This window comes from Schistocerca americana, unplaced genomic scaffold, assembly GCF_021461395.2.
Source record: "Schistocerca americana isolate TAMUIC-IGC-003095 unplaced genomic scaffold, iqSchAmer2.1 HiC_scaffold_62, whole genome shotgun sequence".
In the NCBI taxonomy this organism is placed as follows: domain Eukaryota; kingdom Metazoa; phylum Arthropoda; class Insecta; order Orthoptera; family Acrididae; genus Schistocerca; species Schistocerca americana.
The window spans coordinates 1,678,983-1,751,071 of NW_025726368.1; the positions used below are offsets into that span (position 1 = coordinate 1,678,983).

Below are 72,089 nucleotides of genomic sequence, written 5' to 3' on the forward strand. Positions count from 1 at the left end.
GGAGGGGAGGGGGAGCCGAGAATGACACTAAAGCCCGGTCCACACGCAACGATCTGTCTGCGCAGACATCGGCGCAGATGTCAGTACATGCAAATGATCGCTGCAAATGTAGTGTGTTCACACGACACAAACCCCAATCTACTACTCGCCCGCCATCTATCGGTGTAGAAAAGAACTATCAGTGGCTAGCGACTACGCTCCCCGTAAACGTCAAAAATTTAATTCAGTTATTTTGAAATATAGAAATGGAGGAAGTTCTGTTGTGGTCTGTGTTGGCAACTTGTGTTGCAAAAAACATTCAGACCAACCGCAGGAAACAGAGAAAGCGGTCAAAATGGTGTAGATAGTGGCTGCTAAAGCGAAAGCAGTTTTCTCACGTAAATTACTTCGAGAGTTGCAGGGCGAACCTGTTGTGTTTTACATTACCTCGTGTTCCATTTCCTCGCACATTGACACTCCAATTTCATCTTTAATTGTGCTCCTGCTTGGTCTTGGTGTTTCTTGATCCCTAAGAAAGCCAATCAGATCAAAATACCATAACATTGGCTGGTATACTTGATCTACTCCTATACCAGATCTTCTAGATTTCTGAACTTTGGATAACTCTTTTCAGTAAACAGTTCGCTGACAGACTTAATTTACTTGACTTGCCTTCATGAACTCATCCTTCAGGACAGCGTAAATAGCTTCACATGTGTTGGGTATTATTTCACTCAACGCTTGTTTCGATATTGCAGTTGAAAATTCCAAATCCTTGTAGATCCTTCCTGTTGCTAGGAATCTTAATGTTACCGCCAGCCGTTCAAGAGGAGAAATTGCCCTTCTCAGACAAGTATTTTTTCTCATAATATTAGGGGTTTCAAGCTTTAAGAGATAATTATAAGTTTCGACATCCATCCGCAAACAATTTCGCCAGTTCGCAACGAATTTATATTTTTTATTATTGTTTCTCTGTTTGACGAGGTGTCAACTGCCCACAATTTTTCAATTAGAGCATTGTATGCTGGTGTCTTTTTGTCTCGGTCACTATATTCTTTACTTTTAATCTTTCACAAACATGGGTGGTTTCTACATATTTCAATGAATTCACTTACAAACTCTCGAGAACACTGACGAGTATCAGCCATTTTAAGGCCCTGTGCGCACAAATACAAACACTAGACTGAGCAAACAGCTGTTTCGCGCCAGATTTGCGGCGATCTCCTGTCCACACGCTCCAACTTGTCTGCGCAGATGTGCTTTGAACCCACAGATTTGAGAGGTTTCGCTCAAACCTCCAACTCCAACTTGCAGGTTTGCACACACCTCAGGTTGGTGCAAATCTTCTGTCCACACGCAACGATCTGTCTGCGCAGATGTGATGTGCGCAAACATTTGCGCAGACAGATCGTTGCAGGGACTGAGAGCATTCGAGTAGAGATGGGCAAACTGAAACACGTAATTGTTTCGAAACAAATGAAACACTACAATGTAATGTTCCGATACGTTGTTTCGAAACAGTGAAACAGTTTGTGTTTTGTATTCTAATAAACCTACACATTTTATCACCTTGAATGTCTACTGTATAAGTATGTCCATATAAACACAAATGAGGTGCGAGAGCGCTAATCATGCCGCAGAAAGTATGAAACTATCACTTAGGCGTCTTGGCAGTTTCGTGCTTCCTGCAGCAAATGCGCTGCTTTCGTGTCGCGTGACTTTCATACTTTTCGATTGGCTGAGGACAGCCATAGCTGAAGACAGAAGAACCACCATGAACGGAACTGCAGGTGGGAGCAAACTGCAGAAACACACATTCCGTTAGTATGGGTAATATACCCATCCTGCTAATTTCCATCTACACAAAGGGAATCATTGTGGATAATAGGCACAGTGACTATAGACTCACAAATAACGCCAAATAATTCGAATAAATAACAAAATATAACAGAAATTTTTTTGTCTTTCAAGGTGTTTCGAACCATTACTATAAATTCACCATGCTTCCCAGCCCTTCCCGTACACCATTACACTATCAGTGATATGTCAAACAGATTGCTTGCAGTTATACCTACATCAAATTTATGTATATGTCTAATAACTGTCTCTCTACGCCTTTTTTATTCAAAATGTTGTAGGCTTACTTGCGTTTCTTAATATGATTACTGTACATGAACAGAGAAGCGTATGTTATAAAAAAAGTGTAATTTAACTGAATGATTTTCACATATTTATTATTTAGAATGTGAATAGTATGCGTTGTTTTATTGTTTGTTTAGTGTTTATAAAGCAGATGTTACGCCATTTCGAAACAGGACAGTCAGCTAGAAACGAAGCTTTATTTTCGGATATCTTAAGCTTCATGCTATTGCTTGTCAAAAAGATTTCGACACTCTTGAAAGAGTTTCATGAAGTAGTATGTTGTGTTTCAGTACCTGTGCCGAGTCCGAATCTCGTCCGACACAGAGTGGAATGAAACATCACTGTTTCGATACAATTAGTCCGTTCCAGGCACAGGTGGACTGAAACAGCCTTATTTTGAAACAACGATACAGTTTCTGTGTCTGGCTCGAGATCGAATCTGGTCCGAGACAGGGGCAGAATGAAACACCACTGTTTCGAAACAGTGAACCACAACCATTCCGAAACACTGAAACAGTTCCACGTACCGATACACTGTATAGAAACAGTGGCCAAGTCTACATTCGAGTCTCAAGCAGGCAGATACACCAATACTCAGGGTGCGGCGGCGCGGGCTACAAAACATGTCTTCGCACATTTAGTGCTCTTAGTAGAAAGTTGTTTATATTTTTGTTATGAATTACTGTTGCATCTTTTTTAAGCACTAAGTCTCAAGCCGGCCGTGGTGTTGTAGCGGTTCTGGCGCTGCAGTCCGGAACCGCGGGACTGCTGCGGTCGCAGGTTCGAATCCTGCCTCGGGCATGGGTGTGTGTGTGATGTCCTTAGGTTAGTTACGTTTAAGTAGTTCTAAGTTCTAGGGGACTTATGACCTAAGATGTTGAGTCCCATAGTGCTCAGAGCCATTTGAACCATATGAACTAAGTCTCAAAGTCCCCCCTCATGCTACGCCACTGCATCTAACATACCTTTAACTGGCTCTGTGATTCAGTCAAAAGCAAATGATATTGCTAAAGATATGGGCACCGAAGACTTTCGTTGTTCTGCTGGTTGGTTGTATCGATTCCAAAAAAGACATTCAATTTCATCTGTACACATTTGTGGTGAAGCAGATAAATTTGATGAAGAAAGTGCGAACAGCTGGTTGCATTAACTCAACCGATTGAGGGAAAAGTATGCCTCGTGTGATTTGTTTAACATGGATGAAACTGGATTTTTCTACAATCTTTTTCCAAATTACAGCCTGGGGATAAAATGTGATAAGTGTGACAGTGGAGTACGAAGCAAACAGCGTGTGGCTGTGGCACTTTGCTGTAATGCTGACGGCAGGGAGAAGTTTCGTCCTTCGATTATCGGTAAATCCGAGAAACCACGTTTTTTTAAAAAACATAAATATGGACACTTTACCTTGCATCCACTCTCACCACAAGATAGCTTGGATCGATGGCACATCATTTCGCAAGTGGCTTCTTCGTTTCAAAAGTCGAATGGTTGCTCAAAATAGACATGTTCTTCGTACATTGGACAGATGTACTGCCCACAACGTTCATGATCTCAACCTATTCAACATAAAGTTTCAGTCTTTCCCACCCAACGCCACAAGCCGCCTTCAGCCTTTGGACCAAGGCATACTCTCTTTATGAGAGAGAGCTTATCGCAAGCGACTTGTAAGAGCTGCAATTCGTGCTGCTGAAAACAATAGTGCAACCCCAAATTGGAATCTGCTTGACGCAATAAAATCCCATCGCAGCAGCCTGGAACTCAGTATCGCCACATCATACAGGGAAATGCTTTAACAGAGCTCGGAGACGTAGTAACTCTGAAGATGTCCACGAGTTAGAAGATGCCACTTCACCTGATGAACGGACAGTTCTGCAGGACGTTGCGAACCCTGGGATTAGTTTCGAAGAATTCATTAGTGTAGACGGCGATGTTGCCGTATGTGCTTCTGTGGAATCGGATGTGCCAAAAGCTGTGAACGAGGTGCAAGAAGGGCCATCAGAAGAAAGTGAAGAGGAAGAGAATACAGATACCATTCCACCTACCCGTCAGGAGACGTTTACAGCCTTGGACTGTTTATAACGGTTCGCTTTAACATCCGACGTCACTTCTGGGTTTGCGGACGCTATCGTTACAATTGGTTGTGAAATTACAAAATATTATCGTTCCCATGAACGTCAGCGAACCATGACCGAATTTTTTCCAAGAAAGTAATGTACATAATTTGTGAGTACTTGTAATTTTACAATCACTTTATAGTGTTATAAGTCTACAATAAAGTGATTCATAGAGTAGTGTATTACACATTAGTGTACTGCTGTACATGTATACGTATTAAAATCTGTGTTTTTCACTTAACACGATTTTTCTAACACGAACTCCTGATTTTTCGGTCCCTTCGGATTCGTGTTAACTAAGTTTTACTGTAAATTACTTTTTTGCTGAAGCAGGTAAACTTTACCTGTCCGGCGGAACTGTGATGCAATAATTCTTTTGAAGAATGTTGCAAGCATGACTGGCAACAAAAACTCCGTGCCTTTCGGCGAAACGTATATATCCAATTTCCTCAAAACTAAATTTGTTACAGCATCACTTGGTTTGCTACTGCGTACATTCTACATTACTTTCCAATGTCTGTTCAAGCTTCATGCTTAAAATTTGGTCTCGTGTGGGTGTTCGCAGCTTGAATATGTGATTGGCTGATTACACACCGTGTAATGTAGTCTGTTCTGTGTTCTGATTGGCTAAGGACATCACGTGCCCTGCACTTAGGCTGTGTAACAAAAGCGCACCCATCGCATTCTCGATTTCACTGTTTTTGAAGCTTTCGTTCCATACATATTAATACATATGATGTTATAACTGATAGATCCACTGTTGACATCCCAGATGAGCTAGAAAATTTCAGAGTAAGCATTCGATGGGAATTAGTATTTTTTAAAAAAGATGTTGTTGTTGTTGTCGTGGTCTTCAGTCCTGAGACTGGTTTGATGCAGCTCTCCTTGCTAATCTATCCTGTGCAAGCTGCTTCATCTCCCAGTACCTACTGCAACCTACATCCTTCTGAATCTGCTTAGTGTATTCATCTCTTGGTCTCCCTCTACGATTTACCAACCGATCCCTTCTTCTAGTCAAGTTGTGCCACAAGCTCCTCTTCTCCCCAATTCTATTCAATACCTCCTCATTAGTTACGTGATCTACCCACTTAATCTTCAACATTCTTCTGTAGCACCACATTTCGAAAGCTTCTATTCTCTTCTTGTCCAAACTATTTATTGTCCGTGTTTCACTTCCATACATGGCTACACTCCATACAAATACTTTCAGAAACGACATCCTGACACTTAAATCTATACTCGATGTTAACAAATTTCTCTTCTTCAGAAACGCTTTCCTTGCCATTGCCAGTCTACATTTTATATCCTCTCTACTTCGACCATCATCAGTTATTTTTCTCACCAAATAGCAAAACTCTTTTACTAGTTTAAGTGTCTTATTTCCTAATCTAATTCCCTCAGCGTCACCCGATTTAATTCGACTACATTCCATTATCCTTGTTTTACTTTTGTTGATGTTCATCTTGTATCCCCCTTTCAAGACACTGTCCATTCCATTCAACTGCTCTTCTAAGTCCTTTGCTGTCTCTTACAGAATTACAATGTCATCGGCGAACATCAACGTTTTTATTTCTTCTCTGTGGATTTTTATACCTACTCCAAATTTTTCTTTTGTTTCCTTTACTGCTTGCTCAATATACAGATTGAATAACATCGGGGAGAGGCTTCAACCTTGTCTCACTCCCTTCCCAACCACTGCTTCCTTTTCATGCCCCTCGATTCTTATAACTGCCATCTGGTTTCTGTATAAATTGTAAATAACCTATCGCTCCCTGTATTTTACCCCTGCCATCTTTAGAATTTGAAAGAGAGTATTCCAGTCAACATTGTCAAAAGCTTTCTCTAAGTCTACAAATGCTAGAAACGTAGGTTTTGCCTTTCCTTAATCTTTCTTCTAAGATAAGTCGTAGGGTCGGTATTGCCTCACATGTTCCAACATTTCTACAGAATCCAAACTGATCTTGCCCTAGGTCGGCTTCTACCAGTTTTTCCATTCGTCTGTAAATAATTCGCGTTAGTATTTTGCAGCTGTGGCTTATTAAACTGATAGTTCGGTAATTTTCACATCTGTCAACACCTGCTTTCTTTGGGATTGGAATTATTATATTCCTCTTGAAGTCTGAGGGTATTTCGCCTGTCTTGTACATCTTGCTCACCAGATGGTAGAGTTTTGTCAGGACTGGCTCTTGTAGTGTTACCTTTTATTATCTTCTGCTCATTAGCTATTGAAACAACATCGCTTTGCTATGTAATTTTAATTTTCACCAAAAGCACATTCAACACATCACGGAAAAATACACGTCTTTCGTATCAAGACAAGAGAGAGAGACCTCCATTAGTTCTTAAAAACAAAAAAACTACGCAAAAGTAAAAAAAAAAGCGTGGCAGTATAGAAAATTTACATAGATACAGTATAGAAAATTTACATAGATACATACATATATGAGAAAATAAGAAATTTACATATTACAAAAAATATTTCTTAGCATAATGCACTTTGCATATCGGTCTTTGTATACCGTCTTTTTGGTGTGTATCTTCTTTAGGAGTCGTAACATGAATGTCTTTGAATTGCAGCGTATTAGCGTTGCTTAGCACAGCGTTTGAATTCAGTTCACAATTCACATGATTCGTGTTTACAATGGAATTAATTCGAACAGTAAATGCTTCTATTATATTGCTCCAATGTCTTTAAACGTAGTATCGGATTCTGAGTGTGTGTGTACTGCCTGGATCTCGTGCGTGTGACTTGAAGAAAATCCAAAGTTTGTTCAATGTGTCAACACGAAATTGTGATCTCCAGCAGTCAAATTTTGGTGGCGTTTACCGGGGTATAAATGGTCAATGAGGGCACAGGAAACACCATCTCCGGCGGTACACCGAAAGGTTACCGCCCTTCGATAGTGCAATTTTCGCGCTAATCGAAGTGTTAGGGGTTACAGGTGCCCGCCAGCCAGCCAGCCAGCCAGCCAGCCAGCCAGCCAGCCAGCCCAGCAGCAGCAGCAGCAATTTCCCGGTCCCGGCCTGCAACAGTGGTCCCGCCGCCAGCCAGCCAGCAGCCCTCCGGTGCCAGCAGCAGTCCAGGCAGCAGCAGCAGCAGCAGCAGCAGCCTAAGGCCGGTATTACACTATCAAATTTCTTTGTCCAATATCTTTGTCCAATATCTTTGTCAAAGATATTTGATAGTGTAATAGGGATCTTTGACAAATGTCGTCCAATATTTGATCAAATCTAGGCCGAGGCCGTATATTTGATCAAAGAAATCGCTTGTCTTCTGTTCACTGCAATGCGATATGTCACCACGCGGAGCGCTAGCATCGCTGCAGCGTTCTGTCGTCTGTAGTGTTTTTATAACCATTGGCGGTAAATACAATTGGTGTGTGCCGACAACTACAGAATTAATAGAGATGTCTGAAGCTGATGAGGCGCTTTACAACGTGAGGCACCCTGAATAAAAAGTAGATTAAGAAGATTGGAGACCTAACCTGACCTAACCTAACATAACATAACCCTCTCCTGTAGCAAGGAATCGGAGTGTTATAGTGAGCCTGTCTTCTGAAGATGTAGCAGTTCTTAAGTGAAAATTGTGCTTTGTGATATGAGGATACACTTCATTGAGCACATACAGAAATGTATGCTCATCCATTCTTAAGTAATTGATGTACGACTTGACGTCTTCCACTGTAAGCTCACGTAACAAGTTTTGTTGAATGCTTTTATCGTGTCGTCGTAAAACCCACGGCTTCACCCAGATTAGATTAGTTTTTCGTTCCATAGATCCGTGCTGAGGAGATCCTCGTGGATGTGGAACATGTCGATTTTTTTTAAGCTGAAATAAAAATACTAATAGTACGAATAAATACATCATTTGTTTCTATTAAAAATTTCGCCAATGGAGTAGAAGGAGTTGGCCAGTAGTAAGTCTTTCAGGCTCCTTTTAAACTGATCTTTATTTCTAACTAAATTTTTTATGTTTCCTGGCAAATTATTGAAGATGAGTGTTCCTGAGTAGTGGACCCCTTTTTTAACTAAAGTAAGGTTTTTTAAGTCCTTGTGCAGATCATTTTTGTTCCTGGTATTGTATGTATGAACTGAGTTGTTTGTTGGAAAAAGAGATATATTATTTACGACAAATTTTATTAAGAAGTAAATATACTGAGAGGCAGTAGGTAACCTGCGAGCCGGAAGTATAGTGAGACTCTGTCATTTGGGCCTACGAGAGTTATAGTTTTTTTTTGTTTGTTTCTCATGCCTAGATAACTGTACAAACATATCGTTGCATGTATTGTAATAATCATTACATATAATGATCCACATGCAACAATATCTCTACGGAAGTATCTAGGCATGAAATACAAAACAAAAAAAGCTAACCTGCAAATATCGTACGTCCAAACGACAGTCTCACTGTACTTCTGGCCCGCCAACAGTTTCATTTTCTTTCTTATTTTCCCCCAGTACCAATGCAAGAATCTGAAGTACCCAGTTCTTTGAAGAAGTTTCTGCAGGAGGTCCGTGAATTTACTCCACAAATAATACGTATTACACGCTTTTGGACCTTGAAAACTTTTGTTTGACTTCAAGATTTACCCCAAAATATTATCCCATATGACATTATGGAATGAAAGTATGCAAGCTTTTTCATTTTTATGTTGCCTATGTCTGCTAACACTCGAATTGCAAATACAGATTTGTTAAGGTGTTTCTGCAGTTCTGTGGTGTGCTCCTCCCAACTGAATTTATTATCAAGTTGTAATCCCAGGACTTTTAAGACTGTCAACCTCGTATGTATGGTTCCATTTTCTCCCCCCACTTCTTTTCCACATGTGCACACAATGCAATTGGAGTACGTAGAACTGCTGCGGTTAATAACAAGTTGTTGTCAGCCATCTTGAACTTTGACGAAAAATTTGATGACAGTGTAATACCCCTTGTAGCGCTACGTCAAAGATCTTTGTCAAATATATTGGACGGAATATTGGATCACATCTTTGATCAAATCTTTGACAAAGAAATTTGATAGTGTAATACCGGCCTTTTTTAGCACAGCGTTTGAATTCAGTTCACAATTCACATGATTCGTGTTTACAATGGAATTAATTCGAACGGTAAATGTTTCTATTATATTGCTCCAATGTCTTTAAACGTAGTATCGGATTCTGAGTGTGTGTGTACTGCCTGGATCTCGTGCGTGTGACTTGAAGAAAATCCAAAGTTTGTTCAATGTGTCAACACGAAATTGTGATCTCCAGCAGTCAAATTTTGGTGGCGTCTACCGGGGTATAAATGGTCAATGAGGGTACAGGAAACACCTCACTGCCTACGACAGGCGATGAGCTTGTCTTTTACACCAACCTGAAGACCTGCCGGCTTCCACAACACCATACACTTCAAAGCATATTGACACTACGTAAATATTGCTTGACCAGTGTTCCATCACGTTGGTTTCTTCTTTGCATTTTCAGTTCCATTTATATGAATCATGTGCTACATGCACAAGTCCTTTGCAGCTCGTTAACATCTCCTTAAAATACATTTCTTGATATAGTAAGTACATATACAAATATTTACAATTAATCATTACATGAGATAGTTACATTGTTGTCATATACTACATATACAGAATTAAATGAAAAATATAGTAAATTTTTTACGTTACATTCAATATCATTGTGCTGCCATGTGAATTACATTACATTCAGATTGAAATATACATTTTATTTGTTAGTTTTTTATTTCCCCGTTACACTTGCAACATTTGAAGATAATTGTGGCAACTCGCTAGAATATTCAACTTAAAATTCATCTCGCACCCTGGAATAAAATTTACACATATTTCAAGCTTCAAGACAGCCCTCTGTAGGAGGATAGGTTCATGGGATCGTTGCTAACTACTTTATAAATACTAGTAAAGTCATACCCTACAGTGGACTACACAAAATAAAATATGATAAATAAAATTCATGTTAACTTAATATAACGTAAAAGTTCCTATACCTAATACCGTTTCTAAGTGTGGTGTCCCCACTATTGCTGTTTCTAAGAGTGGTACCCCTCTATTACCGTTTCTAAGAGTGGTGCCCCTCTAAATATCTTAGGATCCTACAAGTATGTACATCAGTGTGGTAAGTGTGTGTGTGTGTGTGTGTGTGTGTGTGTGTGTGTGTGTGTGTGTGTGTGTGTATATATATATATATATATATATATATATATATATAGTTCAAGACAATCATGTTCCTATAAAGTTTGTATAGTTCATCTCCTTCCTTTCATGAGTATCAAGCAATATAAATAAATGTTTTACTTAATAAATAAATAAATCTTCTTAGATAATTGCTGCTGCGTTCCATGCTGTATATCCATTCTGTATTTACCTTGTGGTACCTGTAAAATTCTATTCATAAATAAATATGTGTGTATGTCTCTCCATACTGTCAGATAATCATGAATTATATAATGTCAAATATTTCATCAACATGTATAAATTTTTCTAAGGAAGGGATGAGAGTATGAACCGCAACAGAGGACTGACGTTTTGTTTTCTCCTTATTCTCCTTTCTATTTAATGGTGCATTAGTTCAGTACAGTAGATGAGCTTTAATTATGTCATTAGATGACTGCTAAATATGTTCTCTTAAATAATTCTTCCAATCTGAAGTGTCAAGCCTACATAACTCCAAAAATTTCATTACAAGTTCCCATTAGATTAGTGTTAAAGTGTTATAGATTTAAATCTTCTGGTATATTTCCAACAGTGGCTGCTGTAAATAATTCTTTCCACATAAATCTATACTTTCACCTTTAGTTATAAGAATATATAAGACACCACATAAGTTATTATCTCAGGCATACCAATCTTTCAATAAATAATATTCTTTCCACTACTTTCATTCTGTATTCCATGAGTACATGTGATATAGCATTCAAATCTAGTTTCTCTCCTCTCAACATATTCACAGTTACTCATAACATTTTCACCTATCCATTATTCATTCTTCACAAAATAACATATAGCCTACTTATTCCTCAGCATTATATATATATTTTCCTCTTATTCATCACCACTTACTTTTTACTTCAACAACAATAATAATAATAATACCATTTTCTCATCTTATATACCATTTACCTCTCTCCATATTACTATTTGTCCTCTTATTAAACTAAAATTACATTCACTCATCTCATTCAGTCACTCACATCACTCATATCAACATTACTATTATCACATGCCTCCTAAAGAAAATAATTCTGTTTAGTTCTCTGCCTCCTCTAATGTGTATATGCCTCCTCTAATGTGTATATGCCTCCTCTAATGTGTATATGCCTCAGTAGCAACTCCTCTTATAACCAAATATCTTATTAGCTATTGGATGGTTCACATTGCTTTCTAGACTTCCTGCATTCATTAGATTGTAAGTATCTGTATAACTTAAATGTAGGCTCATCATAACTGTGTATCATATTAGTTATCTTCTCCTCAGTAGCTAACATTTTACTGTATGTATTTTTTCAAATGTCTGTGTGGATGTAGACCTCTGGGTTTATGTGTTAATGGATATTCTAATGAATAACAGCCAGGGTGTGGAATATTTGCAATTCGGTATGGTCCAGAGTATAAGATCTGCCATTTCCTGTTTAAATGTTTCAGTTTTTTTGGGTTTAGGATGTGTTCTTAGTAAAACTAACTCATCAACTTGAAATGTTTGGGCTTTCCTGACACCTCTGTCATATTTCTGCTTTCTTTGTCACATAATGTTGTGTAAGCTTGTCTTACCTTTTCTTCTAAACTAACATGATTTGTTGTTGCTGTAAATTTAGGTAGAGGGTCTGTCCATTCATTTCTTTCTGTTTTATCCATAATTAATTCAGTTGGTGTGTATCCAGTAGAACTGTGAGTTAAATTGTTCACTATTTGTTCAAATGGTGCTAGGTATTCTACCCATTTTGTGTGCTTCACTGGTGTGTGTGTTCTCATAAACTGTCCAAATTCTCGAAATGTTCTTTCTACTGGGTTTCCTGCTGCGTGAAATCTTGAAATTAAAATATGTTTAACATTCTGTTCTTCAATAAATGTCTTCCATTTTAAACTGGTAAAATATGCTGCATTATCCGTGATCATAACTTCAGGTTTTCCTATTCTTACAAAATAATCTGTTAATAGACGTCTGGTAATAGCAGTGGTAGAAACTGAACGTAAAGCATATAATTTTAAATACTTTGTGAAAACATCTAACACAGCAAGGATGTATTTCATTCCTCCACGTGCTTGTGGATAGGGTCCTGCAATATCTAAAGAAATTAGCTGTAATGGCCTCTTAGGTGTGATTGGGTGCAATTCATTCATGCTTGTGCGATTAGAATATTTGGCTTTCTGACATATGATGTATTTCCTAATATTACTCAATACTCTTCGCCTTAAATTTGGAAAATAGCAATATTGTATAATCTTATCTGTACATTTGGTTACACCATAGTGTCCCCAAGTTCTGTGTGTAAATAAAATAAAATCATCAACATGAGCTTCAGGTAAGCAAACACACCAATGCTGTGATTCAGGGTTTCGTGGGTGGAATAATACTTCTTTGTGTAACGTGTAATATTTTTCAAGATGTGGGTCTGTTCCTGCACGTAATTTATTCTTTATCTGGATCCACCTGGGATCATTGTCCTGCAATATGGCTAACTTCCTGCACATGTTTTTGTAGTAAGGTGCAAATGTACCGTCATACATGAGTAAAATTTTGAAATCTGATGTTTGTTCTGTCACATCTGAAAATTCTTGTAGGCCTTGTGGCAAACGAGATAGAGCATCGGCTATAATGTTGGATTCTCCTTTTATGTATATAATATCAAAATCATATTCATGTAGTGATGCACACCAGCGTGCAAGACGTGAATGTAATAACTTGCATGATAGCAGGAAAGAAAGAGCTTGATGATCAGTATAAAGCTTAGTACGTTTTCCCCATAGAAAGTAGCGAAACTTGCGAAATGCTCATACTATGGCAAGTGTTTCGCGCTCGGTCACTGAATATGACTTTTCGCATTCAGTGAGCGTGCGGCTAGCAAAATTTATAGGTTTGATGACTATTTGTTCATTTTCTACATGAATTTGGAATAAAAATGCTCCGAGCCCATAGGAACTTGCATCTGTTACTAGGCAAAAGTCTGACGTCATGTCAGGATGACATAACAACGGTGCATTAACTAAAGCATTCTTAATCGCTTCAAAATCTGTCTGACAGAACTCTGTCCATTTCCAAATATTATTTCTTTTGAGTAAAGATAGAAGATGTGGACTGTTAAGAAGGTGGTAGGGTACAAATTTCCTGAAGAATGAAGATAGACCAAGAAAGGCTTTGAGTTGTTTACGATTCTGTGGGGATGGAAAATTCTTTATTGCATTAATTTTTCTTGAGTCTGGATAAATGCCTTCAGTTGATATGATGTGACCAAGGAATTTGATTTCTCTCCTCCCTAATTTCGTCTTTGATAAATTGATAGTGAGACCTGCGTCAGAAAATTTAGTCAGAAGTTGCTTCAAAAGATTTACATGTTCTTCCCAAGTAGTGGTTGCAATGACAATGTCGTCAACATAAACTGTGATTTGCGAGAACAATTGTGGTCCAAGAACAGCATCTAAGGCTTCAATAAATACTCCAGCACTCACTCGTAGACCAAAGGGTAGATCACAAAATTGATAACTATGTCCCTCACATAGAAATGCAGTGTATTTACGACTGTTTTTATGGAGGTTCACCTGGCAAAATGATGAGCGGAGGTCGATATTGGTTAAATACTGTACATTATGAAATTTTAGAAGTTGTTCTTCCAAATTAATAGGTCGTGTCTTGATTGGAATTATAACTTTGTTAATTTCTCGTGCGTCCAGCACTAACCTTACACTACCATCCTCTTTATTAACTGCTAGTATCAGACTGTGACCTTTCAATGATACACCAAGCTTGCATTTTTTCAATCTCTTTCAAAACTGCGGGTTTCTTTGACCAAGGAATATTATAATATGTTCTACAGTATGTTTTGTGTGGTTTAACATCCATCTCATAAGTATAGCCTCTAATAATTCCAGGTTTTTCCACAAATTCCTCAGCAAATTGCTGCAAAACTTCAAGTAATTCAAGTTGTTGTTCCTTCGTCAGATATTCAGATTCTGTGCATTTCTCATATAAATCATTAGGTTTAATTCCCTGAGATACAGCTTCATTAAAAGTTAAGTCACATATGTTTATTGCTGGTGGAGACACAAAATGTAACTGTTCAAATTTACCTTGTTTACTGTTTAAGTTTTTACCCTGTGTTAACTCTATTGTCAGTTGTTGTTGGTTTACGGTTAAATGACATTTCCCTTTTCCTAAATCTATGATTGCTTGATATTCATTCAAAAAGTCAATTCCTAATATGCAATGCATAACTAATTTGTCTACTACCAGAAAACTGTAATTGAGTGGTATATTTGAAAATGTGAAGTTAATTAGCACTTGAAATTTCACATTCTTTGATTTGTTACCGGTGGCACTTATAATGTGACAATTCTGGACTGGCAATGTTTGTATGTTCATTATTTGTTTGAGTTCATTATATAAGGACATTGAAATGACACTTGCTGCTGCTCCTGTATCTAACATTACTTCCACTTCATAACTACCAATGATAACTCGTGTTATAGCCTGAATAATCTTCTTTGTTTTACTGGTACTATTAAAATCTACATCCTGATATAATTCCTTTTCTATTTTCTTACTGTCATCATATCGGAGAAAACAAATCGTTGGTTCCGTTGCGCTCTGCTCCCTATTGACCGTAACTCGAGCGCTTAGCTCGGTCGTCGTTCGTTTTCTGGCAAATTCGGTTGTTGCTGTGGGTTGGGTTCATTGCCCAACTCAATAATATTTACATTTCTGTCGCGCGTCACCCAAGTATCAGCTGTTTGGTTGTTGACATTACTCCGCGTCGCATCGGGTGTTCCGTTAGGTACAAATTGAGGGTTGCTGTATTGCGTGTGTCGTGGCGGTTGTCCATTGTGATTTCCCCATACATTATTTCGCCCATGACTGTAACTGGTATTGTCATTACTGTTATTCCTGCAATACATGTTTGGATGTTGTTGGATGTTGTTTCTCTGAAAATATCCTGGATGGTACGTGTTATCCTCTCCTCTTTGATCTCTATAATTTCGGTTCCTTCTTCTGTTGTTGTTATTTTGAATATAACTGTTATTGTTCTGATTGTAATTACTGTTCGGATAACCATTATAGTAATAATTACTGTTTCCTTGCCAATGTTGCGAGTTGTTTCTCCTAATATTGAATGGATTTGTCCCACTGTAGTGTGAATTGTTTCTTTGAGTGTTTTGTTGTGGTGTCGGAGGCGGATTCCAATAGCCTCTGTCATTTCTGTTGTGCGTGTGCGAATTGCTTGGATGGATTGGATACAATTGATTGAAATTCCTGATCTCATCTCTGTAAACAACATCTATCTCATCAACATAACTGAAAAAATTCTTTATGTTGTCCTCGGACACTCCTATTAATTTATCATGGTAAGGAAATGGTAAGTGGCTTTTAAGTGTTCTAATTACATCTGGTAAATCTGCTGGTTTTGTCCAATATAATGTTTTGTCTAGGTAGCGTTCAAAGTATTGTCGTAAAGTCTCTTTCTTCGGGTTGTAAATTTCTGGATTGTATACTTCTCGTTTTAAACTTTGCTGTTCTGTGATCGACCAGAATTCCTCAAGAAATGCTTGTTCAAACTGTTCAAATGTTAAACATCGTCTTTTAATTGCTGCTCCCCACTTAGCTGCTCTTCCACGTAACAAATTTGTAACATATCGAATTTTATCGGCTCCTAACCAATGTCTCGGGAAAATACCATCAAAAGAGCGGATGAAAACAATCGGATGCACTTTGTCTTTCTCATCACATGAAAATGTCTGAAAGTATCCATGTCGTACTAATGTTTCATCAGCTACTCCCGATGGTATTATGGGTCCTGTATTTTGTGTCAAACTGTGCATAGTATGTGGTGATGTCTGATAGTAATTTTGATCTCGTGGTAGCATTGAAAATGGTTCATTGGGATTTGTGTCACTCATTGGTAATTCTATTTTCGACTGTGTACTGGGTCTAGCATTATTATGATTCTCATTTATGTTTTGGTTGTCTGTTATGGGTTTTGGTATCACTGACGAACTTGGTATTACATTCTCTTTAAGTTTACGTACCTCTTTCTGAATATTATCTGTTTCTCCCTTTACTTGTTCCTTTGTCTTATCAAAAATGATCTGTGTCATTGTCTCAAACTTCTCATCTAAATAATCATCACATAATTTGCATTCATGTACAAGTTTTTCTGCTAGAGTTGTGTCATTCTTTAAAGATGCTACATCTGCTCTGTCTTCAAGCTTTTCTAACTTTTCCTGTAAGGATTTCTGCTCCAATGTTACATCATTTAATCTGTCTGAAAGGTCTGTAATCGTCAGGTCTAAGCGTTCTTGGTTTGTTTTTACGGAATTGTGTGACTGTCGTAATTCGTTAACTTGGGTACTGGTTTTCTGTTGTTCAAAAACTACTGTTAACAATTTCTCATTACATTGTTGTAAGTCAGTTTTTGTCTCTTCACTGAATTCCACAAATACCTTTTCTTGTCTCGTAACCTTGTCTGATAAGTCAGTAAATTTCCTTCCAAGACTACTGGTGGTTTCTGTCAAGTCGGCAATTTGTCTTGATTGTTTTTCAAAATTTTGTTTTATGTCCCGTGTCAGTTCATCGAATTTAGTGTCAAATTTCCCAATGTCACGTTTTAAATTTTCATTTTTCTCGTCTAAAGCGTCAAATCTTTTGTCAAATTTTCTGTTTTGGTCACCAAGTAACTTCAGAATCTGGCTGAGCATGTCAGAGTCCTGTGTCTTAGTTTCGTCATTTTTTCGTGTCTGATTGATGTCTGGTTCTGAAGTTGACGTTGTCAGTGTCACGTTTTGTCGCGTAGTACTCACTCTCCATTCGCCTGTATATCTGTTTAAATATAGGGGTTGTTGTCTTAATCGATCCGGTAAAATTATGTCTGGAACATCCTCCCTATTAAGTTCAATATTCATTTGACTGTCGGACATGTTTTGCAATGTGTCACTTTCACTAAGCTCGTCCGCGGAAACAATTTCTACGCGTCTAGCGTCCATCTTGCGATTTTCATAATTAATTGCAAATAAAATTTTCCAATGGTAAAAAAAAAATAAAAATTTAAATATATGTTGAAATCTGAAATTTCTCTTATGGAAATGGATATTTCTATATGATTTCTAATTAGAAATTGAATTATTAAACTGGTACTGAAATTTCCCTCTCACAAATAAATGACTGTGAATATGCTCTACACTTACCATTTCCAATAATAGTAGTAAATCAATTTTAACTACAATTTGAAAAAATAATTTCGAAATAAATGGATCGGAATAAAGGAAGTACAGATGGCTGTTTGAAACTGGAAAAAAATGTAAATTTCTGTACTCACCAAGTTTTTTCAGTCTTATGTTGCAAATGTAGCGTCAACTATACAGTTTTCAATCCAAAATTTTTCTTTCGCGTCCGTGCAAATTATTTTATGGAACGTTATCCTTTCCCTTTTTTTTTTTTTTTTTTACCAAATTAATTTTCTCAGCATGAAAATGAAAATTAACACACATTAATAACAGGGAAAACAATATTGTTGTAAATTTCATGCACGTAACATTACAATTGAAATGAATGAGACTTAGTCCAAATTCATTTTCTGATGCTGTTAAGTGGTTAAAATTAGATAAAATGTCCAAAATTTATAATAACTGCACTTGTATCAATCCAAACTGCACTTGTATCAAATCCGAAGATTGCAAGTCCTGTCACCAGGACGCCAATTGTAGTGTTACCTTTTATTATCTTCTCCTCATTAGCTATTGAAACAACATCGCTTTGCTATGTAATTTTAATTTTCACCAAAAGCACATTCAACACATCACGGAAAAATACACGTCTTTCGTATCAAGACAAGAGAGAGAGACCTCCATTAGTTCTTAAAAACAAAAAAACTACGCAAAAGTAAAAAAAAAAAAAAATTATTTATAAAATTGGTCGCTGGCGCAGCGCTCTTCTGCGTGCGCGATCGTAAATTATAACTTTGCGGAAGTCAAAGTACCATTACACTCTCTCATGGCCGTCAGTAGTTCTAATGGAATGTTGTCTACTACCGGGGCCTTGTTTCGACTCAGGTCTTTCAGGGCTCTGTCAAACTCTTCACGCAGTATCGTATCTCTCATTTCATCTTCATCTACATCCTGTTCCATTTCCATAATATTGTCCTCAAGTACATCGTCCTTGTGTAGACCCTCTATATACTCCTTCCACCTTTCTGCTTTCCCCTCTTTGCTTAGAACTGGTATTCATACAAGTGGTTCTCTTTTCTCCAAAGGTCTCTCTAACTTTCCTGTAGGCAGTATCTATATTACCCCTAGTGAGGTAAGCCTCTACATCCTTACATTTGCTTAGCCATTTCGCACTTCCTGTCGATCTCATTATTGAGACGTTTGTATTCGTTTTTGCCTGCTTCATTTACTGCATTTTTATATTTTCTCCTTTCATCAATTAAATTCAATATTTCTTCTGTTACCCAAGGATTTCTACTAGCCGTCGTCTTTTTACGTACTTGATCCTCTGCTGCCTTCACTACTTCATCCCTCAGAGCTACCCATTCGTCTTCTACTGAATTTCTTTCCCCCATTCCTGTCAATTGTTCCCTTATGCTGTCCCTGAAACTCTGTACAACCTCTGGTTTAGTCAGTTTATCCAGGTCCCATCTCCTTAAATTCCCACCTTTTTGCAATTTCTTCAGTTTTAATCTACAGTTCATAACCAATAGATTGTGGTCAGAGTCCACATCTGCCCCTGGAAATGTCTTACAATTTAAAACCTGGTTCCTAAATCTCTGTCTTACCATTACATAATCTATATGATACCTTTTAGGATCTCCAGGATTCTTCCATGTATACAACCTTCTTTTATGATTCTTGAACCAAGTGTTAGCTATGATTAAGTTATGCTCTGTGCAAAATTCTACCAGACGGCTTCCTCTTTCATTTCTTTGCCCCAATCCATATTCACCTACTATGTTTCCTTCTCTCCCTTTTCCTACTGTCAAATTCCAGACACCCATGACTATTAAATTTTCGTCTTCCTTCACTACCTGAATAATTTCTTTTATCTCATCATATATTTCTTCAATTTCTTTGGCATCTGCAGAGCTAGTTGGCGTATAAACTTATACTACTGTAGTAGGCATGGGCTTTGTGTCTATCTTGGCCACTATAATACGTTCACTATGCTGTGTGTAGTAGCTTACCCGCACTCCTATTTTTTTATTCATTATTAAACCTACTCCTGCATTACCCCTATTTGATTTTATATTTACAACCCTGTATTCACCTGACCAGAAGTCTTGTTCCACCTGTCACCGAACTTCACTAATTCCCACTATATCTAAATTTAACCTATCCACTTCCCTTTTTAAATTTTCTAACCTACCTGCTCCATTAACGGATCTGACATTCCACGCTCCGATCCGTAGAACGCCAGTTTTCTTTCTCCTGATAACAACATCCTCCTGAGTAGTCTCTGCCGGAGATCCAAATGGGGGCTATTTTACCTCCGGAATATTTGACCCAAGAGGACGCCATCATCATTTAATCATACAGTAAAGCTGCATGCCCTCAGGAAAAATTACGGCTGTAGTTTTCCCTTGCTCTCAGCTGTTCGCAGTACCTGCACAGCACGGCATAGTGAACGCATTATTGTGGCTGAGATAGACACGAAGCCGACACCTACTACAGTAGTACAAGTTTATATGCCAACTAGCTCTGCAGATGATGAAGAAATTGATGAAATGTGTGATGAGATAAAAGAAATTATTCAGGTAGTGAAGGGAGACGAAAATTTAATAGTCATGGATGACTGGAATTCGAGTGTAGCAAAAGGGAGAGAAGGTAACATAGTAGGTGAATATGGACTGGAGGTTAGAAATGAAAGGAAGCTGGCCGGTAGAATTTTGCACAGAGTATAACTCAATCATAGCTAACACTTGGTTCAAGAATCATAAAAGAAGGTTGTATACATGGAAGAATCCTGGGGATACTAGAAGGTATCAGATAGACTATATAATGGTAAGAGAGAGATTTAGGAAACAGGTTTTAAATTGTAAGACATTTCCAGGGGCAGATATGGACTCTGACCACAATCTATTGTTTATGAACTGTAGATTAAAACTGAAGAAACTGCAAAACGGTGTCAATTTAAGGAGATGTGACCTGGATAAACTGACTAAACCACAGTTTCATGGAGAGCATAAGGGAACAATTGACAGGAATGTGGGAAAGAAATACAGTAGAAGAAGAATGGGTAGTTTTGAGGGATGGAATAGTGAAGGCAGCAGAGGATCAACTAGGTAAAAAATCGAGGGCTTGTACAAATCCTTGGGTAACAGAAGAAATATTGAATTTAATTGATGAAAGGAGAAAATAAAAAAATGCATTAAATGAAGCAGGCAAAAAGGAATACAAATGCCTCAAAAATGAGATCAACAGGAAGTGCAAAATGGCTAAGCAGTGATGGCTAGAGGACAAATGTAAGGATGTAGAGGCTTCTCTCACTAGGGGTAAGATAGATACTACCTACAGGAAAATTAAAGAGACCTTTGGAGAAAAGAGAACCACTTGTATGAATATCAAGAGCTCAGATGGAAACCCAGTTCTAAGCAAAGAAGGGCAAGCAGAAAGGTGGAAGGAGTATATAGAGGGTCTATACAGGGGCGATGTACTTGAGGACAATATTATGGAAATGGAAGAGGATGTAGATGAAGATGAAATAGGAGATATGATACTGCGTGAAGAGTTTGACAGAGCACTGAAAGACTTGAGTCGAAACAAGGCCCCCGGAGTAGACATCATTCCATTGGAACTACTGACGGTCTTGGGAGAGCCAGTCCTGACAAAACTCTACCATCTGGTGAGCAATGTATGAGACAGGTGAAATACCCTCAGACTTCAAGAAGAATATAATAATTCCAATCCCAAAGAAAGCAGGTGTTGACAGATGTGAAAATTACCAAACTATCAGTTTAATAAGCCACAGCTGCAAAATACTAACGTGAGTTCTTTACAGAAGAATGCAAAAACTAGTAGTTAAGCCGGCCTCGGAAGATCTGATTGGATTCCGTAGAAATGTTGGAACACGTGAGGCAAAACTGACTCTATGACTCATCTTAGAAGCTAGATTAAGGAAAGGCAAACCTACGTTTCTAGCATTTGTAGACTTAGAGAAAGCTTTTGACAATGTTGGCTGGAATACTCTCTTTGAAATTCTGATGGTGGCAGGGGGAAAATACAGGGCGCGAAAGGCTATTTACAATTTCTACAGAAACCAGATGGCAGTTACAAGAGTAGAGGGGCACGAAAGGGAAGCAGTGGTTGGGAAGGGAGTGAGACAGGGTTGTAGCCTCTCCCCGATGTTATTCAATCTGTACATTGAGCAAGCAGTGAAGGAAACAAAAGAAAAATTTGGAGTAGGTATTAAAATCCATGGAGAAGAAATACAAACTTTGAGGTTCGCCAATGACAGTATAATTCTGTCAGAAACAGCAAAGGACTTGGAAGAACAGTTGAACGGAATGGACAGTGTCTTGAAAGGAGGATATAAGATGAACATCAACAAAAGCAAAATGAGGATAATGGAATGTAGTCGAATTAAGTCAGGTGATGCTGAGGGAATTAGATTAGGAAATGAGACACTTAAAGTAGTAAAGGTGTTTTGTTATTTGGGGAGAAAAAACTGATGATGGTCGAAGTAGAGAGGATATAAAATGTAGACTGGCAGTGGCAAGGAATGCATCTCTGAAGAAGAGAAATTTGTTAACATTGAATGCACAGACAGTGCCCGAACTCTTACGGGAATTGGCAACGTGCCGCAAGTAATGAATATAATGGGCGGGGGCACTACGAATATAGTGTGGGACAATACGTTGAGAATGTGGGTGTCGTGGGAGGAGTGCCAGAGATAAAACCCTGCAGTCGCGCTATCCTCTGTGTCCTCGGTGGCTCAGATGGATAGAGCGTCTGCCATGTAAGCAGGAGATCCTGGGTTCGAGTCCCGGTCGGGGCACACAGTTTCATCTGTGCCAGTTGACATATGTCAACGCCTGTAAGCAGCTGAGGGTGTTCATTTCATTGTAATAAAATAGTAGCATTTAGGTTTTGAAACCACATATTGCACTGAGTGCATTTGTCACTATATTTAGGTTCTGCATCAAGTGCCTCCTCATTATAAACTTCAGTAAATATTGTAGATGTTGGTTCTGTAAAACTTTGTGCAACTTCTTCCACTTTTCTTTCTACATACTGTTGTGTTCTTGTGCTTCTTATCTTACCTCGCCATTTAAAAGGGGACCTATTAGAGGCTAAATAAGATATGCTAACATTCAACACATCAACTACTTCACACTCAGGAATATAAACATCTGCATTGTCTTCCTCAGATCACATTCCAGGGATGATGATTATTCAGGTAGCCTACAACAAGAAGTTCAGTGAAATTTCTTTTGTAGTGAGTATAACCATTCCTGCACAACGGGTGTGATGGTAACACAGTTAGTTCAGGACCGAGGTATTTCTGCAACACCGCTGACAGATTTCCAACAATTGGGAAGCGTTTTCACTCTCTCAAACACTATCTTCTTGTCTTTCTTCATCTTCCGCACACATCATTCTTTCATTCCTGTATTCCCTCTCTGACATCGTATCTGACAAAAAGTTCAAACAAAAAAACAAAACTCTGTGCAGAACAATTCATGTGCAAGTTCTCATTCGTTTGTTATAAGTGGAAGAAAGATGGAAACAGTACTGTCAATATGCATGTTCTACATTAGAAATTCAATGATGTGAAATATGCAGAATGTTGAAAAATTTCTGACACTTTACACAGAAAAAAATATTGCCCACTTTGATTGCAGTAACTACTAAGACATTAAGCAAAGAATATGTTGCAGTTTTTATGAGTTTAAAATGAAAATAGTTTATTTATTAACACAGGTGATACAGAGGTCTGACGTACATTTTTTCCACAGAAATTCACGATTGAGTTATTGTGGCTTGTATAATTTGACATGAAATTGCCCTGCCTGACATTCTCTTACATACCTTAAATAAAAGTGACACGCACGAAATCTTTAGCGATACTTAACAAATAACTGTTAACTTTCTGTCCACAGAAATGGAATCGCCAACACTCGCCTGCAACCCGCCAGACGACGTACTGTTTTGCGTCTTTGCCTATCTGCCCATCCCAGAGTTGGTCCGATGTGCTACTGTGTGCAAGCAGTGGTACAAAATTGTGACAGGATTCACCCACCTGTGGAAAGGGAAAAGGTACGTCAGCAATAGAAGTCCGAGAGAATCTGCCGAGACGTGCGCCGTATTGTCCATCGTACCGCTGTTGCAGGAAATCGAAATCAAGGTGGCCAAAATGTTTGAGGTGAAAATTTACTACCCGCAGTTGTTTCTGTCAGTGACAAACATGTCTGACATACGAGCTGTGCAGGACTGTCAGAGACTAGGGTCTACGCACGTGACAACTGATCTCAGCATAGCAGATATCGTCTTCTCTTCTCGTTCGCCTATCTGTTTTACGGCGCTCCGGACGCTGAAGATCGTCAGAGGGAACCCGACACTGACACTCTTCAAGCCGGGCACTAGGGCGGAATGTGCCATCATCTCTGCCCTGGAGCTGTGCCCATTTCTCACAGAGCTGAGCCTCGACGTAGAGTCCCTGTCGGCGAACTACTTGGACTCTCTGGAAGGGCTCGGCCGGCTGGAGGTTCTGAGAATCCACTGCCGCAGTCTGAACGACCTGACATTCCTACGGCACTGCTCGGATAAACTGGAGGAACTGGAACTGGAAAGTTGCGACGACTTGCCGTCGGCTGCGTACGCGGAGCTCCGCCACCTAGGGAAACTGCAGATGTTGCGGCTGTGAGACTGCCGTGTGGGGGGAGCGGATATGGAGGTGGCCGCGGCAGGTCTGAGGTCTCTCGAGAAGCTGCAGTTGGACCGTTGCGGAATGCTCTCGGACCTGTCCTTCTTGCGGTTCTGCAGCCAGCTGCGGGAGCTCCGCGTCGAGGCCGAGGACGTGGTGCTGACTGGTCTGAAGCACCTGCCCACCGGACTCCGCTCGCTCTGCCTCGTCAACAACGCTCTGACCGGTGACGAACTCTCCGAGGTGCTCCCGTTCCTGCGGCTGCTCGAGGAACTGAACCTCTGCAACACGGAGCTGGTCCAACTGGGCTTCCTCCGCTACTGTCGCAGACTGCGCCGCCTCTGCCTCAAGAACTCTACCTGGCCCGACACGTCGGAACTGTCGAGCCCGTGCAATCTGACGCGGCTCGAGACGTTGGTCCGAGAAGGTGTGGGGACGATGTGGACGTACTCTCCGGAACGGTGTCGTCACTGCCGCGACTGGACACTCTGTCGCTGGCCTACGTACAGGACGCCGCCGGGAGGTCCCTCAGCCAGTGGTCGCAACGTTGCGCTTTGTTGCTTTTCTGAGTTTACGGGTTGGAGGTGGATGCCCGTTGGGAACTTGAACACCTGAATAATTTGAACCTTTCTCCTTGTATGTCACCACTTAGTGTGCAACTTTACCAGTGAAGTCATCCGATTGAGTATGCCCCAAGTAAAAATCTATTGCTCGGATTGCTTTGTATAAACTTCTGTTACACGAGCTTTTCTAAGCAGAGGTGTCAACACCTGTATAGATTGATGTATATTTATTTGCCACGTATGTTCATTTGCTCAATAAATGTTTCCCTGTGTAGTAGTGTGTGTGCACCTTTTTCTATCTTACTGGCAGATTAAAACTGTGTGCCATGTCAGGATACAAACTCGAACCTCACTTTTTGTGAGTTCTCCAGTCACGTTCCAGAATATCCCACACAACTTCACTTCTGCCACTACCACTTCTCCTACCATCCAAAGTTAAAAAGGACGTCCCTGCATACTTTACTGGCCTAGCACACCTAAGAAAAAAGATGTCGAGGGAAACCATTTACAAAAAGAACCTCTGAACTGCTGAGTGAACACTTAACTCTGGAAACTACACCTTGGCTTTGGCTAATCTGTTTCTCAAAAGTCTCACTTCTTCTAGTAGTTGCTAGTCCTGTGAGGTATGCAGAAGAATATCTGCGATATTTGGATGGTAGTACAAGAGGAGAAAGAGTCGTGACTACAAAACTGAATAAGTAAGAGTATTGCTCGTGATGGCAAGGTTTTGGCCTCAAGTTCCAGTACAGCATACAGTTTTAATCTGCCAAGAATGTTTTCTGCAAGTGATATTTGAACGATTTCTCATTGAACCCCTAATTTGACCTCTCATTTATAGGTGCAGAGAGAGAGAGAGAGAGAGAGAGAGAGAGAGAGAGAGAGAGAGAGAGTGTGTGTGTGTGTGTGTGTGTGTGTGTGTGTGTGTGTGTGTGTGTCATAACATATCACTTTACACTGTAGAAATCTGTTACACTTAATAGTTCCCCATTGAGATGGATGATGCTATGGGAGTCGTAGCTCCTTCGGTATTCTGTTCCAAACGTATAATTAAAATTCATAACACCTTACCTTGCAGCGAATTAGTCTCTATATTTTAAAAGATCTTCAACCCATCTTAGGTTTGTTTCAAACTGTTAAGTGTACATGGGCTTAAATTAGTCCGTGGATTTAACTTTCAATCCAGTCAGAAGAATTCTGTTTTCACACTAATCTTCTTCATACCATCTTGTTCTCTTCTAAATTTATTAACAGGAATATGTGCAAAACACACACACACACACACACACACACGTACGTACGTACGTACGTACGTTTGTCTGTACCATAAAGTACATTCCGTGTTCGACTAATTACTGCTAATCGTTGTTACTCATGAAACAGGTAAGTCATTCTTCAGCATAGAAAATTAATCCACGTTGGTTGGAGCCATTAGGCCAGAGGAATTGCAGAGAGACTAATTACATCAAAATAAAGACCTTCCCATAAGAACATTTACAAACCAAACCATGTAGTTCAGCACTCGTATAAAAATGTTCGAAACTGCGATTACTAACAATTAATTTAGCTTGTGAAAACCTGCTAAGCCTGGATACATGCATTTCATCATCCAGAAGCTTATCTGTAAATATGTGCCCTTCTTCTAGATTTTATAGCATCTAACAAGTACTCTTGGTTATGCTAAAGCTGTAAGCAAGCAAGTTTTACGTACATGACTATACTTGCATAATCGTAAATTGTTTTGGTGCGGAGTTGAAGACCAAGAGGGACTTGTAATTCTTTGTTGCTCCTTACTCGATACTTGTGTTCTCTATGTCTTATGTAGACAACAAAACTCAGGTGCACTCTCCGTTTTTCATTCATTTCGCCAAATATGTAACTTGAAGGAGCTGCACTATCCAGATAAATTCTTCCGCATTACTATCTCAGTGTGAGTCTTCAAATAATGGAATCCTACCATTGTAAAACAGTTGAACACACTAAATCATGCAGAAAAATACTAACACCACAATTCTAAATTGTTACAGCGGTATTGTTCCTCTATCTCGTTTTACTTCTTTTACGGTATAGGTCCTACCTCGATGGCATGTTGTAGTGGTCTTCAGTCCTGAGACTGGTTGGATGCAGCTCTCCATGCTACTCTATCCTGTGCTAGCTTCTTCATTTCCAAGTAACTACTGCACCCTACATCCCTCTGAATCTGCTTCGTGTATTCATCTCTTGGTCTCCCTCTACAATTTTTACCCTCCATGTTGCCCTCCAATACTAAATTGGTGATCCCTTGATGCCTCGGAACATATCCTACCAACTGATCCCTTCTTCTAGACAAGTTGTGCCACAAATTCCTCTTCTCCACAATTCTATTCAGTACCTCCTCATTAGTTACTTGATCTACCCATGTAATCTTCAGCATTCTTCTGTAGTACTACATTTCAAAAGCTTCTATTCTCTTTTTGTCTAAACGACTTATTGTCCCTGTTTCACATTGATACATGGCTGCACTCCATACAAATGCTTTTAGAAAAGACTTCCTGACATTTAGATCTGTACTCGATGTTAACAAATTTCTCTTCTTCAGAAACGCTTTCCTTGCCACTGCCAGTCTACATTTTATATCCTCCCTACTTCCACCATCATGTTATTTGGCTCCCCAAATAGCAAAACTCCTCTACTACTTTAAATGTCTCATTCCCTAATCTAATTCCCTCAGAATCGCCTGATTTAATTAGATTACATTCAATTATCCTCGTTTTGCTTTTGTTGATGTTAATCTTATAGCCTCCTTTCAAGACACTGTCCGTTCAGTTCAACTGCTCTTCCAGGTCCTTTGTAGTCTCTGACAGAATTAGTGTCATCAGTTTTTAATTTTTCTCCATGGATTTTAATTCCTACTCCAAATTTTTTCTTTTGTTTCCTTCACTTCTTGCCCAATGTATATATTGAGTCCACCTAACTGAATCGTATTGTGGGGCATTAATTGTGAAGCAGCGTTCTACCCTTCAACCACTTTTCTATCCTCAAGGTAGTGTACTCCCTTTTGTAGCTAGAACTTATGTTAGGACAGCCTATCTTACCTGACGGCTGTGGCTCACATGCTGTCATCTTCCCCAAGTTCATGTTATTAAAGATTTACAAATAATCCTCGACCTGTGCTAAACTGCAGCTGAATAGGTATTGTTTAATATGCTATTTATTATTCTATTTTATAACAAATTTTTATTGTATAGGTCTTTTACTTCCATATCACCTGTTTTTACTGGTGAATGCAGTTAAGTGTTTACAGTATATTGAAATGATCATCAACATTCCCCAGTTTTCTACATTCCTTCCCTTTCCTTGGTGAAGTTGCAGCAGGTGATGCTGTTATATTTCAGAGATCAGTATGGGTAGCTATCTCTGAATAGATATCTGATGTCCATCTATACACACAGTCACTAAAATTTACTGACAAAGTGATAGCAAGACACAAGATTCTCACTGCTTGGTAGAAGCAACTGCACCCTTGTGCTATATAGTTATTTATTTTTAATTATAGTCTAAGGTAGTTAAAGAAACTAAAATTCAATGATACAGGTCTTCCTAGACATTTAGTGTTAATGTACGTATGTCTTATCAATTCTGCATTGTACAAACCTTTTTTTGTGGACTGTTCAGGGACTCAAACGAAATACAGCTTTGGGATCAGAATACCTGCTATTTTATAAGGGCCAAATATCGCCAGGAGAACTTAGTTTCTTTTTATATCTTTATGCAAAGATCAGAATAATGATCTTGCTTCGGCTTTTGATATTTCACTACTGCGGTGTGAACACTGTACTGAGAGTGTGCCAACACACTGCCCTTGTCATATGTGCACTCTCTTCCATTCCACTGTGCTTTGATCACTTCATAAAAACTAAATGCTAGCTTAGGAATCAAGGAACAGCTAGTTAGATAACAGAATGAAGTGTGGTGTTAAAAACTGTAGATGGAGACAAATGCTAGACTGAAGTAAGCATGTTAGAGCGGATGCAGGCTGCAGTAGTTATGTAGAAATGAAGGGGCTTGCACAGGATGGACTAGCATGGTGAGCTGTATAAAGCCAGTTTTCGGTCTGATGATGAAGACACCTGGATACTATTAAATGATGAACTTAAGAATACCCTTCTTTATTTTTCTTCAAATTTATCTTTTGAATACCTTCTATGTGGCTGTCACATACTAACCAGACATAGCTATTTGATTATGGGTGTGTGGACGCCTGCGGCATTTGCCTCATATCAACATCTTTGTAAGTGATATATAATGATTACTTCACCATTTACTAGTTATGCAGAAATAAGTCAATAATTTCCTTAGAAATTCTGAATCTCATTTGAGGTTACAGACAGATCTGTGGCATAGTCCAAGGTCTGGGGTTAGGTTGGAAAGTGGACTGGTTGTCAGTTGGTGAAACTTTATATATAAAAAATCACATGTGTTGTTCTGTGGTGTCAGTGCCAGACACCACACTTGCTAGGTGGTAGCCTTTAAATCGGCCACGGTCAGTTAGTATATGTCGGCCTGCGCGTCGCCACTATCAGTGATTGCAGACCGAGCGCCGCCACACGGCAGGTCTAGTCTAGAGAGACTCCGTAGCACTCGTCCCAGTTGTACAGCCGACTTTGCTAGCGATGGTTCACTGTCTACATACACTCTCATTCGCAGAGATGAAAGTTTAGCATAGCCTTCAGATAAGTCATTTCCTACGACCTAGCAAGGCACCATATTCAGTTACTACAAGGGCTATCCACAAAGTACATTACATTTTGGAATTAAAAATAAATAAAGTATTGGAAAATTTTTTATTATATACAGATGAAAGCCCCACTTGAAAACTACTTTTATACATAGTTGCCATTTAAATTAAGGCACTTATGGTAGCGATGGACGAGCTTGGAAATTCCTTCGTCGTAAAATTCGGCTGCCTGCGCCTTCAACCACGTGGTTACCTCTTCTTGAAGCTGTGCGTCGTCATCAAAACGCTGCATAGCCAACCACTTCTTCATTGCTGAGAATAAGTGGAAGTCGCTCGGTGCCAGGTCGGGACTGTACGGCGGATGAAGAAACAACTCCCACTTAAAAGATTCGAGAACTCCACGAGTGGCATTTGCCGTGTGGGCCCAGGCGTTGTCGTGAATCGGCAAGATCTTTGAGCCCAACTTTCCCCTGCGCTTGTTTTGTATTGCTCTTCTGAGGTTGTGCAGAGTTTGGCAATACCTTTGAGAGTTTATTGTAGTGCCTCTTCTCAGGAAATCCACAAAAATCACACCGTTTCTGTCCCAAAAGAAGAGGTAACCACGTGGTTGAAGGCGCAGGCGGCCGAATTTTATGACAAAGGAATTTCCAAGTTCGTCCATCGCTACGATAAGTGCCTTAATTTAAACGGCAACTATGTAGAAAAGTAGTTTTTAAGTGTGGCTTTCATCTGTATATAATAAAAAAAATTTCCAATACTTTATTTATTTTTAATTCCAAAACGTAATGTACTCTGCGGATAGCCCTCGTATAAGTACTATCTTCAAGAATGTATTCTGAACAGATAATATTGTGACTCATGTACCGTCCAGAGCGACATTCATCATTAATGGATTAAAGTTAAGTATCAAACTAATTACGTCCGCTTTCTGAATTCTCATTCCTTGTCATGATCCAGACTTCACGTCAGTATAGTTCTTCCCCCCTCATGCTAAGCTGCTTGAGCTAAAACGCTTGCATTTCAGTCTCCACTTGCAACACGGTGTTGGCTCTTCTGCTAACACCAAATGTTCCCCCCTCCCTATGCCTTCTGTAAGAGTAACAAGCAGAGCAATAGTCCAAAATACGAAATGCTATTATTTCATTCATTCATTCACTCACTCACTCACATCTTATGTTTCAAAAATTCTATGGCAGAGCTTACAGCAGCCACTGTGGCTAACAACTTGTGAATTGCACTAATTGACTCAGACTGATAGTTATGAGGATTACCTCAAGATGTGTGTTAGTCCCCCCTCCCCCTATAAACCCCACGTCTTGGTCTGAGGTGTCAAGGGATTTACTAGGTTTGTTGTAGGAAATTCAACAATACAATTTTTAACTTTTTTATCATATGTTATGGGAACAGCTTTTTCTAAGTGAACATAACAATTGCAGTAAATTTTATCAAGTTATAAGGACAAGGGCCTACAGGAAGTTACACCACTTATTATGCAGACAGATATTTTATTTTCTATGAAAATACACATGACAGTCAACAATGTTGTATTTGCAAGATCTCTGTTGGTGCTCATCGCTCTTGTCATTGCCATTCGGTGGCCCAGTGCCTTCAGCAGTGACGGAAGGAAGAAGATTCTGGAAGTAGTGGTGATGAACAGGTGGAAACAAGGGCAAAAGTTCACCCGCATTCCTTTTTTTTTCTTCTTTCAATTATAGCCTGTGGTCCTGTGTACAGCTTTTATTGAAGTATAACAATGAAATTGTTCAATTTTGGACAGAGTAACTGAGTGACCTATTTTAGACTTCAGCTTGAAGTAAAATTCCACATGCAGTCAAAGAGATTCCTCGGAGACGAGTGTGAACGGATTACGCTTTTGATACTGAATCCACCACATCTTTGGCCACCGCACTAGTTAATGTTCAGTGTCAGTCTTCCTTTTGGTGACCGAATTCAAGTTTTCCACAGACAAGGAAGTCTTTATCATTACATTATCTTGAGATTTTTTTCCCCCCTCGACTTGGCAACAATAATGTATCAGTCAATGGGACAAAACGCTGTAGTTTTGTATTGAAGCAAAATCACCTCGAGAGGGGAGATAGGAATGACCACTTGTGATGAACTTTTTGGTCTAAGATTTTGATGATATTTTTCTCACATAAAAATTGTCGATGTCCTAATTCCTGTTCTGCCTGACAAGTATCACTGTAAATGAGAACATCCTTTATGGGCGGTGCTCTTGTATTGACGTGTTTGGCAGAATGGGCACCAGTTTCTGGGGAGCTCCAAGATTGTCACTTTATCACAGAAGTACCTGAATACTAATTTCAGGTACGAGGAATACCAACAAGCTAGGAAAAGATAGTCTCTTACTGTAAAGATAACACAGTAAGCTGCAGACGCACAATTAAGACACACGTAAGCTTCCGACCACAGCCTGTGTTGGAAAAAGAGAAGCATTCACACGAAGGAGCACATCTCATGCACATGAGACTGCCATCTCCGGCAGCTCAGGAATGGAATTATCACACGGTACGGTTGCAGACATCTCGAGGAGGGTGGGGAAGGGTAAGGGATAGCAGTGTACGGGTGAGGAATGCCGTTGGGCAGTGTGTGTAGGTACTATAGTGCTAGCAGGTGCAGCATCAGGAGTTTGTAGGGCAGGGAGTTAGAGAAGAAAGGAGACGAGCAGGGAAGATGGGCAGAGGGTGGCAAAAACAATTTAGGAGATGGGAATGGGGAGGAGGTGATAAGGACTGAGGGAATAGAAACTTTTGGGTGAATGGTGTGGGGACAGAACGTTACTGCAGCTTGAGGCTGGGATAATTACAGGAGTGGAGAACGTGTTGTGAGGATAATGCCCATCTGCACAGTTCAGAAAATCTGATTGTGGAGACGAGGGTACAGGCAACACCGACTCAAAGGAAGGCCTCGGCGCTTGTTTGTGACGTCATGTCAGCTAGGCACGACGAACGCCGGGTCTGTTGCAGGCATACTCATAATGGTGGTGTCTCCCTCTCTGACACAGGAAAATGTGAAACTATTGGCGGTAGTTGACCAACACACATTGTTCTGAGAGATTTCTGCAATCAATTAATTGTGCAATTCATTACACTTCTTAACAAATAGTGTACTCCTGAACTTAAATTTCCACCTGTTTTAAGGATTGACATAAAAAAACAACTTCACGGTCCAGTAGCAACAGAATTCGTGCTTCTTTACCTTATTTGTAAATCCGAGGAAGTTACGTTTGTACTGAGTTGCTTTTACAAGAAACTGTGAACATATTGGTGCTCTTCTTTAGGTATCTTGGTTGACTATGGGGTGAGGAGCACTGAATGTTAACGAAATATCTTGCCATTGTACATGTTGGGGGAGGGGGTGGGGGACTGAAGAAGAGGCAAAGAGAGATACTTGCTTGATCAAATAAAATTTTTTTATCTTATAAAGTTTCTCCTTTCAGTTGCAATAGGGGAATATTTATCTTTTCTAATGTGCATGTTTAAAAAAGTTTACGCTCAGCAGTATTTTCGATGTATGAAGCTATTTTGTTTCCTGTTTAGAATTCCTTTCATTGAAAACGACTGTAATCTAATGACTGGCAACAGTTGGACATTTACACATGTAAATTAGTTCACATTTCCAGTGACAATGTCAAACAAAAATGAATAAATAGAAGAAACAAGTTAATTGTAAGGGGGTTGGGGTAAGTTTTGGTAACAAAATGGATCAAGTAAATATAGTTACTTGAATGTAAAATTTCTGAAGCTTGCAATGGGGCAAAGCATCTTCTCATTTTCATCTACGTTTGTTTCGACGGGATTCAGTAATACAGTACTATGATCTTCATTTGTAGCTTTACGATAGTAAGAAAATCTTTCATCTAAATAAAACTGTAGAATCCAAAACAATACCAAACATTTTGTCCAAAAATGAGAGATTTATAGTGATAAGCATGCCCAGGCGTTTGTGCCTGCAACAGACCTGGCGTTCGCCGTGCCTAGTGACGTCACCAACAAGCGCCGAGGCCTTCCTTTGAGTTGGTGTTGGTACAGGTGGCTCGGGTAGTGAAGAAGCCATTGAAATCTGGCATGTAATGTTTAGGGGCATGTTGTGCCACACAGTGGTCTACTTGGCTCTCAGCCACAGTTTGTTGGTGGCTGTTAATAATGGTGGACAGCAGGTTGGTGAATATGAACCCTGTGGCAAGGGGTTGGGATTGGAAGGGTTGTAGGGATGGACTGGGTAAGGACTGGAATAGGGAGGGTGGATTGGGCACGTCTTGCTCCTGGACCTTCCACAGGGCACAGGGTTGTCCCTTAACTGCAATAACTTTTGAATTTTATTTGTTCCTGTAGGATTACATGGTGCACAGTGCACGTACATGTAATATAGAAAATTTCAAAAAATGCAAAAACCTTCACTATCACATACTTCCTTACTATACTAACTATACTTGCCCCACCCAAGGTTAACTACCTTCGAAAGTTGACCATCGAAAGGTCATTTAGGAAAAAATTTCCACTGTCCTGTCCAAGAAGGCTACATCGGATTCGGTGGGTAGCCACCTAGAAGGCATCAATGAGTCGGACCATTGTCAATCGCCCAATCTTATGCCAGCTCATAAGTACAGGATCAAACAAGATCAGATCAACAACATTGCAACTCATAATATTAATTCTCTACTTAAAGCAGGAAAACTAAAGAATTTGACAGATGAATTAGATAAACAGGAAATGAGAAATACTGCAGAAGAACCATTCGAATCACAAGGCTACAGAATTTACAATGGGAAACCTGGAATAAGGGTTATGAAAGAATGTTCCCAATTTGGAACTGGGTTTATAGTAAATGTGAAAATAATAGATTCAATTATTGATTTTCAAACCACCTCACCTAGAATTGCAACTTTGAGTTTAAAAGCATCCAACCAAATTTATACCATCATTAATGCCCATGCCTCTACTAATGAAAAGAATTTTCTAACAATGTCTAGGAAAGGAGTAGAAAAGTTTTGGGATCTCATTGACCGAACAATAAACCACGTAAATATTAACAATGTCAAGATCCTGTTAGGGGACTTAAGTGCCCAACTTGGAAGAGAAAAGAAATACCAGGATATCATTGGAAAATGGGCTCTACATAAACAAACAAATAAGAATGGTCAAAGACTTGTTGAACTCTGTAGGGAACACAAACTGATCTCAAAGTCCACATACTTCAAAAGAAGGCCAAACAAACTTAAAACTTGGAAACATCCTGATTTGAGAAAAGGAGAATGGCAACTGGATCACGTATTTATGGACAAAATCTTCTACAGAGAAATCTACAATGTTAGAGTATTAAGAGGGGTAGATGCACGTCCAGATTATTAAATTGTCAAAATCAAAATTAAGTTCACACCACTAAAAAAGAAACCAAAATGCAATAAATGAAAGAGGAACTTCGATCCGCACCAATAATTAGAAATGATAAATATAGAGAAGACACACAAAATATAAAACTGACAGATAATTTAGAAGAACTGGTTCAGACACTCACGCAACAAGCAGAAAATTTAGCCCCATTGAACCCACATAAAGACGTCTCTGCTGGAGCTCAGAATGTGACAAAATTCGTGAAGAAAGACATCATGCATGGATAAAATTTCAAACACACAAAACAGAAGAAAATGCACCCAGCCTCATAAATATCAGGAAAAAGTTCACACAGATTATCAGGCAAACCAATAGTCAATCACAGAAAGATCTAATCGACTCCTTAGAAGAAAATTACCATAAAAGCAATTCCGGAGACTTTTACAAAATGTTTGGAAGACAATTACAAAAATTTGCCCCTCCCACGTTAATGCTGTAAAGGGAAGATGGAAAAATGGCACATAATGACAAGGAAAATGCTAAAATCATGGCAAAAGCATTTAGTAAACTTTTGAATTGTGAAGAACCCCAGGAACTTTTAGTAATTAATACATGTACACCCATCAAGACTCCATCTGATCTCATAAACCCTCCAACAACCCAAGAGGTGGAAACAGCACTTGGAGGGATGAAAAATTATAAGGCATGTGGAGAACACCAAGTTTTTGCAGAAATGTGGCAGTGATATAGTTTGAACATCCTTACACACAGCCGTAACAAAAATCTGGATAGCAGGAAAGTTTCCCAAATATTGGACCACAGCCATAATCCATCCACTCCACAAAAAAGGAGATAAAAGCAACCCAGATAATTACAGAGGTATCTCTCTCTTAGACTGCACATACAAGATTTTCTCCAGAATCCTACACAAGAGGATCAAAGAGCAACTAGAGGAAGAATTAGGTGAATACCAAGGAGGCTTCAGACCTTGGAGAAGCTGTGCAGAACAGATCATCACTTTAAAATTAGCCATAGCATATTACAAGAAATGAAATAAACCTCTTGTAAAAACCTTTGTGGACTTTAAAAAAGCAATGACTGTATCCATAGACCTTCAGTGTTAAAAATCTTAAGAAATTTTGGGCTCCATGCAAAATTAACCAAATTGATAGAACTCACCTCAACCAACACTGTATCGAAAGTCAAGTTCAGGTGGGAACTCTCTGAGCCGTTCATCATAAAAACAGGTTTAAGACAAGGAGATTGCTTGGCACGCCTGCTGTTGAACTGTGCTTTAGAATACATCATGAGGGAAAGGTACAAGATTAACCTAGAAAACATCCATATTGGAAGACCCAAAGACAAAATGAGTTCAAATTTTCTAGGATTGGCTGATGACTTTGCTATCTTGTCCAACAGTATTCAGGAAACCAAACAAGTTGTCTCACTGCAGGAAATAGCACAGAAATTTAGTCTTGGAATATCCTTTGAAGAAGCAGTCTTCTACATCTACATCTACATCCATACTCCGCAAGCCACCTGACGGTGTGTGGTGGAGGGTACCTTGAGTACCTCTATCGGTTCTCCCTTCTATTCCAGTCTCGTATTGTTTGTGGAAAGCAGGATTGTCGGTATGCCTCTGTGTGGGCTCTAATCTCTCTGATTTTATCCTCACGGTCTCTTCGCCAGATATACGTAGGAGGGAGCAATATACTGCTTGACTCCTCAGTGAAGGTATGTTCTCGAAACTTCAACAAAAGCCCATACCGAGCTACTGAGCGTCTCTCCTGCAGAGTCTTCCACTGGAGTTTATCTATCATCTCCGCAACGCTTTTGCGATTACTAAATGATCCTATAACGGAGCGCGCTGCTCTCCGTTGGATCTTCTCTATCTCTTCTATCAACCCTATCTGGTACAGATCCCACACTGCTGAGCAGTATTCAAGCAGTGGGCAAACGAGTGTACTGTAACATACTTCCTTTGTTTTCGGATTGCATTTCCTTAGGATTCTTCCAATGAATCTCAGTCTGGCATCTGCTTTACCAACCATCAACTTTATATGATCATTCCATTTTAAATCACTCCTAATGTGTACTCCCAGATAATTTATGGAATTAACTGCTTCCAGTTGCTAACCTGCTATATTGTAGCTAAATGATAAGGGATCTTTCTTTCTATGTATTCGCAGCACATTACTCTTGTCTACATTGAGATTCAATTGCCATGCCCTGCACCATGTGTCAATTCGCTGCAGATTCTCTTGCATTTCAGTACAATTTTCCATTGTTGCAACCTCTCAATATACCACAGTATCATCCGCAAAAAGCCTCAGTCAACTTCCAATGTCATCCACAAGGTTATTAATGTATATTGTGAATAGCAACGGTCCTACGACACTCCCCTGCGGCACACCTGATATCATATTAACTGACCCACCACTCATAAACAAAATTGCCATAGGAACCCAAGAATTCAAAATTGTAGTTAAATTTAAATATCTGGGAGAAATCATAACGTATAACCTTGATGAAAAGCTGACATGGCATAACAGAATAAACGAATTGACTAGAGCACAGTATACCACCAAGAACACCTACACCAAAAAGAGCCTGTCAATAGCAACAAAATTAAAACACTACAAGTCACTCAACCAGAAATAACATACACAACTGAAACCGTCTTCAAAACAACTAACACTGCACAAATAGACAAAATACTCAAAAGAGAGAGAAGAATCATCAGAACGTGCGTAAACAAATCGTACCAGAAAGATTGACACTGGAGAGTAGCTACAAATGAAACAGACTACAAGGTAACAGAACCAGTAATGAGTACAATCAGGAAGAAACACACTTTTGCATCTAATCAGAACACCAGAGAACAGTATCATCAGGAGAGTAACACAAAAATTGTGGAATAGTAAGTACAGCATTAAGTGGATTACAGAAATCAAAGAAGATATGGAGGAGTTACGGATTACTTTGGAAGACCTAAGAAACAAAACTGACAAAACCAGGAAACTCACAGACAAACAAACCAGACTGCAAATGAGAATCAACAAATAGACAATAGGAAGGGTGATTTCCGATGAAGAAAGAAGGATAAGATCCGAGAGAATGAAGAAGTACTGGGCTGACAGAAAACTGGAAACATCTTTGTATAAAGTTGGCTAGAGTGGTCCAATCAAGGCCATAAAATGCAAATAAATAAAATAAATACTAACATCACTGATTATAATTAACAATATTTACAAATTAAATGTGGGCAGTTCTCACCAACACTGTAAAGTTCCTTTTCACCGGATAGTCTTTTAGGTTCTTCAAAAACTTAGTGCCGTGTACGTTGTCACGCAGTGTTTTAGGCAGACTTCTTAGTAATTTGGTACCTCAGTACTGGGGTCCTTTTTCAAGCATTGTCAGTCAGGGGGGTATTCTTTGTATGTCATTCTTCCTCTGGGAAATTGTAGGTGGGTACACTAGCATTTGTAGTCCACTCTGCACCGTCTTTTGTGACACACAGTTTTATGTATGTGAAATGAGGAATAAGTTAAGATGCCTAGTCCTTTGAAGCAGTTTCTGCATGTTTCAGAAGTCTTTCTTCTTAATATGATTCTGCCTGCCTGCCTTTTTTTAAAATTTGAACAGCCTTTTTATTTCTTGAATGTTTGACTTACCCCACACTTCCACTCCATACTGCAGGTATGGTTTGAAGAGTCCTTGGAATTCTGTGCACAGAAGCTGTTTGTCTGTAGCTGCCTCATTATAAATGCGACAGAGCTGAGTTTTTTACAGGCAGTGTTAATATGTTGTTTCCATTACAGATTGTTATCCACTGTAATACCTAAGAATCTAGTGGATTCTACTTCTTCTAGTCTCATTTCATCCACCTCTAGATCCTTCTCTTTCTTTGTGAACACTGTTTTTTTTTTTTTTTTTTAGGTTGATAAGTCCATTTTCCAGAAGCCATTGATCTGTGGTGTTTGCAGGTATGTATCCTCTTCTCTTGCACTATGCTATAGTTTGGTCATTGCTGAGTATTGTCATGTCATCTGCATACAATATTTTCGCTTCTTTCTCTTCAGCATCTATGTCATTAACAGACAGATTAAACAGCAATGGCCCCACTACCGATACCTACGGCATTCCATATTTGATGGTTTTGGTTTCTGATTAATATGCATCCCCTATTGGTACATATTGCTTCCTGTTGCATAGTTATGATACTATCCATGTCCCTGCTTGCCCTCACATACCATAGCTTTCCAATTTTGTTATCAGTATTTCATGGTCAGTAGTCTCAAATGCACTTCCTGTCAATCTCAGGAAGTGCAAAACTGCTAAGCAGTGATGGCTAGAGGACAAATGTAAGGATGTAGAGGCTTATCTCACTAGGGGTAAGATAGATACTACCTACAGGAAAATTATAGAGACCTTTGGAGAAAAGAGAACCACTTGTATGAATATCAAGAGCTCAGATGGAAACCCAGTTCTAAGCAAAGAAGGGAAAGCAGAAAGGTGCAAGAAGTATATAGAGGGTCTATAAAGGGGCGATGTACTTGAGGACAATATTATGGAAATGGAAGAGGATGTAGATGAAGATGAAATGGGAGATACGATACTGTGTGAAGAGTTTGACAGAGCACTGAAAGACCTGAGTCGAAACAAGGCCCCGGGTGTAGACAACATTCCATTAGAACTACTGATAGTCTTGGGAGAGCCAGCCCTGACAAAACTCTACCATCTGGTGAGCAAGATGTATGAGACAGGTGAAATACCCTCAGACTTCAAGAAGAATATAATAATTCCAATCCCAAAGAAATCAGGTGTTGCCAGATGTGAAAATTATCAAACTATCAGTTTAATAAGTCACATCTGCAAAATACTAATGCGAATTCTTTACAGACTAATGGAAAAACTGGTAGAAGCCGACCTCGGGGAAGATCAGTTTGGATTCCGTAGAAATGTTGGAACGTGTGAGGCAATACTGACCTTACAACTTATCTTAGAAGAAAGATTAAGGAAAGGCAAACCTACGTTTCTAGCAGTTGTAGACTTAGAGAAAGCTTTTGACAATGTTGAGTGGAATACTCTCTTTCAAATTCTGAAGGTGGCAGGGGTAAAATACAGGTAGCGAAAGGCTATTTACAATTTGTACAGAAACCAGATGTCAGTTATAAGAGTCGAGGGGCATGAAAGGGAAGCAGTGGTTGGGGAGTGAGTGAGACAGGGTTGTAGCCTCTCCCCGAAGTTATTCAATCTGTATATTGAGCAAGCAGTAAAGGAAACAAAAGAAAAATTCGGAGTAGGAATTAAAATCCAAGGAGAAGAAATAAACTTTGAGGTTCGCCAGGACTTGGAAGAGCAGTTGAACGGAATGGACAGTGTCTTGAAAGAAGGGTATAAGATGAACATCAACAAAAGCAAAATGAGGATAATGGAATGTAGTCGAATTAAGTCGGGTGATGCTGAGGGAATTAGATTAGGAAATGAGACACTTAAAGTAGTAAAGGAGTTTTTCCATTTGGGGAGCAAAATTACTGATGATGGTTGAAGTAGAGAGGATATAAAATGTAGACTGGCAATGGCAAGGAAAGCGTTTCTGAAGAAGAGAAATTTGTTAACATCGAGTATTGATTTAAGTGTCAGTAAGTCGTTTCGAAAGTATTTGTGTGGAGTGTAGCCATGTATGGAAGTGAAATGTGGATGATAAATAGTTTGGACAGCAAGAGAATAGAAGCTTTCAAAATGTGGTGCTGCAGAAGAATGTTGAATATTAGATGGGTAAATCACACAACTAATGAGGATGTATTGAATAGAATTGGGGAGAAGACGAGTTTGTGGTGCAACTTGACAAGAAGAAGGGACCGGTTGGTAGGACATGTTCTGAGGCATCAAGGGATCACAAAGTTAGCATTGGAGGGCTGCGTGGAGGGTAAAAATCGTAGAGGGAGACGAAGAGATGAATACACTAAGCAGATTCAGAAGGATGTAGGTTACAGTAGGTACTGGGAGATGAAGCAGCTTGCACAGGATAGAGTAGCATGGAGAGCTGCATCAAACCAGTCTCAGGACTGAAGACCACAACAACAACAACAGTCTCAAATGATTTGGAGAGGTGCAGAAACACTGCAGATACAACTTGTTGTTCATCTAAGGACTGTATAATGCATTCTGTCAGACTGGCAATTGCTGATTCCATAGATCTACTCTTTTTGAAACTGTGCTGTGATGGTATGGGAATGTTGTATTTGGTCAGATAATCAACTAGTCTATTATGCATAAGCATTTCCAGGATTTTTGAGAAATCTGATATCAGTGAAACCGGCCTGTAATTGTTGGTGTCATCCTTATCCTCTTTCTTGTACACTGGTACACCCTGCTTGTCTTCAGTTTTTCTGGAAAAATTCCATCTCTGAGAGAGCTGTTTGCTATGTCCAGCAATGGTGAGATTATTTGCTCACTTCCTTGCTTTATTACATGAATTGATATTTTGTCATCACCATCGGATTTCTTGGACTGCAGTTTTTGTATACCTTTCCTCATTTCATCTTCTGTGACTGGTTTCAAGAACATGGTTCTGCTTGATTTTTGTGATAACTTAGTAACTTTCTTTTGTGGAATATTTCTTTCCAATTTTAGATTCTCTACCACCTGTATATAGTTATCATTGAGTATGTTAGCTATGTTCAGCAACAAGTGTCTGTGCGGGATCCCAGTGGAATCATACAAAGATGGTCAGTGAGTGACAAATATATTTCCAAAATAAATTATGCCATCAAAGAACAGTGTGATCGTCTTGGTGCTATTTTCATAAACCCAAACAAATTTCTGAGTGAAAACTGCCTTGGAAAGAAGGGCATAAGTGAATCAAATTTTTCATTTACAGTCCACGCCTGTAGGGCTTCATTCCAGGTTTCCCCGCTTAATATTGTTCTAAAGATGTTAATCTTTTGTTCACTGATGTTCCTGATTTCTTTGGTTGTTTGTTTTTGTTCAGATATTATGTCCTTACTTCTGCAGAGGCAGATCAGCTGTCCATAATGATCAGATATTTCTGTCTGGACTACATGTGACTCATAGTTAGACCTACTAATATTTGTAACTATGCTGTCAATAACTGTCTGACTTTGAGAAGTCATTCTTGTTGGTGCAGGTATTGTTGCCTCGATATTTGATTGTATTAAAAATTGTTCAAAATTTTTTCTCGGTTTTGATTCTTTGCCCATGTCAATATTTTGTCTCCACATATAAAAATGTTTTTATTCATATTCATCTTCAGGCAGTTGGTCATTTTTTTCCAGAAAGATGCTAATCTTGCCACTTGGTGATCTGTACACACAAAACAATCTAGTCATTGGTCACTTCACCAGTAATTTAAAAGTCTTTTTCTCTAGTTTGCAGTCTTTAAGGGCTTTCCTATTTCAATATATATGGAAACTCCACCACCTTTATGTTTAGATCTACAGAAGTAACTGAATAAGATATAGTCCTTTATTGTCAATTAGTTATTTGTGTTTCAGGAACACCATGTTCATTGATAAATAGTATGTCTGGTTGTATTTCATTTCTGCTACTAGTTTCTTGTAAATAACGTATTGAACATTCTGATGTAGTACTTTTATATAAATTTTCTTTTGTTAACTTACATGTTGTCAGCTGCATTCTGAGAGCATATTCTGTAGTCCCTCCTTTTTTGTGTGGTGCTTATATTTTGCTTTTTCAACTGCAGCAATTGATTTTTCATCCCTCTCAGGCCATATTAGTTTCCCTTTCCTCTGATTATTTTGCAGACACCTGTAAACATTTTGCTTAGAGTTACAGACTGTACTCTGTTTAAATGCATGCCCTTCTTTCCAAGGCAGTTTTCACTCAGAAATTTGTTTGGGTCTATGAGAATAGCACCAAGATGATCACACTGTTCTTTGATGGCATAATTTATTTTGGAAATATATTTGTCACTCACTGACCATCTTTGTATGATTCCACTGGGATCCCGCACAGACACTTGTTGCTGAACAAATTGTATTTCTTGATTTGTTAATAGTTTCTTCATCACTGATGCTCCTTAATGAATTCATTCCACAGTGTATAAAGACACCACTGTAATTAGTCTCGGTTCCAAAATCTGGTTTTGTGTTTGTGTGCTTTGAAGCTTTGAATTTACCATGTTTTTAAAATATTTGCTGAGTTGTTGTGTTGTAATTCCCAGTCTGATGTCAATTTTGCAGTTGGGGACAGCAATATTTTTCAGCAGCGAGTCACTAATTATTAGAAATTGTCCCTTTGCATGGCCATGGTGTTCTCTTTGCTTTTATTGTATGTCACCATCTTCCATTTATATTTATTTGCAGATTTTCAGCTTGCCAAGTTTATCGGGCATCAGAAATTCTGGATGTGTTATTTCTAGTGTTCGTAGGCGCAATTGTATTCTTGCCATCTTGCTTTCCCATTTGTTGTATTTCACACACTCAAAACAGTATAAGGCCTAATGGTGTAGCTCCCAACTACAGCACTTCTGCTGTCTGCAGATAGATGTCTCTGTTTACAGCAGAAACTTTTGCTGCTACAGTGCAGTTGTTGTGTGAGTTATGAATTGCACCATTTGCTCCATTAACAGAATGTCACTTGCTGAACAGGGTCTCTACCCTAACTAAAAGAGAAAGGAAATGGATTTATATCTCCTGGGTTGTAGGGGGGGGGGGGGGGGGGGTTTAATACTAGCAGGAGGTAAGCTAAAAGGGGAGCTCAAAAAGTTTAAATTTGAAGGTGTTGCTGTGATGCAGTGTGACACCAGGGTGAGTATAAAAGCACAGACCTGTAGGAATGATATAAATGTGAATTTTGTGTCTTTCTGACACTTGTATGGAAATGTGATTTTTTATGTTTTGGTCATCAGTTTTCTGACTGGTTTGATGGGGCCCACCACAAATTCCTCTCCTATGCTAACCTCTTCATCTCAGAGAAGCACCTGCAACCTAGGTCCTCGATTATTTGCTGGGTGTATTCCAATCTCTGTCATCCTCTACAGTTTTTGCCCTTTGCAGCTCCCTCTAGTACCATGGAAGTCATTCTATCATGTCTTAACAGGTGTCCTATCATTCTGTCCCTTCTCCTTATCAGTGTTTTCCACATATTCCTTTCCTCTCCGATTCTGTGCAGAACCTCCTCATTCCTTACCTTATCAGTCCACCTAATTTTCAACATTCGTCTATAGCATCACATCTCAAATGCTTCGATTCTCTTCTGTTCCGGTTTTCCCACAGTCCATGTTTCACTACCATACAATGCTGTACTCCAGACGTACATCCTCAGAAATTTCTTCCTCAAATTAAGGCCGGTATTTGATATTAGTAGACTTCTCTTGGCCAGAAATGCCTTTCTTGCCATAGTGAGTCTGCTTTTGATGTCCTCCTTGCTCCATCCGTCATTGGTTATTTTACTGCCTAGGTAGCAGAATTCCTTAACTTCATTGACTTCGTGACCATCAATCCTGATGTTAAGTTTCTCGCTGTTCTCATTTCTACTACTTCTCATTACCTTCGTCTCTCTTCGATTTACTGTCAATCTGTACTCTGTACTCAGATTGTTCATTTCATTCAGCAGATCATGTAATTCTTCTTCGCTTTCAATCAGGATAGCAATGTCGTCTGCAAATCGTATCATTCATATCCTTTCACCTTGAATTTTAATTCCACTCCCGAATCTTTCTTTTATTTCCATTATTCCTTCCTTGATGAACAGATTGAACAGTAGGGGCAAAAGCATACATCCTCGTCTTACACCCTTTTAAATACGAGCACTTCGTTCTTGGTCGTCCACTCCTATTATTCCCTCTTGGCTGTTGTACATATTGTATATGACTGTCTCTCCCTATAGCGTACCCCTACTTTTCTCAGAATTTCGGACATCTTGCACCGTTTTACATTGTCGAACGTTTTTTCTTGGTCGACAAATCCTACGAACGTGTCTTGATTTTTCTTTAGTCTTGCTTCCGGTAATAACCGCAATGTCAGAATTACCTCTGAATGTGAATTATGGTGATGTTATTACAAAATTCATACAGACAGGACCGACATGATGCTGCTCTTTTCTTGGCTGCTGGAGGGCAAACACATGCAGACATCCATCAGAGAATGAAGAATGTGTACAGGGTAGGTCTGTTGAAAAACACCAGTGTGGAACAGCGTGCAGCGTTCTGTGCCGGTCTCGATTTGACACAAGATGCCGGTCGATCTGGAAGGCCAGCCTCATCGAGTGGGAGACACGTAGGCACTTGCCCTATAGTCCTGATCCCTCCACCACTCCTGGTCCTCTCGCACTATTATTCGGCTGCTATGTTTCTGTAAATCTTCAAGTGAAGAAGTTATGTGATGGAACACCAAACACAATTAGCTGTCTACATATGGGCACAACCTAATGCTGCATAATGAAAAATACTAGCTGCTAAAAACAGCAGCCGAGATAGACGCAAAGCCCACACCTGCCAAGTTTATATGCCAACTAGCTCCACAGATGAGGAGGAGATTGAGGAAATGTGTGAGGAGATAAAAGAAATTATTCAGATAGTTAACCGTTTCGTGAGCCATGGGAAACATGCTTCCCACTACAATGAACTCGCTCCTAATCCCATGGGATTCAGAGTCCCCACCTCCGTATGGTGCTACCTTCTAGTGAACAGTATAGGGTACAACTTCCAATCGGGAGTTCTCGCCGTTTTTGCTGTACCTTCGCGCAGAGGCATTGTATAGCTGAGTGTTGCTCTGTGGAGCAGCCTTTCAGTGCTGTTTGCGTGACATTTTGTGATTTTTTCCTCAAAGCTATAGTATAGAGTACCCAAATTTATGAAGGAAAACGTAAAATTGGAACGAGGAGAATTCCAGTTTGAAACAAAAGGAGCCATTTCTGCGGTAAAATGGATGGATAACCGTCCAGTCACTTTCCTGCCCTTAATTCATAACCCATGAGAAACAACCACAGTGAAAAGGAAAAACAAGGATGGTACTAGTACAGAGATTTCTTGTCTTGAAGTTGTGGCAGAATACAACAAAATAATGGGTGGTGTCAATAAGTTTGATCAATTACGAGAAAGGTATGCTATTGGCAGACGTTCTGTAAAATGGTGGCACAGAATATTTTATTTCCTGATGGACATTGTTGCAGTGAACAGTTTTATCCTGAGGAAAATACGTAAAAGAGAAAGTGGACAGCATGATCAGCTCACATACGGGATCCATCTAGCCAGACAATTGATCGCTGGGTTCTCATCCCAAAAAAGGCGTGGGCAAAAACCTGTCTTTCTGGCAAAATGGGGTAAAGTTCCTGAAGATATTCGTCATGTGGCTGTTGGGGAGCATCAACCCATTTTAGGAGGAACCTACTGGATGTGCCAAAAAGAGCACTTGCTGTGTTTGTACATATTGTCAAATACCACTTTGCATAGACCCATGTTTCAGAAACTTTCATGGCAAGTAATTGTGAACCATCATTGTAACAAGAGAAGTAAATTTATCAGATAAATATGACGTATATTGAAAAAGTTGTTTCTGTCATTTAACTCCAAGGAAGGGCAGTGGGAAGAATACTTCCCACCTTGTTGTGTGACCTCACTTTCACAGTTGGAGCAAATATGATATTCTGTATGATAAATATATCTATCTGTTAACTACTACCTGCTCTCCATTCATTAAAAAAAAACTGCTCAATAATTTTACCCACGAAAGGGTTAAGGGAGTCAAAAATTCAATAGTCATGGGGGACTGGAATTCCATAGTAGAAAAAGGAAATATGGACTGGAGGAAAGGAATGGAGGAGGAGGCCTCGTGGTAGAATTTTGCACTGAGCATATTTTAATCGTAGCTAACACTTGGTTTAAGAACGGTGAACAGGTGGAAGAGACCTACAGACACCAAAAGGTTTCACACTGATTATATAATTGTAAGACATTTCTAGGGGCAGATATGGACTATGACCACTTTTTATTGGTTATGAACTAAAATACAAGGAGCAAAAGACTACTTACAATTTGTACAGAAAGCAGATGGCAGTTTGAAGTCAAGGGGCATGAAAGGGAAGCAGTGGCTGAGAAGAGAGTGAGACAGGGTTGTAGCCTCTCCCCAATGTTATTCAATCTGTATATTGAGCAAGCAGTAAAGGAAACAAAAGAAAATTTTGGAGTAGGAATTAAAATCCATGGAGAAGAAATACAAACTTTGATGTTTGCCCATGACACTGTAATTCTGTTGGAGACAGTAAAGGACCTGGAAGAGCAGTTGAATGGAATGGACAGTGTCTTGAAAGGAGGACATAAACCAAAATGAGGATAACTAGATGTAGGTGAATTAAATCAGGTGATGCTGAGGGAATTAGATTAGGAAATGAAACGCTTAGAGTAGTAGACGAGTTTTGTTATTTGGGGAGCAAAATAAGTAATGATGGTCGAAGTAGAGAGGATATAAAATGTAGATTAGCAATGGCAAGAAAACCAGTTTTGAAGAAGAAAATTTAGTATTGAGTACAGACTTGTCAGGAATCCTTTTCTGAAAGTATTTGTATGGAATGTAGGCATGTATGGAATTGAAACAGGGGTGATAAATAGTTTAGACAAGAAGATAAAAGCTTTTGAAATGTTGTGCTACAGAAAGTGCAGAAGATTAGAAGGGTAGGTCATGTAACTGAGGAGGTACTGAATAGAACTGAGGAGAAAAGAAACTCGTGGCACAACCTGCTTAGAAGAAGGGGTTGGTTGGTAGGATACATTCTGAGACATCAAGGGATCATCAATTTGGTATTGAAGGGAAGTGTGAGGGGAAAAAAATAATATACGGACCCCACAAGATGAACACAGTAAGCAGATTCAGATGGTGTATATTGCAGTAGTTACTCGGAGATGAAGAGTCTTGCCAGAATAGAGTAGCATGGAGAGTTGCACCAAACCAGTCTTCAAACTGAAGCCCCCACAACAATGATGATGATGATGATGATGATCATGATGACGATGATGACAGTGTACCTAAGTCCAGCTATTATGGAAAACTGTGGGAGGAGTGACTGGTACCGTAGTCTTTTTACTTCAGTCTCAAATATTTGGGGGCATCCAATTTCATGCGTGAATATAAAACTCCATTCTGATGGCCAGGCAATGACGCATAATCTATACGGAAATTATTTTTGCTTCCAATACTGTGCACAGGAATTTGACAGTTCGTCCTAAATTCCATCTTCTTATTAACCATAGATACCATCTAGATATAAATGTATTGAAATATGTGTGTAATAATACTTGGGCCTCTACGCATGCCTGTACATGTGCATAGCTATCATACCCAAATTATAATTTCATATTTCAGGTACAAGAAAAATTAATCATGGTATACAGTATTTAGGGCAACAGTATCTTTGCAAAACTCACTAATAGATAGCTTATATACTAAAAAGCTAACACGCATGTCCCATTTCAGATTGCGTTGAATGGTTAAACCAAGGAATTTTACACAAAATTGTTGTTTTCTGTTTTATCATTTCGCTGCCCGTGTACAGTTTAATTTCATCATTGAGTCTGCTGCTGTGGAATTCCATAATGCAGCCAATGGTGTGACGCAGCCTCTGGCAGGCTCTGCTGTGTACTAACTTCCTGATCCAAATTTAACACAGGACAGACTGGACAGGTCTAAGATAACATAAGCACAATATTAGCAAAAAATTAAATACATGAACATTGTTTCAATCTAAGTCTAGCTAATTAATCTACATTTAAAGACAAATTACTGTTTTCTATTTGGGAAGTTTCAGTTTTTTCTGCCATGTTATGCAATATTGCACCACACAGAATTATGCTTTTGCATTAGCATGATCTGGAGAACGATCACCAAATATCTAATGGTGCTCTGAACAGTGGTTTATTTGTCTAATACATATATTTATTAATTATCTTATTATGGTCCAGGAGCATATACAAATAATTCACTCATGTAAAAGTATAAATAATGATATGGAGCAGTATTCTGAAACTGATAATTCTTTTTCCTATTAAAGAGTTTTATTTACATAATAAGGCTACTGACCAGTGACATCCTGCTTGATTTAGCAGTTTATCCTTCATGAACTCATGCATTGAATGGTAAAATTTTGGTATCAAGAGTCTCATTTGGCTTCTTTTTCGGTAGACGGAGTTTAATGTTGAGAATGTCCTCATCTTTCAGTCTGTTGAAAATTTTAATTCCCATATACTGGGGACTTCACAATAAATTTTGACTGATGAAAAATAAGAATAAAATATCTTTATTTTCTGTTCTGTACCAGTAATATAAAAAGAAATGTCACACTTTCATTGACAGCACCCCACATCGTGTAAGAAACAGATCGGCCACCCTTACGGCAAAAGAGGTAACCACATAAATAGTATTTCTGTTGGACAACAGATGTCGTAGGTGATGCTATGATACTTGTTGACGTATGTGTGTAATAACAAACTGTTCTGTGGCATGTCAGAGGGCAGGGTTGTGTAGATTGGCAAAAGTTGACTGTAGTAGTGCATGCTGAATGCACTCTTCTTAAGTGATATGGGGCACTGTGCACTCACAGCCAGAATACCATTTTCTGACTTCATCCAAACCTCTGGCTGCCTTACAAATAAAATGTGTCACCATAACCAATGTTAACCGTGATCACTCGGCTTAGTCTGACGATCACGGAGGAGGAGGTGTTGGTGGAGTTTAAGGCGCACCAATCCTTACAAATAGGGGCAGTCAGCCGCATCTTCAACCCCACCGGCCCCACCTGCCTTATGTGGGTGTTCTCAGAACATGCCACCTCCTTCGATTGTCTCCTGAAGGAGGGTGCCCTCTCTTCCACCAACGGTACAAGGTCGACACCTCCCGTTCCCCTCCTCAATACCTCCACTGCCAGAGGTATCTGCGCTATAATGCACATCCTACATCTGAGTGCTACGAGGCCCCTGTCTGCGCACACTGTAAACAGGTGCACTTCCTCCGGCAGTGCCCCAACCTACAGTCCGTTCCCTCCTGAAACACCTGTAGCCTCCCACATCCAACCTACTCCCAAAAACGTAAGGCCCTCCCCCCCCTCCCCCCCCCCCCCACCCACCACTCCGGAACTCACCATCCCTGTCCGTCCTCTGGACGCCCCCACCCCTCCTGGCTATTCCCTTCGTCCCCCCTCCTCCCCCCCAACGCTGAGGACATCTTCAGCTTCCTAACCATCGTCCTCCAGAATGTCCACCCATTCCAGCACCCCCATACCCTCCAGCAGATATCCCTCGCCACCCGATCCATCTTCCACCTCAACATGTATGCCACCTACTCCCATAATCAGGCCCATTTCACCTTCTCCCATCTCGACACCCTCGTCTAAATACCTGTCATGGCACGACAGCACCATCTGCTGCCGCGCCTGTATTTCCACGTCCCACCTGCTCTCCATCTCTCCACCCTCCTTACCCTCTCCCAAGGTGGCTTCCGCCAGCTCCCTCTCCCTGACGATGTCCTCGTCCCCTCCATCTACCCCACCTATCAACTTTGACCCTGCCCCGCCCCCCACATCAGGTGTCCTTTCCTTTCGGCACCCTCCCTCCCTTCTCTTCCCTTCTTTTCCCTTTTCCCCGTCCCCTCCCTCCCCCCTCTTCCCCCGGGCGTCCCCTCCCCCTTCCTCCCTCCCCCCCTATCTCCCCTGCCCGTGGCATCCCTGCTCTCCCCTCTCGCTCTCCCACTCACCTTCCTCCTCCTCCTCTCTTGGCAAGTCCCCGGACTCGCACACGCATAGTGAACATTCATGCGCCGAAGATCATCGCCTTCTGTGTCTCGTGTGTGTGACGTCGTTAGTGTTTTTGGTGTCCGCCGTCCCACTACTACGTTCACTTGTACCGTCGGATTCATCAGTGTTCTGTGCGCCGTGCCAACGTGTTTTCAGTGTTGTTATCGTCACGTGTGAACGACTCCGTGTTTTTTGTGTCTCTGTGACCTCTCTCTTTTGCCCGTCACTTTGTTCACTATCATTCTCCGTTCTTATACTATTGTAAACGCTATGGCTGAAGAGCAGTGTAGTGTGCCGCTGACAGCCTACCTGATTTGTACAGGTATTAAAATAACAATAAAGTAAAAAAAAAAAAAAGAAAAAAAGAGGCTTGATGAAAAAATATTATAAGAAAACGATGGGGGTATGAAAACATCCTTATACTAACGTTTTCGACACAATTCGCAGCTTCTGCATTGGATAGGTGGGACATGCTTTCCACGGAAGAATTCTCATTGACAACATTTCTCCCCGCAATCAGTAGCGCCTGCAATGGGCAAATCGAGCACGGGTTCCATGACAGAACGCTAAAAACAAAAATATGGACCTGTATTACAATATTGCTTAGACCTATGTAGCGTACGAAATAAATTCACAAAAGTGAAAAGCACACACATAGCAAGGAAATTAATTAGCTACCTCAAATGGAGAATCATCGTTGTCACTCAAAATCCTAACAACATGTCGTCGTGGCTGTTTATTTGGTGGTATCAAATGTGTCGGAAAGTCAAAAACTGATGGCACTGCTTCGGGTTTGAGACGTTTCTTCCACGTTCCAGGGCTCACTACGTAATCATCTTGTCAGAAATGGTTTCCGCAAAGTAATTGCAAGACGTAGGATTAAAATCCATCCGCTTCACGGAAGTAATCCACGTCTTTAGTAGCTCTGGGTGCTTTAGAGGAAACCTGGTCAAAAACATCGAATTAGCAAACGCAATAAGTCTGTATTTTTATCGCATTGTATCCGTAGTCCTATTACCTGTGAAATGGTAAGTCACTCTCCTTACTCCACCGCTTCGTACAATTGAAAGCGGAACAAGAAATCACCATTTCGATAATCCATAATTCCTTATACACCGTATAGACCGAGAGAAACTTCTTGCCAAATTCGAATATGGCGGGCAATACAGACGACAGTAATCAGCTGGTAGAGCCATGTATCGGTAGGTCCGGTAGTTGAGCATCCCTCATTTCGCTAGCTTTAGACGCCTGTGACGAAAACGGCAGTTAGCTCTAAACACCGTCAAATTTTTGGTTAACGTGGTACAGTTTCACAAATTGTTTTTTCGTAACGGGTTCTTAAAAGTTAACACACTACACACAATCAATGTGGCTGAAAATGCTATGTGATTGGATTACAGGTAGTCACGAACTGCAGACGGCGACAGGAGACAGGGATAAAATGATCGCCATTTTATCCCCGACAGCGTTTCGAGCTGACATCTGTTGGCGACGTCGAGCAACGGTGCAGGACGTAACGGCTGTGTACTGGATCTCGCAATAAGCTCTTCAGCAGGCAAATGCTGAAAATAAGAACGATGTCCTTACCGATATCAATTACTTGTTTCCAGCTGCTTCAGAAAATTTGAATAAATGTCCATATCTATGGCCATCTTGTAAGGAATGTACTTCACACCCAGCAACATTCTTGCTAATGTGTTTATTATATGTGGCAAATTGAATGCTAGATGGAAGTTGAATTGGTAATTTTTGTAAGGTTCGGTCCATATTCAATCGAACCCATTGATGCAATGCAACGAGCTCGTCCGAAGTTCAAGTAAGAAGTGCGCCATACCTCCTCGGGTACAGTGAGGAATCCCTCCACCCTACAGGCCAGCAGCCCCAAATCATTTTCAATCTCTTGTTCATTTTCTTTTGTCAATAATACCGACAAAAATCCTCAGTTTACAGCCTAGTTTTACAAGCTAAGATGTCGAACATGGGGAAAGGAAGAGTGTGTGCTGCAGTTATATTACCTACAGCTTGCAAGCAATGGATGACAGATTAAAAAGACGAAATGGGTGTGGGAATGGTCGAAAAAAGGACCGACTGTCCCCGTGTTAACTTACAGATAATCAGAACCATGGATCCAGAAGTTTTGTCTCTGGTGAGTCCTGCACCATACCGGTACAACACGTTACTAACGTTGAGACGAGATAAATCAGAGAAGCAAGATACGTTAACGAGAGAGTCAGTCTCAGTTGACGAGAAATTACGAGTAACAAAGAGATTTCTGGCGACATGTAGGTCTTTAGAATACTAGTTCTGTAGTACCAGCAAACATAATTACTAAAATTTTAGGGAAGCTTGTGAAGCAATTATATCTGGCTAGCAAGGATACGTCCAGGCAACAGACATAAAACTTTTTTTTACGTTCATTAATAATTTGGCGAAACTGATATTCTTTTTGCGGATTTCTTACGAGTCATTTCAGATATAAGACGTATTTTTGTAAGATAAAGGTCTTTTTCGGACTGCTATGTAATTCATCAACCGATACTATACTAAGGTAAACATTGACATAGAGAATCAATCATCTGTTGACCATCCTAAAGTGGTATATACAGTGATTACAATCGCATCGGTCTATTAAAAATGTGCTATGTAATAGATCACTTCAAAAATTGAATGTTATGTGTGATACAAAGAAAGGCGAATTGTAAGCAAACAAAGAACACTAATGCCAAGTGGCCAATACGTGAAGCTCTGTCAACATCTGAATAGATAATATTGTCAAACCATCAATACTTAACCTCACACGTTCGGTATTTATTAACAATACCGAGAATATTTTAAAGGCCATTAATACAGCTCACCATTGTACGGACTTTCAGACGGTCAGTATAGTGACGGTTTGACAGTATTACTGGACGTGTGACGGCCCCTGAATGCGCTTGCTTCACATAAAATTATGTCAGGTATTTCTTCGTTTCACTCAATGAAATTCGCTGCACCAATGAGTACTTTACATCATAAAGTGCTAGATAAATTACTGTTTTCGGATCATCTGGTTCGGGGTGAGTTATCTCCCGCTAAAGTATTGTTACGATGATAAAGCGAAGGAAAAGAAAAGAAATCTTCTTTTACTTAATGGCGTCAGTCTGGTCGTCCCATTCATCTGTGGCGTGTCAGGCGCGCAGACAACAGAGGCAGGAATTCTACACCCGGCTGGCTCCACGTAGTGTCGAGCAGCGTCGCCAGAGAGCAGCAGCTGGTGGTGGTGGCGAGCCGCCGCGGCCGAGTAGTACGGACTGCCGTCGACAGAGGGCAGGCAGGAACTGCAGAGCGGACTCATTGCGTTTCACACGAGTTTCTCCTCGCTTGCCCCTCCGAAAGTCGTGTGAAGTTAGCAGTGGCGTAGCGTGGTTGAAAATGTTGGGGAGACTGTGCAGTGATTGTAGGGAGACAAAATGGTGCAACAAACAATAATTTAAACAAATGAAACAAAATGCATCAAATAAAACAACAACAACTACTACTACTACCACTACCACCGCCACTAATAATAATAATAGTAATAATAACTTGTTCAAGAAATGATGACAAATTTGTAGAGCTTCAGCAGCAAGAGAAGAAGCACTTATATTTTCTTGTACACAAGTGCAATGCGCCTGTCTTTTCTTTCCACGAATAAGTCTATAACTCGGTCTACAAAGATCTGCTCACTGGATAGCTCTCCAAATAGTGTCTTTTCTATTGCTAACGTGCTCAAACACGACAGCCGGATGTTGGACAGTGAATTCCTTAAACAATTGTTGACTCGTTTAAGAGTACTCATGATTCGTTCACTGCTTGCTGTAGTTGCAGGTAGGGTCAAAACCAAACGCAGATACTTCGTTGTTACTTCATAAACGGAGTCTAAATCATTGTTGACAATGTACTTTAAGAGGATTCTTGGAGATAGTGTATTTTCTCATCAGCGTGTATGTTCCACAGTTCATTTTCAAGTTGTTCTTGTTTGAAAAAAGGGTACTGTTCTAATAATTGAAGCAGTTTCAACTTTGGGAATTCTTTTTGATAGTTCGGGAAACACTTTTTGTTCAAAAGTTAGTGTCCTGAGAGATGTCTTTTGACTGTCACAGAATGATAAGTTGCCATTCAAACACAAGCTGCATTTAATGCATTCATCAACGATTGTTTCTGTTCTTAATTGTCGTAAGTTTCTCAAAACAATTCTTGTTTCATCTTGGCAAGCAGTTATACTGACAGATTTTGACCGAAGAACATTAAAGAGATGATCAACATAAACCAAGCACCCTCAGTAGAAGCAAAGCTAGGCAAACGTAGGATCATCCATCCGTTGTTTCATTCCCACAGCACAGCTCAAAGATTCAGGGTCCACAGAGAGTCTGTATCATAAAATATATAATTAAAAACACTTTATAGCCCTGAAAAATGACTAGATGTTGTTGAAACTGCCCTGGAACGGAAGTTCCAGCGAGTGTTGCTCGCATGTGGCAGTTTAAATACTTTCTCAGTTAGCAATACAGTTCGTTTTGATGATTTGCTGAAAACCGAATGGAATGCAGTAAGATCACTTACAAAGATACGTACTTCTCGTATGATTTCGGAGGAATGTAACAGTACCAAATTCAGTTGGTGTGCGTAACGATGAATAAACAGTGCATAGGGACAGAACTGCTTCACCAATTGTTGTAGTCTTCTTTCTCTGCCTGCCATTACTGAAGCGCCATCATATGTTTCACTAACCACTTTTCCTTCCACATTCCATTCTTTCAACACTGCATGAATAATGTTTGACAAACCTTCAGCAGTTTTATCTCCAGAAACATCGTAAAATCCAACGAATCTTTCCTCAATTTTGTCTGCAATACAGTACCTGAATATTATACTCACTTGACTGTTGCATGACACGTCTAATGTTTCATCAGCCTAAATCGAAATGAAATTGCAGTTCTGAATTTCAGATTTTATTTTCTCATTAACTGCCAGAGTTATCATTTCCATTACATCATTCTGTATATCTGGAGAAGTTCCTTTAAAGGTTGAAGACGATGATAGATGGTCTCGGATTACCTGCTCTCCTTGAGCTAGTAAATCCAACAATTTCAGATAATTACAGTTGTTGCTGCAGGATTCGTCTTCTCGATGGCCGCGAAACGCTATTTCTTGTTTACAAAGAAATACAATTGCCTGACTGAGACGAGCCAATACTCTCCTACTGGGTGCAACTTGTTTGTTGAATTTTATTGCTGTCAGACGAGCAGCTTCAGAAAGGGCGTGCTCAATTGTAATTTTGTCCAATAACTGAAATGATTCTTTGTTCTGCAGGTGACGTTTTGATATCTGATGCTTTTGTGCTTTCCTGTAAAATTTCTTTATTGTAAAAATGCTCTGATTGCATCATTCATTTTCACCACCAAACAGAAGAAATTTATAACAATATAATATGTTATTAACTGCATTCGCAGTCAGCCAAGCATACTTTTCGTACCAGGCTGTCTGAAAAGTGCGTTCTTGTTTGGCTTCACTTAAAAAATACAGGAGGCCATTTGTTCTTCAATTCGCACTTTTTTTAGTGCATTAATGCAGAAAAAGGCGTTTTTAACAAAAGTTCTATAAGGTGTTCAGTTGCTGGCTCACTCATGTTGGCGACACAACGCAAATATGCACTACAATCACTCAAGAATGCCTATGAACACAAACCGTGCGACTGTTCACTTCCGTGTTAAAAGCCAGCATAAGCGGCAGAGACTAGTCTCGATACCTGCTAGCAAGTAGGCTTGGCCACTGTTTCTATGTTTCGATACAGTGTATCGATACGTGGAACTGTTTCACTGTTTCGAAACTGCTATGTTTCACTGTTTCGAAACAGTGGTGTTTCATTCCGCACTGTGTCGGATAACGGGACCAGATTCGATCTCGAGCCAGCCACAGAAACTGTATCGTTGTTTCAAAATAACGCTGTTTCAGTCCACCTGTGCTTCGACGGACTAACTGTATCGAAACAGTGATGCTTCACTTCACTTTGTCTCGGACGAGATTCAGGCATGGCACAGATACGGAAATACGTTTAACATACTGCTTCATCGAACTCTTTCAAGAGTGTCGAAATCTTTTTGACACACAACAGCATGATGCTTAACATTTCCGAAAATAAAGTTTCGTTTCTAATTGACTGCTCTATTCCGAAATGGCGTAATATATGCTTTATAAACACTTACAAACAATAAAATAAAGCACACTGTTCGCATTCAAAGTAATAAAAGTGTGAAAAACATTCAGTTAAATTACACATGTCCTATAAAATACGCTTCTCTGTTCATGTACAGTAATCACATTAAAAAAACTCACGTAAACCTACAACATTTTGAATTAGAAAAGGCGTAGAGTGGCAGTTTTTAGACATATACGTAAATTGGATGTACTTTCAAGCAATGTGATTGACGGATCATTGATGATGTAATGGTGAACGGGAAGGGCTGGGAAGCATGGTGGATTTATAATAATGATTTGAAACACCTCGAGGGACAAACATTTTTTTCTCTTATATTTCGTTATTTTTTCGAATTATGTGGCTTTATTCATGAGTCTATAGTCAATGTGCCTATTCTCCAAATGTGTGCATGAATATTAGCAGGCCGGGTATATATTATCCATACTAACGAAATTTGGGAATCCCAGTAGCGTATCCGTTGTTTCTGCAGTTTGCTCCCGCCTCCAGTACTATTACAAAACACAAACTGTTTCACTGTTTCGAAACAGCGTTTCGAAACATTACATTGTATTGTTTCATTTTTTATTTTTTATTTATTGAATTTCAATTCCCCCCGATGGTGGCGGGCTGGCAGCAGCTTAGTATGCCGCTCTTCAGCCGACAGATTTTGTGACAAAGATCAAGAGGACAAATAGTAAAAAACAGGCGATAAAATCGGAGACTTAGAGAGTAACAAGGCGAAAAGAAATCGTGGAACTTAAAACAACAACAGAGGGATGATGATGCTAAGAAAAATACATACGAAGCAGACAGGGAAAACAATAGACAATTAAAAAACACGGCGACAGTCTGGATTCTGTTCGCAAAGGACATAAAATTCACACCCAGCGACAGCATGGTTTCTGTTCGCAACACGAGAAAGACAAACAACACTGAATAGTCACTGGAACACTGCACTAAAAAGTTGGCAAATGTGACACCACAGTCGAGAGCAGGTGGGAGGAAACTGGACAGAAGATGGGAAAACAAAAAAGGGGGAAAGGAGATTAAAAGCGAAGGGGGGAGCTGGGAAAGGAGCTGAAGGAGGATGAGGACCAATAAGAGGGGTGGGGGGGGCAGACGCGACAGGGAGTGGGGTAGGCAGAGGAGGGGAATACAAAAGGACTGGGGGGGAGAAGGGAGGTAGGGAGAGGGTTAGTGGGGAGAAAACAGGACGGAAGGGGAGGGGGAAGAGGGAGCCCAGGGAAAGGACAGAGGAAAGGAGGGGGATTGAGGATCAGAGTTGAAAGGAAGGATAAATGGAGGGAGAGAGGGCATCATCCGGGAGGGGGAGGTGACGGAAGCCACCTTGGGAAAGGAGATGGAGGGTGGAGAGATGGAGGGTAGGGGGGACACAACGGTGAAGACGTGGCAGGGGGCGGGGATGGGAGAGGAGAGGAGCAACCAGGGGGTGAGGGGGTTCGAGATGGCGGGAGGTGTAGAGGATGCGGATATGTTCGAGGAATAGGAGCAGATGGGGGAAAGGAATGAGATCATAGAGGATCCGCGTGGGGGACGGGAGGCGGATACGGAAGGCGAGGCGGAGTGCATGACGCTCAAGGATCTGGAGGGACTGATAGAATTTGGGGGGGCAGACATCCAGGCAGGACTGGCATAACAGAGGATGGGACGGATGAAGGATTTGTAGGTGTGGAGGATGGTAGAGGGGTGCAACCCCCATGTCCGGCCAGAGAGGAGTTTGAGGAGTCGGAGGCGGTTGTGGGCTTTGGATTGGATGGAGCGGAGATGAGGTATCCAGGTGAGGTGATGGTCAAAGGTGAGGCCAAGGTAGGTGAGGGTGGGGGTGAGGCGGACAGGATGTGCGCAGACAGTAAGGGAGAAATCCATGAGCCGGAAGGAGCGAGTGGTACGACCTACGATGATTGCCTGGGTCTTGGAAGGATTGTGTTTCAGGAGCCATTGGTTACACCATGCAGCAAAAAGGTCAAGGTGATTCTGGAGAAGGCGTTGGGACTGTTGGAGGGTAGGAGCGAGGGCGAGGAATGCGGTGTCATCAGCATATTGCAAGAGGTGTACTGGAGGGGGGGGGGGTTGGGGCATATCTGCCGTGTACAGGAGGTAGAGGAGAGGGGAGAGGTCAGAGCCCTGGGGCACACCGGCAGAGGGGTAGAAGGTGTGGAAAGTGGCATGATGGATGGTAACATAGGAGGGGCGGTGGGAGAGGAAGGAGGCCACCAGATGGATGTAGTTGATAGGAAGGGCGTAGGTTTGGAGTTTAAACAGGAGACCGGGATGCCAGACACGGTCGTAGGCCTTTTCGAGGTCAAGTGAGACAAAAATGGCGGAGCGATGGGAGTTAAGCTGGAGGGAGAGTAGATGAGTGAGGCGGAGGAGTTGGTCATCAGCAGAGAAGGAAGGTCGAAAGCCACATTGGGTGTTTGGGAGGAGGTGGTTTTGGTGGAGGTGGAGATGGATGCGCCGGGAAAGGATGGATTCCAAGAGCTTGCTGAACACCGATGTGAGACAGATAGGACGATAGGAAGAGGCATCAGATGGAGGCTTATTGGGTTTGGAGAACATCAGGATACGGGAGGTTTTCCACCGGTCGGGATAGAAGCCAGTGGCAAGGATGACATTGTAGAGGGTGGCAAGGAGGGAAAGGAAGGAGGGAGGGCAGTGTTTGAGGTGGCGGTAGGTAACGCAGTCGTGGCCGGGAGCAGTGTTGCGTTTAGTGTGGAGTGTGAGGCTGATGTCCTGTGTAGTGATGGGAGTGTTAAGTGCAGAAGGTGGGGTGTGGCCCAAGTACTGGAAGCTAGGAGCAAGGGGAGGAACAGAGGTATTCCTACGGTCCATGACATCAGGGAAGAGGGAATAATCAAAGTGGGGATCATCTGGGAGGGAAAAAACATCAGAGAGGTGGGAGGCAAAGTGGTTGGCCTTACTGAGGTTGTCAGGAAAGGGACGGTCATTAAGGAGAAGAGGGTACTGGGGGGTGGGGCGGTTCCCAGTAAGGCGGTGGAAAGCAGACCAATACTTGGAAGAGTTGATGGGGAGCATGGTGTTGAGTTGTGTACATGTCTGGCGGCAGGCTCGGCGTTTCTTCGAACAAGCTGGTTGCGGATGTGTCGCTGTAATTGCCGGTGGCGGGTAAGTGTATCCCGGTCACGAGTGTGGAGAAAAGAGCGGTAGAGGCGGCGGGACTCTCGAAGGAGAAGGACGACCTGTGGAGGCAGGGCGGGGCAGTGAGGGTGGATGGCTTTGGTGGGGATATGGGTGGTGACGGTTCAGACAATGTCTGGTGCAGGAAGGCAGCAGCGCGAGCGATGTCATCAGGAGACTGGAGGGTAAGGTCGTGGCCATCAACCTGGGTGTGAATGGAATCCCGGTAGGCATCCCAGTTGGCACGGGAGTAATCATGGACAAGTTTAGGAGGGACGGCAGGGCGAGGAGTGTGGCGGGGATGGCGGCCGTTAGAGATAGTGAGGAGGACAGGAGCATGGTCACTGCCAATGAGGTCAAGGACATCCGCGGTGATGCGCCCAAGGAGGTTTGGAGAGGCAAGGACCACATCAGGAGTGGTGTTGGATTCGGGCTGGGTGTGCTGAGGCAGGGGAACCAGGTCTCCCTGGAGAGTGGTGAGAAACTGATGCCACCGCCGGAGGTCGGCAGGATCACGGCTGTGGATATTGAGGTCGGCAGCAATCACGTAGGTGGAGAAGGTGCGGTCAATGTGGGCCAGGAAATCGTACGGGATGGGGGTGCGAGGGCGGACATAAGTGGTGGCACAGGTGATGGTAAGGGTGGGGAAGAAGAGGCTGAGGGTGAGATGCTCGGCAGGATTGTTAAGGAGAGGTTGGGGCCGGACAGGGAGGTGCTTGAGGTGGCCTATAGCAACTCCGCCACGCGCGAGAGGGTACGGGTTATCGGTGCGGTGTAGAGTGTTAGGAGCCGTGGAGACGGAGATACGGGGTTGAAGGAAGGTTTCATTTAGGACGAAGGCATCCACGCGGTGCTGACGTAGGGTGTGAAGGAAGAGGAGTTTGTGGGTGGGCAGGGAGCGAATGTTGTGGTACAGGATACGATACGGTTGTTGTACCATGGGAGTGGAGAGTTAGACAAGGGTGGTGAGGGGGGTGAAGGTGAAGTGGGCCTGGTTGTGGGAGTATGTGGCATAGGTGGTAAGATGGAATATGGAACGGGCAGCGAGGGCGATTTGGGAAAGAGTGTGTGAGCGCTGGAAGGGGTGGATGTTTTGGAGCACAATGGTGGTGAAACGGATGATGTCCTCAGCAGTAGGGGGAGGGCGGAGCGAGTTTTTGGGGTGGATGGGGTCATCAACAGGACGGACAGGCACGGTGAGCTCAGGGGTTACTGGTGGAGGTTTCGCTTTACACTTCGAGGAGTAGGTAGGATGTGGTTCGTTGCAAGTGTTGCAGGAGGGGGGAGAGGTGAGGTTGGGTCAATGCTTGAGGAAGTGGGAAGCTTTGCAGTGGGGACAAGTAGGGGGGTTCCTGCAGGCAGAAGTAATGTGGTCGTTGTAGGTGAGACAGCGTTGGCAGCGGTAGGATTGGACGGGGGAACGGGAGGGGTCCACCTTATGGCGCTGATTGTAGATGAGGGCTCCCTCGGTGAGGAGGCGGTCAATGGAGGAGGAGGATTCGGTGAATATCCACATGAGAAAAGTCGGCCCGGCATCATTGAAGATGCGACGGGCCGAGCGGATTTCAATGTCGGGCCGGGAGTTGAGTTCCGCCAACACCTCAGCCTCCGTGATCACGGGGCTAAGCTTCGTGATCACAGCGGTGAAGGTTGGCGGACGCCGGGGAGGTTGAGGCTGACGGGGAGAGGACGGGGTGTGGTAGGGGGTGAGGGTTGCACGTTGGCCAAATTGGATACGGGGGATGCGGGAGAGGAGATCGGTGTGGAGGGAAGCACTGGGGGATTTGATGAGGAGCGAGTCCTTGCGAGGAATCAGTTGGGAGATGGGAGCATTGGGGTAGTATTTCCAGATGGCGAGGGTGAGGGAGCGGGCATCAAGGAATTGAGGGTCAGGATGGGAGAGGACAAAGGTGTGGGTGGCAGGCAGGGCGGGGGCGGGGGTCGGAGCCGCGTCCATGGGGGTGGGTGGGTCACGGGTTGTTGGGGGTTTTTTTGGAGGAGACTGCGGGGGAAGGGTCAACATTCGGGCGCTTTGAAGCTTTCGTGGGCACGACCGGGTGGAGAGGGGGCAGGCGTACGGGTTGCAGGGGGATATGACGGGGGGCATGACCACCCTGAGCAGCGGATGACGCAGACGGAGGGGGCGTGGCTGTCACTGAGACTGTGGAACGTCGAGCAGAGATCCGTGCTGGCTTGGAGCCTGTCGGTGGCGGTGCGGGGAGCGGCGGAAAGTCAGTAGCTGTCGATGGGGCGACAGTGATAGGGGAGGAGGAGTTGGGGGTGGTTACAGCCGAAAGTGGTGCAGGGGTGGGGTAGACAGGGAGAGAAGGAAGGACGGGAAGTGGGGTGGAGGAGGAGCTCCATGTGATGGTGGTTGGAGCAGCGGAGGGAGAGGTGAAAATGATAGTGATGGTGGTGGTGGGTTGGGACATGGCGGCGGCGCGAGAGAAGGGCGGCGGCGGCGACCAGACGGCGATGGCGGCGACCGGCAGGCGGCGGCGGCGGCGGCGGCGAGCACCGGTAGGCGGAAGGCGACGGCGGCGACCCCTGGCAGGCGGCGACGGCGGCGGCGGCGGCGGCGAGGACCGGAAGGCGACGACCAAACGGCGGCGCAGATGGCGACGGCGGCGACCGGCAGGCGGCGGCGGCGGCGGCGGCGAGCCCCGGCAGGCGGCGACGGCGGCGGCGGCGGCGGCGGCGGCGGCGAGGACCGGAAGGCGGCGACCAAACGGCGGCGGCGGCGAGCACCGGCAGGCGGCGGCGAGGAGGGCCGGACGGCGAGCAGTATGGACGGCAAGCAGACGACACGGCAAGGAAACGGCGGGAATCTTCCACGTCGAAGGTGCACCCTGAGAGTAGCCCAGGCAGTGAAACTCTTCGATGAAGAAGAGATGGAATCCAACCCTCGAATGTATGTATTGTTTCATTTGTTTCGAAACAGTTATGTGTTTCAGTTTGCCCATCTCTACTAGCAAGTGCAGTGCACCGGCCTTCGTGGAAGGGGAAGGGGGGAGGGGAGGGGGAGCCGAGAATGACACTAAAGCCCGGTCCACACGCAACGATCTGTCTGCGCAGACATCGGCGCAGATGTCAGTACATGCAAATGATCGCTGCAAATGTAGTGTGTTCACACGACACAAACCCCAATCTACTACTCGCCCGCCATCTATCGGTGTAGAAAAGAACTATCAGTGGCTAGCGACTACGCTCCCCGTAAACGTCAAAAATTTAATTCAGTTATTTTGAAATATAGAAATAGAGGAAGTTCTGTTGTGGTCTGTGTTGGCAACTTGTGTTGCAAAAAACATTCAGACCAACCGCAGGAAACAGAGAAAGCGGTCAAAATGGTGTAGATAGTGGCTGCTAAAGCGAAAGCAGTTTTCTCACGTAAATTACTTCGAGAGTTGCAGGGCGAACCTGTTGTGTTTTACATTACCTCGTGTTCCATTTCCTCGCACATTGACACTCCAATTTCATCTTTAATTGTGCTCCTGCTTGGTCTTGGTGTTTCTTGATCCCTAAGAAAGCCAATCAGATCAAAATACCATAACATTGGCTGGTATACTTGATCTACTCCTATACCAGATCTTCTAGATTTCTGAACTTTGGATAACTCTTTTCAGTAAACAGTTCGCTGACAGACTTAATTTACTTGACTTGCCTTCATGAACTCATCCTTCAGGACAGCGTAAATAGCTTCACATGTGTTGGGTATTATTTCACTCAACGCTTGTTTCGATATTGCAGTTGAAAATTCCAAATCCTTGTAGATCCTTCCTGTTGCTAGGAATCTTAATGTTACCGCCAGCCGTTCAAGAGGAGAAATTGCCCTTCTCAGACAAGTATTTTTTCTCATAATATTAGGGGTTTCAAGCTTTAAGAGATAATTATAAGTTTCGACATCCATCCGCAAACAATTTCGCCAGTTCGCAACGAATTTATATTTTTTATTATTGTTTCTCTGTTTGACGAGGCGTCAACTGCCCACAATTTTTCAATTAGAGCATTGTATGCTGGTGTCTTTTTGTCTCGGTCACTATATTCTTTACTTTTAATCTTTCACAAACATGGGTGGTTTCTACATATTTCAATGAATTCACTTACAAACTCTCGAGAACACTGACGAGTATCAGCCATTTTAAGGCCCTGTGCGCACAAATACAAACACTAGACTGAGCAAACAGCTGTTTCGCGCCAGATTTGCGGCGATCTCCTGTCCACACGCTCCAACTTGTCTGCGCAGATGTGCTTTGAACCCACAGATTTGAGAGGTTTCGCTCAAACCTCCAACTCCAACTTGCAGGTTTGCACACACCTCAGGTTGGTGCAAATCTTCTGTCCACACGCAACGATCTGTCTGCGCAGATGTGATGTGCGCAGACATTTGCGCAGACAGATCGTTGCAGGGACTGAGAGCATTCGAGTAGAGATGGGCAAACTGAAACACGTAATTGTTTCGAAACAAATGAAACACTACAATGTAATGTTCCGATACGTTGTTTCGAAACAGTGAAACAGTTTGTGTTTTGTATTCTAATAAACCTACACATTTTATCACCTTGAATGTCTACTGTATAAGTATGTCCATATAAACACAAATGAGGTGCGAGAGCGCTAATCATGCCGCAGAAAGTATGAAACTATCACTTAGGCGTCTTGGCAGTTTCGTGTTTCCTGCAGCAAATGCGCTGCTTTCGTGTCGCGTGACTTTCATACTTTTCGATTGGCTGAGGACAGCCATAGCTGAAGACAGAAGAACCACCATGAACGGAACTGCAGGTGGGAGCAAACTGCAGAAACACACATTCCGTTAGTATGGGTAATATACCCATCCTGCTAATTTCCATCTACACAAAGGGAATCATTGTGGATAATAGGCACAGTGACTATAGACTCACAAATAACGCCAAATAATTCGAATAAATAACAAAATATAACAGAAATTTTTTTGTCTTTCAAGGTGTTTCGAACCATTACTATAAATTCACCATGCTTCCCAGCCCTTCCCGTACACCATTACACTATCAGTGATATGTCAAACAGATTGCTTGCAATTATACCTACATCAAATTTATGTATATGTCTAATAACTGTCTCTCTACGCCTTTTTTATTCAAAATGTTGTAGGCTTACTTGCGTTTCTTAATATGATTACTGTACATGAACAGAGAAGCGTATGTTATAAAAAAAGTGTAATTTAACTGAATGATTTTCACATATTTATTATTTTGAATGTGAATAGTATGCGTTGTTTTATTGTTTGTTTAGTGTTTATAAAGCAGATGTTACGCCATTTCGAAACAGGACAGTCAGCTAGAAACGAAGCTTTATTTTCGGATATCTTAACCCTCTAACCGGAACATCTTTTACTCGGCGGTAAGATGGAACATCGGTCTGCTAGACCGCTAGGACATTTAAAGTGTATTTTTCTCTATTTTTATGACTTTTCCGCACTTCTACGTTGCTTCTCTCTCTCTTTAAGGTGTAATTAAACATAATAATAGGTTTTTGAACCATAATATTTGTTAAAATACCAGTAAATTCAAGTTTATTACTAGGAAAAACTTTAATTTGCAGTGTTTTGTTGTTTACACATTACTCCTTTAGAAATACTTTTTTTTTACATTATTATAGTTACAACACAAAGAAAATGAATACTAAAATGTAATGCAAAGAAAAAATTTAACTTTTATTTTTAATTGCACAAGTCTTGCACACTTTTCGTGAACACTCCAAGCACGTTGGTTCTTCGCAAGAAATACACTTGTAGGCAGTTTTCCTCTTTTTTTGATATGGACAAAATCGACAGGTTTTTCTTTTACCAAGTGTGTCCGTCGGACACTCATCAACTCGAACAACAAATTTATTCCGTTGGCTAACGATTTGCTTTTCTTTTGCTGCCTCTTCTTCTAAAGATGAAATAATACTTTGTAGCTCTTGAGGCAGATTGGAGATTGCCAGTCGGGATTTTACGAAATCGTAGACCAAATATAGAGAAACTCTTTTCAGGAAATCAAAACGTGATACGGTTTTCTTCTCTCCAAAAAGTCCATAAAGTATACTTGCGTTTGATCCAGCCATGGCCACCATGTGGTAAAAAATAGCCAACGGCCACCTTCTTGTTTTGCGATTAGTAGAATAAACACTGCACTTCATATCTAGCGTGTCTATTCCACTTTTTGTGGCGTTATAAAAAGATATGATTTCAGGTTTATCATTTGAAACGTCAGTGTAATTGGAATGATGCATTGACGAAAGAAGTAGGACTGCCTTATTCCTTTTTGGGACATAAGAAAGCAGAGTCATTTCTTTCGTAAAGCCATAAAGGCTGGACCCAATTTCACGATCGCTTCTTGCTTGAAATTCTGCTGGTATCTGGGGTCTGTTTCTTTTTAGTGTCCCAACTAATGTCAAATTGTGAGCTAGTAGCTCCTGGGCAAGTTCCACAGAACAAAACCAATTGTCGCAACTAATATTTCTGTTTGTGCCATACAGCCCTTTAGATAGGCGGATTACAGACTGCGTGGGAATGCTCTTTTTCTTTTCTGCTGTAGAAAGTGTGGCTCCATCACAGCCTTTGCCGGAGTAGATGTAGGCATTGTAAATATATGCATTGTGTGCATCTGCCAGACCCATGACCTTAATGCCATATTTAGCCGGTTTATTCGGCATATATATACGAAATTTAACCCTCCCTCTGAAAGGCACCAAAGTTTCATCAACTGTCAAATGCGCTCCAGGGCTATAAATTTGTTGGCAGTTCCAAATAAACTTATTAAATATGTCTGTAATGGCAGCAGCTGGGTCATATTTTTCCCTCTGTTCCCTCGTGCTCGAGTCATCGAATCTAAATGCCCTAAGCAATATTCCTAATCGCTTTTCTGTTATTATTGATCGAAAAATTGGCCTCCCCAAGACCGAAGTGGAAAACAGCGAGGTCATAGGCTCCCTCGCAGATTTGAATATGCTGCAAAGAACTGTGACTCCAATCACAGCGTTCACTTCCTGCACAGTAGTGTCTCTGTAAGCTACACTTTCTTTTAGTTCAATAACAGAACGAATTTTGGCCAACTTTTCATTAGTATGCTTTACAATCGTCTCAATCATGTCGTCAGTAAACAAAAGGCGCCACACTTCACCTGGGAGTGGGTTTTTCCCCACGGTAAGAGCAGGCCCTTGTATCTTTGATAGCCGTACCTTTATTATATTGGATGCTGCTGTTCGCGTCTTAGAGCGAACAGGAGTTGATGACCATGTGAAACACTTGTTTCTTCCGTAGTAAGAAACTGGAAGACGACTCTCATCTAGAGTGTCATCAGAACGCGTAGATGAGCTAGCAACATCAGCAGGCTTCTGTGGAGTGATTAGTCTGCTTCCACCAGAAGTTATGTCAGACTGTGGTTGCTCTCCAGTTTCTTCGCGAACTGCGGTATTTTCGACTTCAAATATTTCTCGAATAGTTTCATCATCGCGATCATCATCATTGGGAGAGTCATCGTCATTATCTGTTTCATTGCGAGGATCTTGGATAGTAAGGTCCTCATCTGGAATGCATGATTCATCTGAATCCACTTCCGAGTCTGATTCTTCAAGGTAATTTTGAGAGCGTGCAAGGGCTACAATTCTTTTCGACCGATTTGAAACATATTTCGGACCTTCCATTGTAAACCTGCAAGGAAAAAGGGAAAAATGAGTTTTAACGAAATTTAATGGGGATAATTCTATCGCTGTAATAAGTTTGCGCGGTAAATTGGAGAATGTGTGTGAAAAACGGAAAGAGGAAAAATTAAAACGTTAAATACGAGTTGTTACACTTTTTTCTCGTTCTTCTATGAACACAAAAGTATTAAGCATCGTGTGGTGGCAAAAATTTCAATCAAATAGATGAAATGTTGCTACACAGAAAACAGAAGAGTTCAAAGAGTGGAACATCGGTCATACAGACCGACAAATGCGTGATACTTTTAGGAACACCGGTCTGGGAGACCGGCAAAAATTTGACACTTTTAGGAACACCCGGTCTGTCAGACCGGGAGGGGAATGCATTTTTTCGGAACACGGTCTCACAGACCGACAATACGTAACAAAAATTCTACTTACTTGAAAACAATGCATGCGCCGACAATACGTTGTTGGCCAGCTGCGGTTCGGGACCCGACTGAAGATTACTGGGCTTCTCCCCACCCTCACGAACAATGCAGCGCCGTTAGCATTGTTAATGTCAACTATGGCGGTATCTCAGACCGATGTTCCGTTCAAAGGGTTAAGCTTCATGCTATTGCTTGTCAAAAAGATTTCGACACTCTTGAAAGAGTTTCATGAAGTAGTATGTTGTGTTTCAGTACCTGTGCCGAGTCCGAATCTCGTCCGACACAGAGTGGAATGAAACATCACTGTTTCGATACAATTAGTCCGTTCCAGGCACAGGTGGACTGAAACAGCCTTATTTTGAAACAACGATACAGTTTCTGTGTCTGGCTCGAGATCGAATCTGGTCCGAGACAGGGGCAGAATGAAACACCACTGTTTCGAAACAGTGAACCACAACCATTCCGAAACACTGAAACAGTTCCACGTACCGATACACTGTATAGAAACAGTGGCCAAGTCTACATTCGAGTCTCAAGCAGGCAGATACACCAATACTCAGGGTGCGGCGGCGCGGGCTACAAAACATGTCTTCGCACATTTAGTGCTCTTAGTAGAAAGTTGTTTATATTTTTGTTATGAATTACTGTTGCATCTTTTTTAAGCACTAAGTCTCAAGCCGGCCGTGGTGTTGTAGCGGTTCTGGCGCTGCAGTCCGGAACCGCGGGACTGCTGCGGTCGCAGGTTCGAATCCTGCCTCGGGCATGGGTGTGTGTGTGATGTCCTTAGGTTAGTTACGTTTAAGTAGTTCTAAGTTCTAGGGGACTTATGACCTAAGATGTTGAGTCCCATAGTGCTCAGAGCCATTTGAACCATATGAACTAAGTCTCAAAGTCCCCCCTCATGCTACGCCACTGCATCTAACATACCTTTAACTGGCTCTGTGATTCAGTCAAAAGCAAATGATATTGCTAAAGATATGGGCACCGAAGACTTTCGTTGTTCTGCTGGTTGGTTGTATCGATTCCAAAAAAGACATTCAATTTCATCTGTACACATTTGTGGTGAAGCAGATAAATTTGATGAAGAAAGTGCGAACAGCTGGTTGCATTAACTCAACCGATTGAGGGAAAAGTATGCCTCGTGTGATTTGTTTAACATGGATGAAACTGGATTTTTCTACAATCTTTTTCCAAATTACAGCCTGGGGATAAAATGTGATAAGTGTGACAGTGGAGTACGAAGCAAACAGCGTGTGACTGTGGCACTTTGCTGTAATGCTGAAGGCAGGGAGAAGTTTCGTCCTTCGATTATCGGTAAATCCGAGAAACCACGTTTTTTTAAAAAACATAAATATGGACACTTTACCTTGCATCCACTCTCACCACAAGATAGCTTGGATCGATGGCACATCATTTCGCAAGTGGCTTCTTCGTTTCAAAAGTCGAATGGTTGCTCAAAATAGACATGTTCTTCGTACATTGGACAGATGTACTGCCCACAACGTTCATGATCTCAACCTATTCAACATAAAGTTTCAGTCTTTCCCACCCAACGCCACAAGCCGCCTTCAGCCTTTGGACCAAGGCATACTCTCTTTATGAGAGAGAGCTTATCGCAAGCGACTTGTAAGAGCTGCAATTCGTGCTGCTGAAAACAATAGTGCAACCCCAAATTGGAATCTGCTTGACGCAATAAAATCCCATCGCAGCAGCCTGGAACTCAGTATCGCCACATCATACAGGGAAATGCTTTAACAGAGCTCGGAGACGTAGTAACTCTGAAGATGTCCACGAGTTAGAAGATGCCACTTCACCTGATGAACGGACAGTTCTGCAGGACGTTGCGAACCCTGGGATTAGTTTCGAAGAATTCATTAGTGTAGACGGCGATGTTGCCGTATGTGCTTCTGTGGAATCGGATGTGCCAAAAGCTGTGAACGAGGTGCAAGAAGGGCCATCAGAAGAAAGTGAAGAGGAAGAGAATACAGATACCATTCCACTTACCCGTCAGGAGACGTTTACAGCCTTGGACTGTTTATAACGGTTCGCTTTAACATCCGACGTCACTTCTGGGTTTGCGGACGCTATCGTTACAATTGGTTGTGAAATTACAAAATATTATCGTTCCCATGAACGTCAGCGAACCATGACCGAATTTTTTCCAAGAAAGTAATGTACATAATTTGTGAGTACTTGTAATTTTACAATCACTTTATAGTGTTATAAGTCTACAATAAAGTGATTCATAGAGTAGTGTATTACACATTAGTGTACTGCTGTACATGTATACGTATTAAAATCTGTGTTTTTCACTTAACACGATTTTTCTAACACGAACTCCTGATTTTTCGGTCCCTTCGGATTCGTGTTAACTAAGTTTTACTGTAAATTACTTTTTTGCTGAAGCAGGTAAACTTTACCTGTCCGGCGGAACTGTGATGCAATAATTCTTTTGAAGAATGTTGCAAGCATGACTGGCAACAAAAACTCCGTGCCTTTCGGCGAAACGTATATATCCAATTTCCTCAAAACTAAATTTGTTACAGCATCACTTGGTTTGCTACTGCGTACATTCTACATTACTTTCCAATGTCTGTTCAAGCTTCATGCTTAAAATTTGGTCTCGTGTGGGTGTTCGCAGCTTGAATATGTGATTGGCTGATTACACACCGTGTAATGTAGTCTGTTCTGTGTTCTGATTGGCTAAGGACATCACGTGCCCTGCACTTAGGCTGTGTAACAAAAGCGCACCCATCGCATTCTCGATTTCACTGTTTTTGAAGCTTTCGTTCCATACATATTAATACATATGATGTTATAACTGATAGATCCACTGTTGACATCCCAGATGAGCTAGAAAATTTCAGAGTAAGCATTCGATGGGAATTAGTATTTTTTAAAAAAGATGTTGTTGTTGTTGTCGTGGTCTTCAGTCCTGAGACTGGTTTGATGCAGCTCTCCTTGCTAATCTATCCTGTGCAAGCTGCTTCATCTCCCAGTACCTACTGCAACCTACATCCTTCTGAATCTGCTTAGTGTATTCATCTCTTGGTCTCCCTCTACGATTTACCAACCGATCCCTTCTTCTAGTCAAGTTGTGCCACAAGCTCCTCTTCTCCCCAATTCTATTCAATACCTCCTCATTAGTTACGTGATCTACCCACTTAATCTTCAACATTCTTCTGTAGCACCACATTTCGAAAGCTTCTATTCTCTTCTTGTCCAAACTATTTATTGTCCGTGTTTCACTTCCATACATGGCTACACTCCATACAAATACTTTCAGAAACGACATCCTGACACTTAAATCTATACTCGATGTTAACAAATTTCTCTTCTTCAGAAACGCTTTCCTTGCCATTGCCAGTCTACATTTTATATCCTCTCTACTTCGACCATCATCAGTTATTTTTCTCACCAAATAGCAAAACTCTTTTACTAGTTTAAGTGTCTTATTTCCTAATCTAATTCCCTCAGCGTCACCCGATTTAATTCGACTACATTCCATTATCCTTGTTGATGTTCATCTTGTATCCCCCTTTCAAGACACTGTCCATTCCATTCAACTGCTCTTCTAAGTCCTTTGCTGTCTCTTACAGAATTACAATGTCATCGGCGAACATCAAAGTATTTATTTCTTCTCTGTGGATTTTTATACCTACTCCAAATTTTTCTTTTGTTTCCTTTACTGCTTGCTCAATATACAGATTGAATAACATCGGGGAGAGGCTTCAACCTTGTCTCACTCCCTTCCCAACCACTGCTTCCTTTTCATGCCCCTCGATTCTTATAACTGCCATCTGGTTTCTGTATAAATTGTAAATAACCTATCGCTCCCTGTATTTTACCCCTGCCATCTTTAGAATTTGAAAGAGAGTATTCCAGTCAACATTGTCAAAAGCTTTCTCTAAGTCTACAAA

At 41.2% G+C, this 72,089-nt stretch overlaps 1 protein-coding gene and 1 non-coding gene across 5 annotated transcripts; both read left to right on the forward strand.

Annotated features, from left to right (window-relative positions):
* The first annotated feature begins 6,851 nt into the window (after positions 1 to 6,851).
* LOC124587763 lies at positions 6,852 to 25,141 on the forward strand. Of its 4 annotated transcripts, none has more exons than XM_047131441.1 (2): positions 6,852 to 6,894; positions 23,541 to 25,141. In XM_047131441.1, exons 1-2 carry the CDS (start codon positions 6,861 to 6,863, stop codon positions 24,302 to 24,304), a joined length of 798 nt encoding a protein of 265 aa, XP_046987397.1. In that variant the 5' UTR covers positions 6,852 to 6,860; the 3' UTR covers positions 24,305 to 25,141. The 4 variants fall into 4 exon arrangements, with proteins under 4 accessions (XP_046987397.1, XP_046987396.1, XP_046987398.1 ...); XM_047131440.1 differs by lacking the exon at positions 6,852 to 6,894 and adding an exon at positions 9,283 to 9,343; XM_047131442.1 differs by lacking the exon at positions 6,852 to 6,894 and adding an exon at positions 9,726 to 9,782.
* Trnat-ugu lies at positions 22,362 to 22,435 on the forward strand. Its single transcript has one exon. It is a non-coding gene; the product is annotated as a tRNA-Thr (tRNA).
* Positions 25,142 to 72,089: the final 46,948 nt, after the last annotated feature.

Bases quoted from the DNA above. Each gene is read 5' to 3' on its own strand.
- LOC124587763 (XM_047131441.1), top strand. From the start codon at position 6,861: ATGATTCGTGTTTACAATGGAATTAATTCGAACA. The intron at 6,895-23,540 runs GTAAATGCTTCT...TTCTGTCCACAG, and splicing joins CAATGGAATTAATTCGAACA to AAATGGAATCGCCAACACTC.